The 72,089-nt window shown below is 44.2% G+C and overlaps 2 protein-coding genes, 1 non-coding gene and 1 pseudogene across 5 annotated transcripts; all 4 read right to left on the reverse strand.

Annotated features, from left to right (window-relative positions):
* Positions 1-4,069: 4,069 nt before the first annotated feature.
* On the reverse strand, positions 4,070-8,489 carry LOC123063526 (E3 ubiquitin-protein ligase RGLG3). 3 transcript variants are annotated; one of them, XM_044487338.1, is made up of 12 exons: positions 8,307-8,489; positions 7,583-7,716; positions 7,026-7,110; positions 6,786-6,926; positions 6,570-6,683; positions 5,697-5,794; positions 5,541-5,614; positions 5,365-5,470; positions 4,997-5,124; positions 4,739-4,883; positions 4,601-4,657; positions 4,070-4,450 (listed from the first exon to the last, which is right to left on the reverse strand). In XM_044487338.1, exons 2-12 carry the CDS (start codon positions 7,697-7,699, stop codon positions 4,367-4,369), a joined length of 1,149 nt encoding a protein of 382 aa, XP_044343273.1. In that variant the 5' UTR covers positions 7,700-7,716; positions 8,307-8,489; the 3' UTR covers positions 4,070-4,366. The 3 variants fall into 3 exon arrangements, with proteins under 3 accessions (XP_044343273.1, XP_044343271.1, XP_044343272.1); XM_044487336.1 differs by having other exon boundaries at positions 7,583-7,768; positions 8,307-8,468; XM_044487337.1 differs by having other exon boundaries at positions 7,583-7,755; positions 8,307-8,463.
* Positions 8,490-12,447: 3,958 nt separating this feature from the next.
* TRNAR-UCU (transfer RNA arginine (anticodon UCU)) lies at positions 12,448-12,520 on the reverse strand. The gene has a single exon. It is a non-coding gene; the product is annotated as a tRNA-Arg (tRNA).
* Positions 12,521-16,643: 4,123 nt separating this feature from the next.
* Positions 16,644-22,902, reverse strand: LOC123063527 (uncharacterized; annotated as a pseudogene).
* Positions 22,903-28,104: 5,202 nt separating this feature from the next.
* LOC123063528 (probable splicing factor 3A subunit 1) lies at positions 28,105-30,852 on the reverse strand. Its single transcript, XM_044487339.1, has 2 exons — positions 28,663-30,852; positions 28,105-28,568 (listed from the first exon to the last, which is right to left on the reverse strand). Exons 1-2 carry the CDS (start codon positions 30,766-30,768, stop codon positions 28,299-28,301), a joined length of 2,376 nt encoding a protein of 791 aa, XP_044343274.1. The 5' UTR covers positions 30,769-30,852; the 3' UTR covers positions 28,105-28,298.
* Positions 30,853-72,089: the final 41,237 nt, after the last annotated feature.

Below are 72,089 nucleotides of genomic sequence, written 5' to 3' on the forward strand. Positions count from 1 at the left end.
GTAAAACTTCTCGACATCTTCCATAGTCTCGAATGCCATACCTACAAACACCCAGTAGTCATATAAGTCAATGATTATTAGAGAGATTTGAGTGAAATTATGGTGATAATGGTACTCACATAAAATAGGCCACTTGTAGCTCTCTTTTTTCATGTACCAAAGTTTCCAAATTGATCGGAGGAGGCAGAATTTCCATATCATGGGTCCCTCCATTGTTGACATGCTCAGGTTCATGCTCCATCTATAATGCAACATCGCATGATTAGTTCTTATCAATCGAGGAACAACAACAATCGCCAAATATCCATGTTCCGTATAGTAAATATACATGCTCTGTACACTGGTTGACCTATGACTTTCTATTGTGTAGCTTGTGATCTTTTTTCTAAAAAAGAATTTCTATGCTTGACAAAAACAGTGAAAATAATGTATGTCTTTTGTAGCAGCCAAAGCTTTCTCATGATGCTGAAGATAGTGACAACCAATTTGCGTACAAAAACATTGTCTTATCAGTGTATCCTACTCGTCATTCTAGGTAAGCATCTAGTGAATTACGATGCTTGTCCATTTGATGTACTGGATTACCTGTAAATGACTATGAAGAGGCAGCGGCACGTCAGGGTTCAAAATTGTGAGGTGCAGCGGTGACAAGTACTCCTAAGGATGAGTCCCGGCTACAAGAGGGTGAGCCAAGTCCAATGGAGGGCGACACGCAGCCGACGAAGGCCCCATCACTGTCGATGGAAGGGCAGCCACGGCACGAGCGCGGTTGGCAGAGGGAGAATTGCGATGGATGAAAGGCCCATCCCGACGGTCGGAGGGCCAGCCGTGGCCGGCTGAGGGCAGTGGTTACGCGCCGGCGGCGCTCAAGACGATCGAAGAAACAGATCTCAGGATCTCACGAAGGGTCGAGCCCTGTTCACCTCAAGATTAATATAGAGGGGGGTTATCTGCTAATGTGCATTTAAGTGGATTGTTAGGACTCTCACCTGTGATCCATGACGTACGCTCCTGATCCAACAGTTCACGATAGAAATTTTCAGATTTTGACCGAATAGTCATTTTCACCTGATACTTCGCCCTCTTCATGAACATATTTGTTTCCGTTGGACCAAATCGCCCCACATGACCGAAACTGCAGTCGCTGCCTTGTTTTTGGATATAAAACTTGTACGGGAGATCCTTTGCTAGTTATACTCCACTGCGTGATTTTTAGGTGAAAGAAGTCCACATAACCCCCCGAGGTTTCATGAACCGGCCAATTTACCCCTTGAAGTCTAAAACCGGGTAACTAACCCCCTGAACTTTTCCAAACCATGTTAATCACCCCCTAACCCTGGTTAGAGTGGTTATGTAGGTGGTTTTGATGACGTGGTGAGGTGCTCCTCGTTCCCGACATGCACCTGGCCTCGACCATACTACTCCGAGCACGAACCAGTGTGGTATCACTCATGGCACAGGACATCGACATGTAGCTCGCCGAGTCTCACACTTGTAACTTTGTGATCTTCTTGGCGCGCGGTGAGCCTAAATCTGAGAACAGTTTTTGATTAACTGGGGCCAATGGTTTGGTTGTTTGCCCTGGGCTTGATTGGTTTGGGTTGTGATGGGCCCAGACTGTTATAAGTTTAGTTTGGTTTGGGTTTGCATAAAAACGAGTTGGGTATGGTTGGGTATGGGCCTAAATGGTGTGGTCGCTGATAGATGTGAATCGTGGTTCAAAACCGGTTCTCGGACTGGAGGTATGCACGTGACACGCCGCGGCTGGACACACACATACGCTACGCGACGCGACGCGGCTGGGCACACACGTATTGAGCTGCTACTGTAGAACAATTATGTTGCTAGCTAGCTTGCTTGCCGGTTAGCTTTGCATATACGTCAGATTGATTTGGTTTCAACCCAAAACAAAGAACCGGGTTAAGCCCATAGATCGAAGAGTGGTTTGGTTTGGTTGAGGTCAACAGAGCATACGGTTTGGTTTAGTTTTGGTTATGCGCGATGATTGGCGGTGTGGTTTAGCTCTGGTTCAAACTCCATATTGATTGGTTATGGTTTAGGTTTAGTTCAGTTATATGACCATTGCCAGGTTTAGGTGAGCCTTCCCAGCTCCAGGTCGTGCAGCCTGCACGAAGCCAGCAGCGTCTTGCATCGAAAGGCAACCCCTCGACCAGGCAGGCCAATGTCCTTGAACCTGCTCTCCTGCCTAGTGCATGCGCCCAAGGTTTGAGAGATCCTTATGGCTGTCTGCGCCATAGCGCTCCTGCTGCTTCCCACGTGACAGTCATACTCATGCTCTCCGAGGCGGACAGTGGAGGTCGTCTACGACAGTGACGAGCAGGACACGAGCGCCGGAAGCACGAGGAGCTGGTGAGCCGCGTGCACTTGAGGAGGTAGGCACGAGGTCCCGATGGCACGTGAACTCAAGCTCCGCCGGAGACAATACACACGTACATACATACTGCTGTTTGAATCGATTCTCTCCTGGACAAGCACACACGTACACACATCAAGTATGTGCCACCATGTACAAGCTAGACATGACTATTCTAATCGTGATTAGCTCTAAAATGGTGGACGTCACATGAGCAGAAGGGCTGCTTGTTGGTGCTACCATGAGGTCGACGAGTGGTTTGGGCGCGACGTGCAATGGCAGAAGGATCGGAGGAGGACAGGAACCGTGCCGACCTGGCACCTGCAATCTGCCCAGTCACCAAAACCGCTTGAAAAACAAGTCTAGTAGATGTGAGGGGATGATTCACCTGGTTTGGGAAAGATCAGGGGGTTATTTACCCGGTTTTAAACTTCAGGGGGTAAATTATCCGTTTCAAGAAACCTCAGAGGGTTACGTGGACTTCTTTCATTTTTTAGGTGACCGAGATTTACCAAACACCGAGGGCGCTCAACATTTCTAAAGTGCTCCTGCCTGTTTTATTTTTCCTAACGAAGGTTAAAGGTTTGCCCATCCATTAATTAAGCATACGTAAAAGAATTGTTCGGTGCGAACCAACCTATGATTGGATAGTTAGGAGGACGGTGGTATCTCCAGCCCACCAGGGTCCAAATCCAGGTGATTGTATTTATTCTGGATTTATTCCAGGATTACCGGCAATGCGCGTTCAGTGGGAAGATACATTTCCATCGACTACGAGCCGCCTATAATGACTTTGTAAAATCTAAAGATGATACGTCGGCTCAGTCTTTCGGAGGTGCTAGGGTGTCCGTGTGTGCATTCATAAAGAAGAGTGTATGCGCGTATATATGAGCGCTTGCATCTGTTCTATGTTAAAAAAAAAAGAAATTCTGCACCGTTAATTAGCGGAAAACCGAGTCCTCTAGCTTGTGGATCGGCTGAGCGTGGATTACAAACAATTTGGAAGTTTGAACTCTCCCTTTCGACTCGAGGAGGGCATGGCACATGGCTTTGTCTCTGCTCACCGTAATTCTAGCGGTGCTTCCTTCAACCCTATATTTGATCGTTGCAACTCCTTTACGCACTGCCACTCTCTCCGCATTCACGCAACGACTCTTGATGGTCTTTGCTGTAGGCTCTCACGTCCATGGTGTTAACCGTACGATCATCCTACAAGCGTTAGAGGATAAATTCGCTTTTCCTCCTCTAACCAGCACCTAACGGATCCTCAAAAGCTTTAGAGGAGGATAATTTTTACTCCAGCCCCTCTCGATCCCTAAATACACTTGCCCATGGCTAGCTGGAGTAAAAAAGAAAAAATCGCTCCAAAGACACCCCCACACCTCCAAATCCGCTCCAATCTATCAGGATGGTGATATGAAGATGCAAATTATATTGAACCACAATTATTTCTAGTACTTCCTCCGTTTTTATTTACTCCGTATATTAGAGTTGACTGAAGTCAAACTTCGTAAAGTTTGACCAAGTTTATAAAAAATAATATAAACATTTAGCATAACAAATTTATACTATGCGAAAGTACATTCAATAATAAATCTAATGATGTTGATTTGTTTTCGTATATGTTAATATTTTTGTTTATAAAATTGGTCAAAGTTTACAAAGCTTGACTTTGACTAAAGCTAATACGCGAACTAAATAAAAACGAAGGAAGTATTGATTCATTTAGGTTTTACAGGAAAACACGATTTTCAACTACGACTACTGCTGCTACTTTTTTTACAAGATGACAGGAATAAACTGCACAAGAGGTGATGGAAATTATTCATCAGACTCAGACAGCCGAAACAGTTGGCGCTGGACATGTTATACAGTAAAGCTTTATGAACATGTACATATCTCCTTGCCCGCCCAACTTCTTGCTCCTTGATTACTGCCGATAACATATTGCATGAATGGCTGATTCTTCACTTCCAGAAGTCTGCATCATCTTTATGAAAAGAGCCTTACACGGACAGTGATTGGCGCGCGGCACAAGGGGCATGTCGATAGCGTCGGCCCGCATTCCTTGCATGTCTTGCGACAGACATAAAAGGAGACAGGAGGAGGGTTAGATCAGAGTACTCATCCAACAAAGGAGCTAGTACTTCATTGCATCTCAATTTTTCCAGTGAACTGCTTCATTATATGTTCAGAGGTTGAGTTAGTTTGGTGCTAGAGACTCACCAGATGGCCGCATTGGAAAGCCATGTCCTTTGGATTCGTTAAGCAGATGGGACATACCTTTCATGTTAAAAAAAAGAGTTAAGGTCATAACTGTAAAAAGAATATGAGGCGGAGTTACTGGCCTCAAGGTGCACCAACCTTTTCATCCGAAACGGTGTAGCCAACGTCGGTTGACTGCGAGGTTGCGGCTGGAGTATGAGAAGCTGCGACAATATTGTCACGTTCAAGAACTTTGCTGGGAGGGGGAAGGATCCTCGGAGGGTTGGCGTTTTGTGCGTGCCTCCTGATAGATTAGTTAGGCTAAGGTGTTAAGTACAAGATCGGAAAATGAACGCTTTCATAAGGATGCGAAGAATAACTAATGCAGGGCCTCAAGGAATGAAGAAGAGCAAGTACTCTGGAGGTCGGAGGCCTTGAGTCGCTTTGTATTGGGTGGGTATTTCCATCAGCGCTGCAAGCGCAAATGCGGCCTCCTTCTTTGACATATCCTTGCTTGATGACATGATACCAGTGAAGTTCACGAACTGCAGTAATTTATCAACAAGGTTATAAGTACAGCAACAGACAAATAAATGCAATGCAAATCAGAAATTCTTCCAAGTCCAAGAACAAAGTAAATTAATCTCAATGCAGTATGATATTTTCTTTTTATTGGAATCATCAGCCTCCTTGCATCATTAACTCCAAGACACACAGTTAGAATCATTGTTCTTGGCACTGAAGAAATTTGGAACTGAAGCAACATAATAGTACTGTTAAAACACCTGGAAATTGTCGAAGGCTCTGTCAGGAATACAGTCATCAAAATGCTGCATTGCATCCCATGGCCCATCGCCCACCCCCACCATCACAATTGAAAGAGGATAGAAGCTAGCGAACAAAAAAGGCTTTAGTAATAATACAACACCAAGTTGAATAACGATATATGAACTGCATTTACCTAGCATCAACAATCGCTTGTATAGTTGCCTGTTCTTGTGGACTTAATCTTCCACCTGAAGTTGAAGTGGTCACCTACAACTTTTGCTAAAGTGAGGCTCACGCTGAATGGCTGCAGTTTCATAAAAAAATTGTACTACTACGATAAACACATTACCTGTCCATCAGCTATGATGACGAGGACATGGTATTGGCAGTTACTGCTTTCGACAACTGACATCGCCGCGTAGATAAGAGGTGCAAAAGAAGTTGGTCCTACAGTGAACAGTTCAACAAAATTATGAGGCAACAAACAGAAGATTTGAATATTGCTGGTGAACTATTCAGCTGCCCCCAAACAGAGACGGCATCATAGACACATTATTATTCAGTCGAAACACAATACATGAGTTATACTGCGAACACCTTTGTCTTAGTCAAATAGCTATCGCACCATGTTCACAGATTACATAATGTATGTAATCATGATGCAACAATCACAATGATGCAAATCTTATCAACAAGTGATGTAAAAAACTTACAGATGCACCGAATAGTTGAGCACCGACAGGGCTATTTGTTACTATGTGCTATCGTACAGTAATCTCAGGACATCATCAAATAAGTTGTTTTCTCGAACAAACACCAAAATTCATGTCATTTTTTACATTAGCAGGGAATGTCAAGATGACGCAAACTGTACAAGCGGCCCAGTGAAAACAAAACAAAAACTACCTAAGCTAGCCGAAAGGAACTGGTAACGAGACAGAAAACAGAACCAGAAAACAAAAAACTGTAGAGCTAGCTATCCATCACTGCAGAGAGGGGTGGGGAGGCCTGGCGTGCACGTCATCAAATAAGTAAGCAAGGAAACAAAGCATAGCACTATATGGTTACTTTAAAACATAAGTCATCCTAAAAACAGTTTGTTGATTAGAAAAAGACTGTCTCCACTGTCAAAGTTACCGAGGCAGATAAAAACTCATATTTGTTATGGTTTTACAATCCCAGAATCTCTGTTGAAGGAAAAGAGGGAATAAGCCTTATTTACCTGAAAGGTTCAAATGTGGAACAATTTGTCTGTATCTGTCAAGAACCTCCTCAAAACCACGGCAAGGACGGTTTTCTTGGTAAAAGCTGAAGACAGAATGATCATGCGTAGAAGCTACAGGTTGAATCACATTTTATCAAGTCATAAAAGAAGTACATGATTTCCCTCGAGCAAAGTTAAAATGGGAAAGTTAAAAACAGTGAAGCGAATACTTACCATCACCAAATCCAAAGCATGGTATCAAGTTATCATCATCAAAAGGTGATAGTGTTCGCCCAATTATAGAGATGGCTTGCTCATATGGATTTGGAGTGCCACTAATGGCATGCAGAGATTTTCTTCCAAAGGAATGCCTACCTACAGAAATTCAGAAGAATACTTATTCACTTAAACGACAGGGATCTTGTTGGGTAAAACAGCAGATCTGATGTGACAGTGATACAGAAGTAACATTACCTGACCATTCATTGCTTTTGGTGAAGTCGATGCCAAGAATTAGATTTGATGATTCAAGCCCAGCTTCTCTCAATGCAGCAATGACCTTCATATATATCGGAATAGTAGCAAATTACATCGTGGTAGAGAATGCAAACGATATGATTACTTATTTTTAAAAGGAATTGAGGTAGCTGAAAGCACTTCAACAATGTTTACTGTGAGCAACAATACAGAAGGGAAATCTGTGGCTCGGAGAAACAGTTTATGTTATGCAGATTTGGGCATGTGGCATATGGGGAAAACAGTTTATTCCCTGCCAGGATATGGCATTTCTCAACGTTTATCCTGCAGATTGTCTCTGTCTTATTTCTCAACGTCGGAGAAACAGTTTAAAACATTGAATAACTAAGCAAATACTAGAGTAATAAGCCAGGTGATGGCCTCTGTCTTATTTATTTTTTTCTGCAGTAAAAAATTATGCTCAACAAACAGCAGCAGGATTCAGAGCAAACAGGAGTAGCAGAGAAATCTGTCTAACACTTGATATGCATGAGAAAAGGAGAGAGGACACTCACCTCATCTACCGAGCTGTAGTTGTCTGCTATGAACTTGGGCTGCCGGTCCTTGGAACCCCCGGACGGAACGTGGTCGTGATGGTGCCCATGCCTGTGATGAGCCCTCTCGCCCCACATTGTCTGCCGGCGACGATCTGCAGAACTCGCACGGATTTCGCCTACGCGTCAGCAACCTGGATCAACGCACTATGCAAAAAATGTTACTGGGCGGCAGTGCGCTCTGGCTAGTACACGCTAGGATAGGAGCGCGCGGTGTGACAACAAGAGCAGCAACGGACTGGACTGGACTGGAATCTAGATCCATCCCAGTGAAATAACAGCAGAGCAGAGCAGACAGAGCGTTGGCTTAGGCGGTTGCAGACTTGCAGTGCGCCGACTGACTGACGGATTCGCCGGGCCGGGCAGCCAAGCAAGCAAGCATGAGCAGAAGGGCTGGCGCGAGTGATGCGTGATGTGCGGGCCATGGAACGGATCGCAGCCACAGTGGAGCGTCAGGGGCTCCGTGGGTGGTGCATCGATCGATCGGCTCTAGCTACCGCCGGGCCAAATCGGCCGGGACCCCTCCCCCGCCAGAGCAGGGGCAGGGGCCGGCGAAGGGGGCTGCTGGGGCTACTAGGCTGGAGGGGAACGAGCGGGCGAGGAATTCGGCCCGGCCTGGGCCCCTGAGGAGGAGAGGCGAGGAGGGAGGGGGCAAGTTAACGGGGAGAGAGGCGGGGGAGCGTACCAGCGCCGACCGGAGGGCTGGGCCGCGGCGACGACGACGGTGACGGACGGCGACGGGGAAGACGGCGGGGAGACCCCTCGCTGCTGCTTGCTTGCTGGATGGGATTGGGGAAGCGTGCGTGCGTGAAGGTGAAGCAGAGAGAGCACCGAAAAGGACGCGTCGGCTGGGCGGCGTTCACTCCTTTCTTTCCTTTTTTTCTTTTCTTTTCTTACTAGCAAAAATGCCCGTGCGTTGCAACGGGTAATAAAACTATCATCATAGAATTTCACCATCCCCGTTATCCTTCCACCATTTCCCTATCATCATGCAAGACGCCCTTATAATTTCACCATCATCGTTGCATGAGCCGCCCCATATCATCGATGCACTCAGGCCACATGTGCACATCCGCGACGCTCATGTTGCCTAGCTCCTTCGCCTCATTTGTGACTATCACCACTGCCTCCACATCCTCCAACTCGCCGTAGGCATCCTAAGTGGCGGCAGCAATTGGGTTGGCACAACCAGAACCATAGAAACTTAGTTTGGAAGGACAGAGAGCCAAGGGTTCGTAGGGTTAGGGGTGTCGATTGTGATCATCGTCGATTGATTGCAGCCATTGTTTCCTTTTTTGTGAAGAAAATGGTGATCGTTTGGTTTGAGATAAAAACCAGGTGGGGTCACCGAGGAAAAGGTGTAACATGCGAGATGAGGATGATGTATATGAATTTTAGGTATGAGCAATCGAGGCTTGCCCCAGAAACAATCCTACCATTTTTTGTACTCGCTTTGTTTACTTTTATAAGACGTTGTACACAATTCAGACATCACCTAAAACAGTTCAATGTCAAACTGCCTGAAACGTCTTATAAAAGTGAACGGAGGGAGTAATAAAAAAACAACTTTCTTTCTACGTAAATAGGAGAATCACGTCTGGATCCATCTAAAAACAGAATCACGTCGTTGAATCATTTTTTAGTATTTTTTAAATCATGTTTTAATTTTATAAAATGTTCGTGCTTAAAAAATATTCAAAATTCGAGTACAATACCTCCTATTTTTTAAAAAACATTGTTCATATTTTACAGAAAGTCCAAATTTAAAAACTTGTTTCTTTTTAAAAAATGATCGAGTTTAAATTTTGTGTTCACAACTTTGCAAAATATTCACGTATGTGTTTTGATCAGGTGCTGCTGCTTGTATTGTTTAATAATAAATCAAGATTTGGAAGCTGACACGCGAAGTTGTCTAGTGTATTGGATAACACGTCCCAGTTACCTCCTCTACCACCCCGGTACGATTCCTGATGTCACACTTTTCTTTCTTTTTTTATTTTTTGACAAGAGCACACTGCGCTGTGGTATAGCGTCCGCCAATGGGCCGGCCCATCTCGGCTTGCTATGGCGACGTACGAATTTTTGTATCGGACCGGCAGACTAAATTTTGTACCACCTCGAGTAGCCACAATTTAAAATATGAAACGACACCCAAGCGGGACGAAACCAAGAATATCACCTTGCTTTAATAGTAGTTATAGATATAGATTATAGATTATAGATAGATATAGATATAGATATAGATATAGATATAGATATAGATTCGTTTTGAGTTGCTGCTTTTGCTTTCGACGTGATCCATTCCACGTGCGATTCTTATTTTTTATTTTGCCTGCTAAAGTACACTTGAGTAGTTTTCCATCCTGACCTCAGCGCTAGATAGGTTCAGCGAGTTGTATCTTAGTACTCCCTCCGTTTTTTTAAGACGTTTTAGACAACTGATTTTGAACCGTTTCAAAAGCTGCCTGAACTTTCTAAAACGTCCTATAAAAATGAACGGAGAGAGCAACTTTTTATCAGGAGGTTGTCTCATCGTCAGTTGTCTGGAAATTTCTCGAGTCCTGACGTTTCGAGTCAATAGGTCAGCAACTCCGGTCATGACTTTAGGTGACCGATATTTACCAACAAAAAAAATAGCAAACATTCTGTAAAAGTGGGGACAAAATCGATGAACCCCGACTTGTTTTATTTTTCATGACGGAGGTAAAAGGTTTGCCTCATCCATCCATTAATTAAGTAGGAGATAATTTTCCTAATTAATTTGCGAAAAACCAGGTGCCCTTTTTTTAGCAAAAAAAGGGACCTTATTCCCCTCCAATTTCATACAAAGAGATTAAAGCGCCATCAACAAATATTCAAGACTAAGTCTATTACAAACTGGAGGTACGAAGACCTACCATCACATCAGGAATAGAACATGATCCAGGACCAGAGGCCAGACAAGGCTGGAAACCCGCCAACAGATAAAATTGACTCCGAGAAAACATCAAATTAACAAAACTAAAACACAGGACTAGGGGAGCAAGCAAGAGAAGCAGTAACTTCAATGGAGTGCCAAGTCAGGGACTATAGTATCTCCATCTGTCAACCACCAATCCGAAGAACTCACGACCTCTACCCTTGCGACACCCGCTAAACTTCATTTGTTACTCGCTCGACTAGCTTTGCTCCTAGCTTCAACACCCTTGTTTCTGGCTGCTTTGTCTGCAAAATTGGGCAATCGATGACCGACGAACACAATAACCTCACAAGGATTAAAGAGCCACTAATAGTTTTTCTTTCAAACATAATGTCATTTCTACATCTCCAAATAGTCCAAAACATGGTTGCAACACCAACCAAAACAAGTTTCTTATCATGTCTAGGGAATAACCAGATCCATCTACCCAAGAAATCATTGAGACAATTAGGAGTAGAGTTTAGATTAGAAGCACATTTCTTCAGGGTCCACATCAACCTAGCAGCCGAACAAGTAAAAAAACAATGGTCAATAAACTCATCCTAACCACAAAAGGCACAATTTTTATTACCTTTCCAACCCCTTTTAAGCAAATTATCTTAAAATGAGCCACAAAAGGATTTATAGTCCCTGGCCATAAAATGCTTTTTCTAGTCATGAGCCACTAAAGGGTTTTGATCTTAGCTAGGACATTGGTTTTCCACACAAAAATTATGTGGAAAGCCAATGTCAAATTTAACCAAAAACAAATACAAGGATATAACAGTAAATTTCTTATCAATTGTCAGTGACTCAGCTTCCACTTAATGTGATGTTTACCCCCATTCATTTGAATTTCATCACATATAGTTTTCAAGCTATTCCAAAGGTCAAGGGATTCACCCTACAAAGTTCTTCCAACAATAAAAGTATCCCACCCTTTCTCAATAGCAAACCGAGTGCTCTAGCCTGTGGATCAGTTGATTGTTGAATCTTTGATTGCCTTCATTTTAGTGGCACTTCTTTCACCCTATTTTGATCTTGTAACTCTCTTACGAATTGCCACTCTCTCCACCTCCACCTCCATGCACTGCATCTTTGTGGTCTTTGTTGTAGGCTCCCACGCCCATGATGTTAATCCTACCGTTGCCCTACACCATCTCTCACATATGGCGGTGTTGTGTCATGCCTCGTCACCCCCCCCCCCCCTTCATCTGCCATTGCCACATCTAGATAGCATGGTGTTTGTCTTCGAAGCGAGTGATCCACTAGCATTTCCAAGACAAGCATGACAAAGGAAGAGTGCCATGAAAAAAAAGATGGAAGATAGTTCTAAAACTATTGTTGTCGTTTCATCCTAGATTTGGTGTATTTTGTTTTGCAAATTGGAGGGCGACGGCGCCTCACCAATCGACCTCCCTCGCTTCCTCCTCCGTCATTTATCTTCCTTCTCCTCCTACATGTTGTGTCGTAATACCAAACTTTGAATGGTCGTCCTCACAGATTATTAAGCACATCTTTGTTCTTTTTCCGAGCTCGATCACTTTTCGTGTGCGTAAACATTAACGATAGGATTTTAAATCGTCGATGATGAAGCCAGCACCCAGGTAAATTTTGCATCGTGAGTGGACACGTGAAAGCAACAAGAGGGGCGATTCTCGCACAAGATTCTTGAACATGAGATAGATTTGAGCTAGACGGGCAAGTTTCTTGACTAAAAAAGATTCGAGTATATGTGCTCATGCTCACCCAACAGATGGGATAGAATTTGCAGCCCAAAGTAAGTGTCGATGATTCATAGCTAGTCAACAAATATATTTCCACAAGAAGAAGAAAAAAACGCAGGAGAAATGAAGTGTTTGCAAAACGTGAAAAACAAAAATAGAAGCACGCCCGGTGGGACTCGAACCCACAATCGCCTGATTAGAAGTCAGACGCCTTATCCATTAGGCCACGGGCGCCGTTGCGATCACAAAAATAATATCAACTTATTTATAGGTTTACAAGAAGTGGGCAGACTGAGAGCACACAAATGTCCGCGTGCATAAAATGTAAATTCTGATTTTAGATCAACGCTCTGTTCGCATCAAAGAGGCCAAGGGATGAACGAGGTGCTTCAGTTTTGGCAAAGGGCTCCTTAGGTTCATATGATTGGAAGAAATAATGAATGAATCCTATGAGATTTTTTTTCCCCGGGAGCTTCTTCCATAGGAATGATTCCAAAGGATTGCATTCCTACAAAATCACACACCTATAGAAAAAATTCCATAGGATGGCAATACTATGAAAATCCCCTCCTTCACAAAATATAAGGCGCCGGTTGGTTGACTTTTTTGGTCTTCGTTGCACAATTTTGACTATGATTTTCACATAAGTATACAGACATATGAAATAACATTATTTTGCAAGACAAACATGACAATGCCATTTATACGTGTTCAATCCATGTACTTTGATATATATTAGTGGTCAAAAAGTCATGCATCAAAGACCATGCAAAGTCAATCATGTCTTACATTTAGGAAGGAAGGGGTATCACCTATGAGTGCTTTAACGTTGAACACATATTTGATTTTTCCTACAAAAAAGAACACTTATTTGATTGATGACCAAGAAGTGGTATGTGGGAAAATTGTGCCAATCAATTATATTTAAGTGTCATTACAAAGAAGGGGTCCACTTTGGTTTATTATAGCCATTGAAAGTTCTATGCAATATAGTGATCCAAGTGTCCATGGAGAACCAAGAAGATGCCCTAAGGGTAGTACCATCACCCAAGAGAGGATCATGGATCGACAGCCTCCTCATTTGCACGGGAAGAGCTATAAAGAAGGCTAGATTGAGAGACATACTTTGGAAAATAAGTATCATTATTTTTATATAGAATTGATTTTTCTACGCTTATTGAAAGATCACCTGAGACCAAGATAAGTGCATAGAAATAATCAAGCATCAACGGCTTCTTTGGAAGATCACAACACCATTGAGCTCTCAAAACTTATTCAGCCATGAACGGGACACAACTATGATGCTAAGCAATTCACTCACAGGTGTGACCAGACTTGTCACTCCTGGGCCTGTAGACGACACTACAAAGCTGCACAATGACATGTCAAGCAATGAGATTGTTGTCCAAAATTTGTTCCATATTTTGGAGGTTGACATTGATTAACTAAAGGAACAAGCAATTGAATTTTTTTTTAGCGTTAACTACAAGCATGAAACAAAATTTCTTCGAGAGGCTGCATCACATCGTACTTAAGGATAATGATATAGAGGCAGAACGGAATGAAGAGAAAGAGAAAAGAGTGATTAGAAAAGCCGGGGAAGGACTCATCAGATTTGTTTAGGGTCTCAAGTGCAACAGTCGACATTGATCTACTTACCATGAAAGATGGAATCAAACTATTGACGAGGGTAATTCTCTGTCACTGCATCCACCTAGTTTTAATCTTATTCTCATTTTCTCTAAGGATTCTTAGCAGTTCAAACATGGATAAATGGGTCAAAATGGTTGCTTTTGGCTCCTGGGCATGAGTGATTTTAGGGCGAAATCAATTGTTAGTTTTAGCAAGGTGGTTTTCTTGGTTGCATATACATGTCATTTTAGTATTCTTCCTCCAATGTTCTTGTGAAGTTATAAAGACAAGTAATGTTAGAAGTAGATTATTCTTGTTGACAAGTAATTATACAAATATGCTATTTTTGTTGATGAGCAATTGTGGGGTACTCTGTTTTTGTTGCCTATTTGCATTGCATTGATATGTATCATTTTCATTGCATTCATTTGTATTAGTATCATATGTGATATGATTAATCCTTGCAAAAAAATATACTATGATTATAACATTTCTAATTGGCTTTTTGTGCTAAATTATTGTTCTAGGTGGTTAATTAAATACTATCTAGCGAGGAAAAAAATACTGTGAAAAATGAAGAAGAGAGCAAAATGTTGGCTGCCATGTTATTCAGGCTCTTGAGACCATGTCGGGTGTGTATGAACGCATGCTCATGAGTGGCAACCATGACGAGATGCCTGTCAAGGCTTTGACTTCCCTTGTGAAATGGAGTTCGTGGCACAAGGCTAGAGATGTGATGCACTAAGAAATGGGTGTTGCTTGTTTCTGTCCTAATTTTGTTATTTTTTGCAAATGGTGTGCTTGTACAGTTTGTTTTATTAAGTTTTGTTTTATGCTGAAAATGATAAAATATTATTCCAAATGACAAATTAAAATTATATCCTCTTTTATGGGTCCAACCAACCCTTTGACCCGGAGTTTGTACATATTTTATACTAAAATTTTATACTTATTATCCTACCGTGTTAAGGATTATAGTTTTATTACTTATTTGGCATACTTAACAACACAATAAAGTTCAATATTAATCCTATTATTTATTTATTACATATTTGTAATATATATTACTGAAAAATACTCATGCATTGCGCTAAATTCAATTGTACTATGTAAAAAAAATGTTTTTTTTAAATAGTGTTTGATACTTATGTAAATTATATACATATCTATGTTAGATATATCGCTAAAACATATGGTTTGACAAATATCGTAACAGTGGTTGTACTATATGATTAGAAAAACATATATGTAGAAAATTCTAGAGTACAAATTTAATTGTTGCTTAAGTTATATTCGTTTTTGGAGCATCCGTGTACTAATTTAATCATATATTTGCTAAACCATATGGTTTATTAGATGGACCTATATACCTTTTTTTAAATAAAAATAATGAAGGCAAGTAGTGTAGCCAGCCGCCGCCTCCCAAAAAAGCTAGGGTTCTCTGCCTTCCGCCGACGCCGGCGCCGGTCTGTCCCGTCTCCGGTGGCCTTAGGGCCATGGAGGCGAAGTGGATCTCGGCCCTTGCCGGTGGGAGGGCTCCGTTTTTAGATCTTTTCAAGCTTTTTTAAGGTTTGTGTCCTGCTCAGGAAGGTGAGACGGCAGCGGCTCCTTGAAGATGGAATAAAGGTCTTCCCACCTAGCCCCGTTCCAGTGATGCATCTAGCATCATCGGTGGGCATGTGGAGATGTGTCTCCGAAGGATCTATCTTTGGTGGATTTGCTCGAATTTGCTCGTCATTCGTCTTCGTTCGTGTGTCTTCGGGTTGGATCCTTTTGATCTACATCTTCATTTGCGGCGATTGATGTTCTGGTGCGTTGGTTCTATGGGGCCTTAGCACGCGACGACTTTCCGACTGTCTACAACAACAAGGTTTGCTTGACTCCGACAAGGGAGGGGCAATGACAGCGGCGCGCCTTCGACTCACTTCAATTCTTGTAGTCGTAGCTAGGTGGTCCATGGATTTGGATGCATTTTTTTATTATTTCTAGTGTTTGTTGTACTACTATGATTGAAGATGAATATATTGGAAGTTTTTCCCGTAAAAAATAGAAATAATGAGTGTACATCTATACACCCATGTACTGCAAGGCCCCAGATTTTAACTCAACTTGGCAGCTACCACACTAATCTAATACTACGAAATCTTGGAATATTTAGAATTTTCGGCAGGGTTTCTCTTGTTTAAATGGACACCCGTGTCATGCAAATAGACATATATATCAGAATAATCAATAGCATAACTTAAATGACAAAAGACTCGCAGAAGGTAGATAAATATTATCCAATTGTTATACTACAACTAGTACATAAACATTTGAGTGTCATCTAAGGATTGTATGAAGGTATATGTTGTACTCAAGTGATGTAATGATGCTACTCCCTTGCCCATGCATTTCACTACTTGGTGTACTTGAAATCCAAATAAAATCCAACAAAGAAACAAATACTACCTCCGTCCTGGTTTATTGACCCCCTTCACATTTTATGCTAAAATTTGACCTTAAATTTAACTAACAAAATGTTAATGCATGTAACAAAAAATAATATCCATGGATACTATGTTCAAATATGAATCTAACTATATAATTTTTGGTGACATGCATTATTATTTTCTTAGTTAAATCTATGGTCAAAATTTGGCGCAAAATACTGAGGGGATTAATGAACTAGGACGAAGGTAGTAAGAGTGAGTAATGATTACTCAGCAAGTACAATTTAGATTCATAGAAATAAAAAGTAGTCACAGAAGGTAAATCCATAACAGAAGAAGTCTGAACCAGAACTGAGTATTTCGGTATACTGAATCATCACATTTGGGGCTCTCCGGAATAGACACATCCTGTGTCACTCTCATCGTCATCGGAGACTGAAGCAGACATGACGGACTTTCCACAACGGTATTTACCGGAGAAGTCGACCAATGCCTGTACTGGACGCTGAATGACATGGCGGACACTTCAGTTACCGAAAGAGTCGACCGATGCGTGAACTGAGCTGTCAAAGCTGAACGTATGGGCTTAAAACTGAAACTTGCAACTGCAGAAAACACTGAAACCGAACAGGTATCCACAACACAGAAAGATCAAACAACATAAGAATGGTGAACCACAAAAATAACCAAAACAACTTGCAAACCACAAAAATACACCAAGGTCGTCTTGTACTTGCCTCAAATTCAATGGAGCAGAACGGCGCATTGTCGGCTTAACTCCTGACGGAGCAACACCAGAACCTGAGCAAATATTGTCTACTCCGAAAAATAGCAATGTGTACTGCTCTCTCCGTCCCATATAATATAAGAGTGTTTTTGACACTAGTGTAATGCCAAAAACGCTTTTATATCATGGGACGGAGGGAGTATGTAATAAAATATCTAAAGGTGCTGTCCATGCTTGTTAATTTCAGATTTAATTATCTTCAACTGTAACTTTACTAGAACAAACGAAAATAAGGTGTTTAATATATTGCTCCATGTGCACCGTGTGTACTACAACCACCCCTGAGCGTACACAAAAAAAAATCAGAGCTTAAATTCCAATATCTGGGTCATATATGTACTGCAACTGTAGCTTCATTGTGTCAATTAATTAAAGATAGAGCCAGATGGAATAAAGGCAGGGACTAGTACGAGTGAATCACATGATGCTGTGCCAAAATTACTAGCTAAGGCTAGCAGCTCGTGTTCCTCCTACCAAACCAAAAGTACTAGTGATGTTTCAACCAAATCAGATTCTTGATTCTTTTTACCAAGCGGTCAGCTTGGTAAGCTACCTACAAAAATTTGCAATCAAAAAAGACTCTTGATTCTTTCTTTTTTTTGAGCATTTTTTTAGCATAAAAAGACTCTTGATTCTTTGTTCGGTGCTGAAGACTCAAAAAGAAAAAAACTTGGACTTTACAACATGGATAATCGGATGTACTCCCTCTGTTCCTAAATACTTGTCTTTCTAGGCATTTCAACAAGTGACTACATACGGAGTAAAATGAGTGAATCTACACTCTAAAATATGTCTACATACATCCGTATGTAGTAGTCATTTGAAATATCTAGAAAGACAAATATTTAGGAACAGAGGGAGTATATGCTAGAGGCTCCGGCAAATCTCAACATGTACTGCTACACGTAGAGCCATGCCAGTCTCTGTTTCACAAATCGAGGAACACTGAGAAATTGAGATTGGAGATGAATCTATAATTTAAACATCCTATAATTTTAGGAGCATGTAAACATAAATTGTTAGAGATAAGAGTTGGAGAAAATTCATTAGCATGTTTTGTCTCTTTATTTGCCAAACAGTGCGTAAGACGAGAATGTCTTATCACCCGCTATATACATACGTTGAATGGATGAAGATCTAACGACCACGGCGACTGACAACCAAGGAGGAAACGAAGATCGAATGGTTGAAAGAATATGTGGTGTGGCCCACCCACATTTCCCACCCCTTCTCTCAATTATCCCCTTTTGTAATTTACTTTGGTGCCCATATCCTTGATTGATTGCACTTTGTTTGTTTGAACCCAACTGAAGCTAGCACTTGGAGCGTGTTTATTTTTCTGTGCCAAACGACCAGGCAAACCAACACAAAAACCCTATCGGTGCAGAACAAATTGTTGGCAGTTTTTTGTTAGTTCTGTAAAAATACCATCAACCATGCTAGAGCAGGTAAAACACCCAAGTTAAAGCCGCCGTTGCTAGGTGACTTGTGTCTACTACCATGTTGGTGACTGTGATGATACTTGGCTGGAGCCCTTGGTCGTTTCGTATGCCCAAGTTTTAATTTAGTTGTTGGTTCATCAGTTTGTTTGCGCAACAAATTTACAGCATGGTATGAATTAGTCTTAAATTGCTCTGCTCAACTCGGTCAGAAATTTAACACAAACTACTGTATCAGACAGAGCCTTGGGCAAGCCAAGTTGATGCGCCTTCAGCTCATAACCCTGCTAGACACAAGCAAAATGACTAGATGAGAAAGTTTATCCTCTCTTATGCCTGTAAAACCATACTTGATATGTTTACAACCTTTGCCCCTGTGTCTTCTTTTTCTCTAGCTTCAGAAAGTTAGAGCGGCCACCAATATTGATGGAGGAAAAAAGAAACTCTCTGTAGAAGAGAAGAAACCAAACTGGTCACTGATTGCCATCTGCAGTCACAAAAGCATTCGCCATAAACAACATGATGTCAGTACTGCGTATATAGCATTAATATAAGATACAAAGATATATAAGCTTGTACCTAATCGACAACTTGAGTCTTTGGTGTGCTGCTATACTTCAATATGTGGGGATTAAGACTGCGTTGATAACGGGCAAGGCACTGGAAAGGTGTTCTCTGTGTACCCAACGCAACTGCAATATTAATCTAGTTATGCATTCCTTTTTCTTGGACAGTTAGTATAAGTCTTTTCTCCTCACATGCAGTCCAGGCGTTGTGATTAATCAGTGGATTGTCATAGTTTAGCCACCTAGAGAATAAAATTACAATTTCTTGAATTAGGACTAACCAATTGAAAACACAGATGCAGACACATATTGCAGAAACGTTAAATGACAATATCAGGAGAGATGGCAAAGTAAGATCTGGTGAAACTTTTGCAAGATGAGCGAAATGAAAATTGCTCCGTGCGCTAGAAGGGAAAAGAATCTTCTAGAGGGAAAGTACCTTGATTCGCATTCAGCACCGGATCGACCAGGCAGGTACATAGCAGCGATATAGTCCCAGTTTACTAATGGCAAGACTGACCGGAGAATCTCAGGAGTCGCCTCAAAATTACCCCCAGTGTTCGTCAGTGCATAAGCCATATCTACAGCACTGAAGTCACCACTGGAACTGCAGAACGAAAAAGGAATAACAGAATAAGATTGCATGTCAAATCTTCTAGCAGAAGACCATGTAAAATTACATTAAAACTCATAAGTTTGGCATCAAACCCACATCTCAATTTGCGGAAAACAAATACCCCAGTAGCACAACTATAGAGACTATAAAGACTGTCAATTCATAATTTATAGACAGTTCAGTCAGGAACCCATTGAATTCATATTGATAGAAAACCATCAAGAAAAATGGAAAATAGCTATTAGAACCAGATACTCCCTCCGTACCAAAATAAGTGTCGTTGATTTAGTACAAAGTTAGTATAAAGTTGTGCTAAATCAACGACACTTATTTTGGGACATAGGGAGTACAAAACTTTTAACACTCTTGAAGCTTAAAAAGGGGTGCTCTTCAAGTGTTAGCAAAGAATAATTGATAAACTATGACAATGGGTTGTTCAATGTGATATTAAGTGATTAAGTCATGATTCAAGATCCATGACCGAAATAGAAGATGAAAATGCTACATTGGTGCAAAGAGTTCAATAATTCGACAAACCTTCCATTCTTCATGGAGTCCTTAATTAACATTTCCTGATACTGCTGCTTTATTCCTTTAGCAAGCCTGTCTTTCTCTGTATCTGACCATGAATGCTTCTGAAGCGACATTGGGAATTGCTTCAGAACTACTTTGTACTTTTCAATATGAGGGTTCTCAGCTGGGCCAAGAAGTAATGGAGACATCTTACATTTATTCTGCAAGAATAGAATACTCTTTTGTAAGTGCCATATTATCTGTTCCTAAAAATCAAGAAAGATAATCACTTGAGAGTCATGTTCATGCACATAACAGAGCAATATGTGACTATATTCCCATGATCCGCGAGCTACTATGTTTTTATGTACCATTCTCTCCATTATGAAATGGAAAACAATGGTTCGGGCAACAGAGGAAGAATATGTACGTGTACAATAGAAACAATATTTAGAATTGATCTGTCTAATAAATAAATTGATTTAAGTGTGATAGAATAGCAATTCAATATCCCTAAAATAAAGAACAGCAATTCAATTAAATTCTACAAAATACATACATGTTAACAAGAAAAGGATCTTAAGTAATTTAGTCAACAGACTCAACATGACTGAAAATGCTATCACAACATAGTTGCAAATCAACATCTAGCTTCTTATACAATAGAGATCTACCCTGCTAATCAACATATGCAAGTCCGATTCAATGAAAATTTGTTGTAGATGATTACCAGATCCAAATGGATGCTATTTCATATTTGAATTTCTACTAATCAAACAATCACATAATCTCAGGGAACATTGCCTGAAGAGAGCAATGAAAATAATAGCACAGGTGACACACTTAAACCACCAACATATGTCATTCCTACTTGCACTAGGATACGAAACCTATTCGCCTTTTCATCCAGGTATTTACAACTATCTTATGCAGGAAACAAGCGTGGGTGTAGAAAAATCTGTAATGAAAGTTAATAACTACGTGGCGTTTTCAGAGAACAAATAGGAACATCAACAACAGAAGGTACAAGTGCTCTATATATCATAAGGTGATTATATATGTTATCTAATATACAATACACAGCTGTAAATACTGACGTTATTACCATTGCGGATTGTGCGGTTTGTTTTTTAGAGGAAATCAATCGAACACGAGGATCCACCTTGTGGCATAAAAAATTGCTAAATGATCTTCTGCAGCTTAACTGATAGTCCATAAGGCATTTGACGCGATCCCTAAGATCCTTATTTACTTCAATCTTTGCTTCAATGTTAATCATCTTCCTTCTAATAAACTTCTGGCATGCTCTGTTCTTCTTGAGAGCATCTACTAACAACAGTGCAGCTTTGGGGAACCCAGTTTGAGTGAGAGCTTTCGTGTTTTTGTTCTGTACATCCTCTTCACCAGGTCGATGTGCAATAAATTCATCGTCCCCTTCTTTCGATGCCTCATTTTTCATGTTTTCCAATGGACCAGTGGAGGTACCTTCAGTAGGTAAATAAAGATTAAGGGACCCTTTATGTATCGACATATATGCCTTTTTACACTATTCAGGAATTATGATAACATTGTATATGTTGAGTTTTCGATTATATACTGGTACGCGTGTCTTCAAGAGAAAAGGGTTCTGCTTACATGTAATAACTCGTGAATCAGAAAATCAACCATATATTGCATCTAATTTGTCGACAGAGTTTGTAATGGGTTATTCTCATGCATTGCAATTCTAGTATCAGGATAACACTACATATTGTGTTAGCACAGCCCATAGTTTAACATTCAAAGCTAACACTGTATGGAAGTTACTACAGATGTAGCATGTTTTAGTTACTAGCCTTTATAAGACATCATTGCTACATAAAATTCAGAACAGTATAAAATCAGAAATACTCAAAAATGGCAATCAGATACTTCTTTCATACCAAACGAAATGCACTGAATATTTTATGATTAAATGTAATCAAAATTCAGCTTGGAAGTTTCTCATGGTATTTTGAGATATCTATCTAGAATAGGGATTACCAGGCTATATCGTACTATCCTTGATGTACCATCAAACAGACATGTCCATACACAAAAGAAATGCGAATGCACACAAAGTCCCGAACAAGCCGAAAACACTCACCAGGCACTTCCAAACTGGAACTGGGAAGAACCGGATCGTGAGTGGTCTCACCAGAATGGTAGTGCGAGAAGCGGCGCTGTATCGCGCGGAGCGTCTCGAGGCCATCCTCTTCATCATCCTCCGTGTCGGAAGGCGGCCAGATGCAGATCGGGCGCGGCGAGGAGGGCGAGGCCTTGTTCAGGTGAAGGTTCTCGCGGATGCTGCGAACGAGGGCGAGGTCCTCGTCCTCCTCCTCCTTGTCCGACAAGCCATCAGTTGCCGCCACCGCTGTGTCGTCGCAGGGGCGACGAGATAGGAGGAGGCCTGTGCGACGGCGGCGTCTGGGTCAGCGCCGGCAATGATGCAGGAGCGGCGGACCAGGTCAAGATCCTCCTGGAGGTCCTCGTCGAACTCGGAGTCTGAGTCATCGTCGGAGTTCAAGTCCATTGAGGCGGCAGCAGAGGCGCCGGTTGTGGCGATGGTGCGCTAGTAAAATAGAAGGTAAAATTCTGGAGGATATGTGCAGCCACCTGGATGAAAAATTAAAAGCTTAGAATGTATAAAAGGGCGTTTGCAATGCAATCTGAATAATTAGTGGACTGGACTGCATACACGTCATATCTATATGTTCTAAGGAAAACAGGAAATGGGGTGATAAGTTGGTGCTTCCTCATGTTGTGCAAGAACTGGTTCTACATGCTATTTAAATGCTTCTTGTATTTAAAACCAAACTGTTCTGGTTGTTTTGTGGAAATATAATCATCAACATGATTTCCAATTGAGTTGGAAAATAACATTCACAGAGCTCGCACCTTGGGAGCAGAAAGTAGATTACGTCGCCACCATTTATTGGAAGATCATAGCTGGGCTGAAGTGGTAAAGCACGTAGCAGGAGGTTTCCAATGTCCGGTAAGTAAATCCCTCCATCAGCATGACAGTGCTCCCGGCCCGGCTTAGTCACCTCAAACTATGGAACACTAATATGCTAGTACCAATGTCCAGGGCTCCAGGCTGATGGACACTTGAGTTCCACCAACTTATGCAGATTATGTACTACGGGCCAACCCTATCTTTCTGTCTTCTAAGTTTTAAGACTTCTCAGTATGATATGCTAGTTGCAAGTTTGTTTCGTTATGTATCTGATAAGCAAAGCTAGATTGGTGGAAGTACAGTTTGCAATTTGGGCCCGATAACAAATCTGATAAGACATCAATCACTGAGCAAGAAACGGTGAACATGGTGTGATGATCTGCAATACTAGATTGAAGCTTAAGACCAATTTAACACCCTGAAACATCAAGAATGCATTAACGAACCAGTGGCTGCTGCATAATACCGCTGGTGTCAGAGATGCAGTAGTGGCGGCATAAGAGGAGCTAAGCAGAGGGCTGGACGTGAGGGAGCGGACATGGAGGATGGCAGGGCGGGCGGGGAGGACGGCGGGGCGTGCGACGGGATTGCGGGGCACGGCGGGAGCGGCGCGCGCCGGTCCTGGGGCGCCGCTGACCTCCATGGCGGGGGGAAGGAGCTACGGCATCAGGGATGCGGGATGGGTCGGAGATGGGGAAGAGGGGAGGAAGGCACCTGCGCAGCCGCCGGTCGCCGTCGTGGTCGCCGCCGGCCTCCCTGCCTGCTCGGTCGCCGCTCTCGTCTTTTTTTTTTTTTGAGGGCTTGTCGCCGCTCTCGTCTTTTTTTTTTTGAGGGCTTGTCGCCGCTCTCGTCTGCGACCGCGCGGGTCGGAGAACACCTACCAAACGCGCACTCCCCTGCCCGATTTCGTCCAGCCCATTATTGGGCGCGGGCGCCATTTTCTTTTACGTTTATTTTTTCCCTTTTTACTACCTTTTAAATTTTAAACAAAAATCCTTTCAAAAACCTAAATATTGTAGAATATCGTAGATTCAAATAAATTCCTCAAAAACAAAATATATTTGTGAATTTAAAAATATTTCGAAATTCAAAAAATGTTCACGGATTTTAAAAATGACAATGTTTGCGCAATTTGTAAAATTTTCACAAATATTATAAATGTTCACGATTTCAATAAAAATCTAGAGAACAAAAATGTTCATGAATTCAAATAAATCGAAAATATAAAAAATGTTTTTAAAATTTCAAAAAAGTTAGTGAATTAAAAAATCATAAATTTCAAAAGTTCATGAGTTAAAAAACACAATTTTAAAAGTCTCGCATTTCAAAAAGTTTTAATGAATTTAAAACATGTTTAAAAAATCCCAAAATGCAAGAAATGTTCTCGCATTTAGGGAAAAATGTTTGCGAGATTCAAAATAAGTTCATGAAATTCAAAAATTATTCTTGAATTGTGAATGACTTAAAAGAAAGAAAGAAAAATGAAAGGAGAAACGAAAATGGAAATAAAAAAAGCAGAAAACCCCGAAAATAAAATTGCAGGAAAAAACCGCTATTAGAGGTGAAACCGGATCAGATTCAGGGTTTTGATCATAAAGATTCCACTAATCCCGTTGAAAGGGTCCCAACACCTGGGATAGGGCAATACATCTAAGAAACTATTCCATGAATCATACTCCCCCTTGATGCAGGAATAAATGGATAATGTTTACATCGTATCATATTTCATATGATTTTTTTTACTTTCATTCCTTTTCTCTTGTTTGTTTCTTAAGACGTTATATTGCCCTACTTCGGATAATGATTAACATAGACAAATGTTGTTCAAATGAGATATTGTTCTTCGTCTTTTAACCGCCATTCTTTACGTTTTTTTTAACCCGAGTGTCAGTGAAATTGGACAACAATGGTCATTGGAGTGATTGATTGTGTACGTTATTGTCCCTTTTATCCTTTACGGCCCCTTTGGATGTCGATACTGAAGGCAAAAATTGAACTTTGGCATTCGGGTGGCCCCTATATCTCTGTTTGTATGGTCACAACATTCATATGCGTAATAGCCAACACTTGGTCCACCCCATCCCGAATTTTTGTTGCCAGTTCTGTGTGGTCATATATGTATTGATTTATGCTGAAAGTATATAGGATTATATTGAGAGTTGGGACGCCCGCTCCTGCTCACCGCCGACCACCATGGCCGCCGGAGATTGGTCGGAGAGGGGCCAGCAAGGGGGTTGGAAGAGAAGATCAGAAGTTAGGGGCGGCAAAGGGGCACAGCCTCGGCACGAGGGGCAATCCAGAAGTCTGAGTTCTCGACGAGGATGCTCACATTGTTCATTCTTGCAAAGGCCTCTGCAGTTCAGGCCTTCTTATTACGTGAATTATGCTACAGACGTGGATGTGCAGAGGATTAGCACCTAACGACATGTACCTGACGACTATTCTGAGTTCTACTAAATACTCCCTCCCTCCGAAAAAGCTAGCATCAAATTAGAGCTAGATACATCCATTTGAGGGACAGCTTTTTCAGACAGGAGTATCTTCTAAGCACTTTTCACTTGCCGTAACAATGACATGCAGATTGATCACCCGGGCCAAGATGTGCCTCTCCGATATTTGCACAGAAAAGGGAAGCACAAAATTAAATTATTGAACGATCTCCTTCAATTTGACAAACCATGATCTATGCGCACAGTTTGAATCTCCAAATTTAATATTTTGGATGACGGTTGTGGACACAAAACTATATCATCACAAGGAGCATCCTTGCATCGATCTCTAGCTTATTTAGTTCTCGCTACAGATCATCGCAATTCAGGGCCAAGAGGACTTGAAACTGCGGCGCCGTTGCTAAATTTATACTTACCAATTATGAATCAGAGCTACTCTCAGTGTGCATTCTTCCAAGCTCTACTCTCAAAGCAAGCTGCACCAGACACAGCTCCTTTTGCTTACATGATCCCAAATCTAGGTGCAGAAAGAACATGTAGTCAGACTTTGGATCGACAACATTTAGAAGAGTACCGCCATCATCATGACTTCATGAGTATTTGCAAGCTCATGCAATCGGAGAAATGGTAATTTAAGCTCGTTCAGTAAAACCACTGAACTGGCTTTGTGTGGATACAACGGGCACAGCTGTGAAGTAAAGGATATTAAGTTCCTACTATAAGAAATAAAAACAGGCAGAAACAGAGAAACAGATTTAAAAAAAAAACAGAAATAAACGTCATACATAATACTGTGTTGATGTGTGAAAAAATCGAATAGTAAACAACTCTTTATAAGCATCTACATTATGAATAAAAGGGATACTCATAGCTCGCAAGGCATAAAGCCTTCTACTGGTGATTTAACTGAAAGCTCAGCAGTCATAAAGCCCACAGGGTTATTATTACTCACCAGAGCAGGGCTTAGTTAACAACAACTGGAGAATACAAAATCCAGTTTTGTCTAATCTATTTGATATGCTAAGAAAATCTTTCTCTTCAATGCATTAATTAAACTAGAAAAAAGAAGAGCAAACATGATGTGTCTAATCTTTCTCCAGTTGTGCCTAATCTAGTTGATATGCTCACACCATACACTTTGAGATATATAAGCCAACTCAGACTATAAACCTGCAAGTATCAAAGTCGCATCCTGGCAACTGAGATGATCAGAATATTTGTAGACAATAGTAAATGACCAAGTTCACAACACATTTTGTATTTGAACTAGTTAAGATGCATGTGCTACACTACCGAAGCAAAAACAAACCTACATAGAACATAGTTTACTCAAATGATATTCACTCCGGCTCGTTCATCTACCAATTATAGACTATGGACAAAGGAACTGCTATTAAATGCAGGGTAAATTGGTGCAAGGTCTATAGACTGGACGAACCCTGGTAGCTTTTGCTCTCAAGATTCGATGAGCTTTGGCATGAAAAGGTTGTTGGGTTTGAATTTTAAATGGGGATGGGTAAGGGGCAAACAGACAACCACCAACTCAGATATTTACAAGGGATGGCCGGATGGGAAAGGTTTCATGAAGTGAAAATGTTTGGTTGAGGCACAATCATAATGATACTTCTGTGACATGGCAAACAGTGTCGCACCATAACTTAATTGTGCCTACTCTTGCCCTTCATTTTATTATTGACAATGGAACAAGTCGGTTAACAACATTAAAAAAAGAACACAATCGTTATCAGAACCAAAACAACCATATATGCCTATGTTGACCAAACACATACCGCCTTCAGAATAACTAGAAAGCATCTATTGTGATTTTTTAGTCGCTTAGGATGAAAACACCACAATAAACATGAAATTAAATGCATAGCCTACAGAAATCAACTTATGACCGCCAGCAACCACAACAAAGGGCACAGCCTGCCTTTTTAGCAGCAAGAGCAACCATACTCATCACTACTCACTGCATGCATAATTAAGTTCACAATAAGCAATGTACTACTATACTTGTTACAAGATTCCAGCAGCAGTGATCTCTGATAGATGCCATGCTATTCTGTCAACAAGATTTAGAACATCAGCCATCACCCACAACTCTAATTTAATTAGAACTGCAATAATAGGCTTTCCACAGACCTTTCATAATAAGCACTTGAAGAGACAGTACCTTTACTGATGCAGTGCAGAAGCATCTACAAAACACAAAAGATACATATAAGAGGACATCCCAGAACATTCCAACATGGGGAAAAGCATTGTGCATTTTCAAGATATCAAGAACACCTTAGAAGGCAAACGGTAGAGCCAATGCAGGCACCTGAACTCTGGAGCACTATCAAATAGGCAGGCAGGCATCGTTAGCTTTCTTGAGTAACACAAAAGTAATAAAAAGGATAAACATCTCCAACAATATGTAGCCATATTAAGAAACATAGACAAGTCTGAAAACTACATAGTGCAGATCATAGTGCTGGACTTATAAAACACATGATACAAGAATCCAGAAGGCAGCAACCAACAAAAATAATCTCCATGATAGCCACTGAAGCTTGGTTGTAAGCATTGTCCTGCGAGTAAACTGAGATAAGGAAAGCTCATTTCTTTCTCCCACCACGCTCCCTGAGAGCTAGATTGATGACCACCCCAGGGCCCACATTGTAATAAGCAAGAGAAAGATTGTCCTTGAGGAAACTAGTCCTCACACTCAGCTTCTGCTTATTAGCAGGAAGCTGCAGCTCTCCAGCAATTTGCTCCTTCAGACTGCCGACTGTGTCTGAGAGTGATTGGACAGAGATTTCCAAAACTTGGCCTCGCAAGTTTCCTTCATCAAGGTTGGGCACAGAAACTGAGATGCGAGCAGGGCCCTGTAGGAGGAACAAATAAATTAGCATGACAGCGCAGAATAATAAGAAAGATAAGTACGTGATTAGAGTGGAAGTATATGAAAAGAGACATTACCGGATGCTGAGCGAGGAACTGCTCAGCTGGGATCAGAGAAGCATCATCTGTTCTCTGCCTCTTAGGTTCTGGTTCCTCAGGTAGAGGTGGCTGCTCCTCGGCAGGTGGTTGTGGAGGCAAAGGTGGTGGAGGCTGGGGGATTCCGATGGGGTTGACCATGGTTGGCATGTTCTGCATGTGCGGGGGAGGGGGCATAGCAAACCGTGGTGGACCAGGCATGAACTGAGTATTATGGCCTGGAGGCGGCGGAGGGATATTACTTGGCATATGACCCATGGGACCTGACATCCTAATCATGTGTTGTTGACCTGGTGGCAGAGGTTGGTGCATGTTGGACATCATATGTGGTGGAACTCCTTGCATATGATGAGGGGGTTGGACATGATAAGGCATTGGATTGGGTGTAAATCGGGGAACATTGACCAAGGAAAGTGGTTGGGGAGGCCGGGGCAACGGCATGCCAGGCCGGGGAAGTGGAGCTGGACCTGGAGCATTCGAGGCATCACCCTGTTCTTCTCCACCGACAGACATTGCCTGAGTGGCTGTCCAACCGATGCTCCCAGAATGACCATCCCAAATAACCTGCTTTGGCTGCTCATCCTTTTTCTTTTCAATTTCTGCCTTGACGGCATTAGAAACCTCTTCCTCGGTGGTTCCAAAAATATCTGGCCTCGTACGTGCAAGACCAATAATGTTACGGGAGATCTCATCATCAGGAGCAAGAGTGGTTTCCTTAATCTTGGCCAGCATTCTTTCTTTCTGTTCCTTGTACTTGGGGTCAATGAGCGAGATGCGCATGTGTTCCTCCATCTCGCTGATCGGAATGAGCTCCCCGGTTATTGGTGAGACAACAACCTTGGTCGGGTCCCTCTCCGCAGGGATCCTCTCCTCAGGCCTCTTGTAGTTTTTGACAATTCTCATAGGCGGCTCATCATCATTACTGGCCACCTTAACTTGTGCTCCTCCATCATTCTCATCGAGCCTTGCTGCCTTCATTCCTTCCTCGACAAGCTGCATCTCCTCCTCATCCATCTCCATCTCAACATCCTTGGCTGGTTCAGCCAATTCCATGGGCTCCTCCTCTCCCAAGGTCTCCATCCTCTTGCGGCGCTTCAGCTCTTCCAGCGTAGGCGGCACAGGGAGGCCCTCAAACTCATCATCATCAAACTCAATAGTCTCGACAACGACGAAATCATGCCAATCAATCATGGACATCTGCATCCTCTCCATCTCAACCTCATCCTCCGCCTGCTGCTTGGCCTGCTCCTGCGACCGGTCCCACTCGAGCCGGTTGAGGCAGCGCTCCAGCACCGTGGTGAGGTCCTTGGTCCCCTCCTTGAGCTCCCTCATGAGGGCGGCCACGCCCTCGTCAGGCCTCATGACCCTCGAGTAGATGTCGGCGAGCGCGGTGAAGAAGGGGAACATGCTGTGGGTGGGGCGGAGGAAGTTGAACTGCGGGTTGGTGCTCTCCCGGGACGCGAGGCTGGCCAGGAAGGTCTTGCCGTTGCGGGCGACGAACTGCGCCGTCAGCTTGACGATGTCCACCTCCTCGGTGGTGATGCCCTCGGGGAGGCGCACGGTGTAGAGCTCGGCCTTGGGCGGCACCAGCACCTTGGCGGGCGGGCCGACGCGGAAGGGCGCGGAGTGGTCGTCGGCGGGCTTGCCGTCGGCGGCGGAGTCGTCCGAGGGGAGAGCGTCGGGGTCGGTGGCGGCGGCGTCGGGGGCGGGCGGCGCGTCGGCGATCTCGGAGACGCGGTGCTGGTAGTAGGCGTGGTAGGGGTCGGAGGGCTGGAGGAAGTTGAACTTGGCGTTGCCCTGGTTGTGGGCGACGATGCGGCGCTCGAACTCGGGCCCGTTCTTGGCGACGAAGGTGGCCGTCTTCTCGATGATGACGCGGATGTCGGGCGGCGGGTGGATGATGCCGATGGTGCGCGTGTGGGTGGCCACCGTCGGCGCCGGCTCGGGCGGCTTGGAGGGGGCGGGGACGGCGGAGGAGGGGACGATCTGGAGCTGCTGCTGCCGCTCGTGGTCGCCGTTGGCGTCCGCCTCGCCGCCGTCCGGGGCGGCGGCGAGGAGGGGCGCGGGGGCCACCGTTGGGGATCCCATCGGCGGCGGCGGCGGGGTCTAGGGTTTCGGCGGCAGATCGGAAGCGATTGTGGGGGTGGGTGGGGATCCGGTTGGAGGGGTGCGGGCCGCAAATTTGGCAAGGTGAAGAGAAGAGAGGAGGTCGGTTGGACTTGGATCGGGCCGGTGCCCTACCCAAGTCCAAGTCGGTCCGTGGGCCGACTCGGCTCGAGTCAGTCAGTACCAGTCGTGTGCGAGAGGCTTTGGTAGCACATTTTCATTTTTCTTTCCCCTTGATCTACTTGATTTGGTGTATATATTGCTCAAAAAAATTGATTTGGTGTATGTATATACTGGTGTACATAGAAGACTTGACTAAGGATGTAGATGGTACAGATAATTTTCGTTTCAAATCCGCATATGTATCCGTTTTTAAGGATATGGTATGAATAAGGGTGAAAGTTGTTCGGATAATTTTCGTCTAAAATATGGTATGGAAGGGATACAAATCTGACATCGGATTCTTGGGATTTGGAATCACAATGCCTTTATCTACCATTGATCAGGTAACGGGACCTTGGCACGTCACTGGCTGCCACATCACTTTCTACATCTGTTCGTTCGTGGCGGCCGAAGCGAGTGAACGAGCTTTTTTCCGAGATATTACAACTACCGTCCTTGTGTTTTCCAGCTTGTAACACGATGGTCCTCAAACTCATGGAGTGCTCCGCTACGGTCCTCAAATATGCTCCAACACAGTCCTGGCTAAATCTCCTGCTACACCCTGCAGTCCAGCCCGGCGGCACGTCAGCATACAATACACGTGTGGGTCCTGCATGTCAGCACATCAAAGAGGGATGTCCAAAAAATATGACTAAGAATTGATTCGAACCATGGACCAAATGCATACATGACAGCCTGTTTAGCAATGATCTATAAATTCATAGAGACAAGTTCCTATTATGGCGCCTTCGGTAGCACATATAGTTTGGCCGGCCCAGTAGCGTAACGTACCTCTCTTTGTATTCCGCCAGTTTCCTATTTATTTATTTACCAATTTCGTAACCCCCCCACCCCCCCCCCCCCGGCGTAAAAATCAATTTTGTGTTTCCCTAAAAAATTCGTGTTTATTTTCCCTTTTTATTTTTATACCTTTTTAATAATATAGGTAAATTACGTATTAATAATTATTCTAGTTTTTACATACATTTATTTTTTAGAATGGGAAAAGTTCAAAAGGCGAACTTGAAAATAAAAAAAATCTGCAATTGGGCGTATAGTTGGATAAAAATATAAATATTTTCTAAAACCACGCTGAACATTATACAAAACGTTGTCAAGTTTTTAAATAGTTTTGTATTTTAAAAATACAATGAGGATACAAAATAAAAGCTCGAGCTTGTAGTCCTGAATGAAGATACATAAATTTTCCTCCTTTTTTTGTTAAATCCAAATAATTTCCCTAAGTTCATGTTTACCTCTTCAAGGCATAAACTAATGAGAACAGATTATTGATTTAAAATGCACTACAACTGGATTTGTTTATATGAGAAAAGCAAAAACAACAGTAATTTGGTAAAATAAAATGAAAATAGAATAAGCATCAGGAAAATCGCTTGAAGATATTTTTAAAATAGAATAAGCATCAGGAAAACTTAATTATATGTACTGCTAATGGCGTGATGCAAAAATGAATTTATACAAACTTTACACCAGTGTTTCACATCAGGAATTAACTGGATCAGTGGTTAGCTTGGCTGTTTTCTAACTATTAGTCTCAGGTTTGAATCTCATGCGCACAATTTTCTTCCACCCAATTCTCTCTCACATGCGGGGCCCACACTTGTATGGTATTACAGGGAGAAGCGGGAGACGTAGGCAGGACCGTATTGGAGCATATTCTCTTGTTTGGGGACTGCAGTGGAGCACTCTGTGAGTTTGAGGACCATGGTGTTACATGTCGGAGAGTACAAGGACTATAGGTGTAATTATCTCGCTCTTTTCCCTTGCCCGTTGCACTCACGGACTAAGGATGGCAATGAGTAGGGTATGGGTCGGGTAGAGCATTACCATAGTCATACCCGTGTAGTCAATGGGTACAAAATTATACCCATACCCGTACCCATGGGTATGAAACTTTACCCATACCCAAACCCGATGGGTTTCCATACCCATTGGGTAGATCAAGCAGTACACAAGTTATTCACAATTTTACATTAATCTATAGCACATTTCACAAAAAACATTGATCTCAACTCAATAACAGATAGATGAGTACCTGCTCAACTAAAATTGACAATTGGTGACAACTTTAACAAAGGTTCATAAACTCAGAAACCAAATTTAACACAGGTACTCTTGTGAATTATGGGTAAGTTTCACATGTCAGTATGCACGGGTAGGGTATGGGTATATCCATGGGTAAAAGGCTATACCCGTGCCCTACCCATGACTTGAGGGGTAGGGTATGGGTACTATCCATGGGTATAAAATTGTGCCCATACCCTGCCCATGCGGGTACGGTATCCGCGGGTACCCATACCCATGGGTAAAATTGCCATCCTTATCACGGACTCACCTCGCAGACTCTCTTATTTTTCTCCATCTCCCACCTTTTGCGCCCCACGTCCTCCATGCCTCCCTCCCTGGCGACCTTCCCTGACAATCCTCAGAAACAGTGATGCGCGCGATAAACACACATATTGGTGATTTGTTGGCACAACGGGGATTTGGTGGCACAGAGAACACACCGAGGCAGCGGAGAAGAGCAATGATGGAGGAGTGTGTGTGCTCCCTACGCGAGCGCGGCGGGGAGGAGTCGCGGCGTAGAGACCCGCTGCATAGAAGCTACACATTGAGCTCGAGCTGGAGCGTGGGGAAGGGGGATCCGGCGGGTGGCCCTGCCGCCGCTCCCTTCTACTATGTTCTAGTGCTTCCGCCTGCCAGAAGGAAGGGCGGAAGGGATAGGACCCCCGCAGGAGACCGGGGCAGTACGACATCAGCAAAGGGAGGAAGATAGGGGCAGTGGCCGCCAACATCACCATGGACCTCGACATCCTCGACTACCCCCTCTGCCTCACCCCATGCACCCTCCCATTTTCCAGGTGCCCACTGTACTACATAAACAAACAAAAATCGTACGCATGGCCAACATACGGCTCACCTCGTCCCTGCGCCTCCCACTGCGCTGGGAGAACGATGGACACCCCTGAACCCCGTGGAAAAAGACCGCGACCCAGAACAAAGGTAATTAAGCAGCCACCTCGTGGTACCAGATCCAACAACCTATTCGACCAAGAACGAAATGGAAATTCAGTCGACTATAAATTTTAGTAAAAAAATGTGTGTTTGTAAAAGTTATCTCAAAGATGCACCAAATACAAAAACCAGCTTACAAAGCACAACCATTTAGCTTATCTGAAATACTAGTACAAAGCGCAGCTAACCCGACCGATTTCCATGCATTTTAAACAAGGCAACAGTAACCATACCCTTGAAATTCAGATTAAGCATACAATATCTTCTCCTTTTGCGATAGATTAAAGATATGCAATATGTTATCGCTGGTCCCTTGGTATTCAGGAGGAAGGAGGAGGGCGGCTTGGCTGGTCGGCGATCTGGGAGACGCGGTGCTGGTAGTAGGCGCGCGTGGTAGGGGTCGGAGGGCTGGAGGAAGTTGAACTTGGCGTTGCCCTGGTTGTGGGCGGACGACGCGGCGCTCGAACTGGGCCCCTTTCTCGGCGACCAAGGTGGCCGTCTTCTCGATGATGACGCGGATGTCGGGCGGCGGGTGGATGATCCCGATGGCGCGGGCTCGGGGGCGGCGGACGAGGGGACGATCTGCGGTGGCTGCTGCTGGTGCTCGCCATCGAGAAGCGTGAGGGCTCCCATGGGCGGCCTCGGCGGCGGCGGCGGCGGCGAGCTGTAGAGTTTCGGAATCGATTGGGCGGGGGCGAGAGGAGTTTGTGGGCCGTGGCGATGGGGATCCGGTCCAAGGGGTGCGGGCCGCCAATTTAAAGGCTTCGGAGGAGTCAGTTGGATGCTAAGAAAATCCTCAGAAACAGTGATGCGCGCGATAAACACACATATTGGTGATTTGTTGGCACAACGGGGATTTGGTGGCACAGAGAACACACCGAGGCAGCGGAGAAGAGCAATGATGGAGGAGTGTGTGTGCTCCCTACGCGAGCGCGGCGGGGAGGAGTCGCGGCGTAGAGACCCGCTGCATAGAAGCTACACATTGAGCTCGAGCTGGAGCGTGGGGAAGGGGGATCCGGCGGGTGGCCTTGCCACCGCTCCCTTCTACTATGTTCTAGTGCTTCCGCCTGCCAGAAGGAAGGGCGGAAGGGATAGGACCCCCGCAGGAGACCGGGGCAGTACGACATCAGCAAAGGGAGGAAGATAGGGGCAGTGGCCGCCAACATCACCATGGACCTCGACATCCTCGACTACCCCCTCTGCCTCACCCCATGCACCCTCCCATTTTCCAGGTGCCCACTGTACTACATAAACAAACAAAAATCGTACGCGTGGCCAACATACGGCTCACCTCGTCCCTGCGCCTCCCACTGCGCTGGGAGAACGATGGACACCCCTGAACCCCGTGGAAAAAGACCGCGACCCAGAACAAAGATAATTAAGCAGCCACCTCGTGGTACCAGATCCAACAACCTATTCGACCAAGAACGAAATGGAAATTCAGTCGACTATAAATTTTAGTAAAAAAATGTGTGTTTGTAAAAGTTATCTCAAAGATGCACCAAATACAAAAACCAGCTTACAAAGCACAACCATTTAGCTTATCTGAAATACTAGTACAAAGCGCAACTAACCCGGCCGATTTCCATGCATTTTAAACAAGGCAACAGTAACCATACCCTTGAAATTCAGATTAAGCATACAATATCTTCTCCTTTTGCGATAGATTAAAGTTATGCAATATGTTATCGCTGGTCACTTGGTATTCAGGAGGAAGGAGGAGGGCGGCTTGGCTGGTCGGCGATCTGGGAGACGCGGTGCTGGTAGTAGGCGCGCGTGGTAGGGGTCGGAGGGCTGGAGGAAGTTGAACTTGGCGTTGCCCTGGTTGTGGGCGGACGACGCGGCGCTCGAACTGGGCCCCTTTCTCGGCGACCAAGGTGGCCGTCTTCTCGATGATGACGCGGATGTCGGGCGGCGGGTGGATGATCCCGATGGCGCGGGCTCGGGGGCGGCGGACGAGGGGACGATCTGCGGTGGCTGCTGCTGGTGCTCGCCGCCGAGAAGCGTGAGGGCTCCCATGGGCGGCCTCGGCGGCGGCGGCGGCGGCGAGCTGTAGAGTTTCGGAATCGATTGGGCGGGGGCGAGAGGAGTTTGTGGGCCGTGGCGATGGGGATCCGGTCCAAGGGGTGCGGGCCGCCAATTTAAAGGCTTCGGAGGAGTCGGTTGGATGCTAAGAAAATCCTCAGAAACAGTGATGCGCGCGATAAACACACATATTGGTGATTTGTTGGCACAACGGGGATTTGGTGGCACAGAGAACACACCGAGGCAGCGGAGAAGAGCAATGATGGAGGAGTGTGTGTGCTCCCTACGCGAGCGTGGCGGGGAGGAGTCGCGGCGTAGAGACCCGCTGCATAGAAGCTACACATTGAGCTCGAGCTGGAGCGTGGGGAAGGGGGATCCGGCGGGTGGCCCTGCCGCCGCTCCCTTCTACTATGTTCTAGTGCTTCCGCCTGCCAGAAGGAAGGGCGGAAGGGATAGGACCCCCGCAGGAGACCGGGGCAGTACGACATCAGCAAAGGGAGGAAGATAGGGGCAGTGGCCGCCAACATCACCATGGACCTCGACATCCTCGACTACCCCCTCTGCCTCACCCCATGCACCCTCCCATTTTCCAGGTGCCCACTGTACTACATAAACAAACAAAAATCGTACGCGTGGCCAACATACGGCTCACCTCGTCCCTGCGCCTCCCACTGCGCTGGGAGAACGATGGACACCCCTGAACCCCGTGGAAAAAGACCGCGACCCAGAACAAAGGTAATTAAGCAGCCACCTCGTGGTACCAGATCCAACAACCTATTCGACCAAGAACGAAATGGAAATTCAGTCGACTATAAATTTTAGTAAAAAAATGTGTGTTTGTAAAAGTTATCTCAAAGATGCACCAAATACAAAAACCAGCTTACAAAGCACAACCATTTAGCTTATCTGAAATACTAGTACAAAGCGCAGCTAACCCGACCGATTTCCATGCATTTTAAACAAGGCAACAGTAACCATACCCTTGAAATTCAGATTAAGCATACAATATCTTCTCCTTTTGCGATAGATTAAAGATATGCAATATGTTATCGCTGGTCACTTGGTATTCAGGAGGAAGGAGGAGGGCGGCTTGGCTGGTCGGCGATCTGGGAGACGCGGTGCTGGTAGTAGGCGCGCGTGGTAGGGGTCGGAGGGCTGGAGGAAGTTGAACTTGGCGTTGCCCTGGTTGTGGGCGGACGACGCGGCGCTCGAACTGGGCCCCTTTCTCGGCGACCAAGGTGGCCGTCTTCTCGATGATGACGCGGATGTCGGGCGGCGGGTGGATGATCCCGATGGCGCGGGCTCGGGGGCGGCGGACGAGGGGACGATCTGCGGTGGCTGCTGCTGGTGCTCGCCGCCGAGAAGCGTGAGGGCTCCCATGGGTGGCCTCGGCGGCGGCGGCGGCGGCGGCGAGCTGTAGAGTTTCGGAATCGATTGGGCGGGGGTGAGAGGAGTTTGTGGGCCGTGGCGATGGGGATCCGGTCCAAGGGGTGCGGGCCGCCAATTTAAAGGCTTTGGAGGAGTCGGTTGGATCGGGTCGGTTAGGTTAGATCGGTCGGGAGACCGACTCCATTCGAGTCAATGCAACTCGTGCGAGAGACTAAAATTTCCTTTTCTTCTGTGGTACTCGGTCGGGTGTAGCACATTTTCCCTTTTTTTTTTACAATTTATCAAGTACAAATTGAGGTATGATAATCGGTTTTTCTGCGGGTGATATATTGTATTACTCAAATCATAGTGTCTGTACCCTCAATAAAATAAAATAAATCATAGTGTCCACACAATCAGCTAGAGCTATCTCAACAGCAATGTCAGGACTAGAACCGATCCAAGTCATGGTTAGTCCCTCTAATATAACAAAACTATTTAAGGTATCGCTAACTTTATTTTAAAAGCCATTTACATGAGTAGTATAATAATCACGAATTCCCATAAGGTGATTGATCTCCTTAACTATCAAAGAATAGGCCGTCCTTATGTTTGAAATGCCTAAACTTGTTTACTTTGTTTTATCCTCTCTTGTTTACTGCACAAGCCACAAATCCAATTCCAATTATCTCTCCTTGTTAACATGAGCACTTCCATTTACAGGCAACTTGATATTCCCTGGCAAAGATACATGAGCGTACGATCGATTCACGAATCATATATGTCGGTTGTAATGTGTTTCATAGAAGGGTGGAATCAGTATTACAAACGTGCTACTAAGTGATCATACATATATGCATAGAGCAAGCATTGTAGAACATAATGGTAACAACGGGCACACGCATTGCCCGGAATTGTTGTCGATTATGACAACCTCATTTGCTTACCCACTATTTAGCATTTTGTTTATCTGTTTGTTTTGATCTAGTTTTACGTCTAAAATGCTACTGCTAATAATCACATCACAGCACACAAGTTAAGTTTAACATCCTCAAATGTTTGTTTTGATCTAGTTTTACGTCTAGAATTTTGGCTTAGCTATGTATCGTCTCTCTAGCTAAACTCATCATTCATAATTTTTTGTGGGCAACTCATCTCATATATAAGGGAATTATCATTAGACCACGTGACCAAGATCTTACTGATACGACGAAACCATGAGCTTGTATGCATGCAAATGTATGATGCCTATTCTTTGACTCATCTAAGGTCAAACCTACACGCAAAGTTCTAAAGTGTTGTACATACCAATAACTAAAACTATATATCTAAATCATTTTTATATGAAAACTGCCACAACCAATATTAGCTAGTTTGTATTTCCAATTTACTTGTAGAAAATTGTATCAACGTATATAACATCAAAATTATTTCACAAGATTCTATCAACGTGTACAACACGCAAATTGGTTTCATTCCCATATATCTTTTTAAAATTCTGCAATTTTAAGAAATGTTCAAACCTTGTAAGAAGGCATTCATGATTCTTTTAAATGTCCTCCATTATTTTTTTTATGATAGCCCATTTTGAAAAATGGTCATGAATTATAAAAGGTGTTCATGTTTAAAAAAACGACCATGTAATTTAAAATGTGTTCTATCTTTTAAAAAATGACATGTAATTTTATAAGTGTTCACACATGTACAATATGTTTCATATAATTTTAAAATAAGTGTTCAAGTACTTTTGAAAAACGTGCATGCAATTTTAAAAAGTGTTCATGCCTTTCTAAAAGTGTTCACCTATTATTTTACAAATGTCCATGTACTGTGAAAAAGTGTTACTAATGACTTTCAAAAGAAAATATTCTTGTTTTTTTAAAGGAAAATATATAAAGTATAAAATTTTGAAGTAGATTAAAGCAAGAAAATAAAACATAAAATAAAATAAAATAAATAAATAGAAACAAATAAAAACATGTAAACCAATGAATGTCCCGCTGGCGAACCGTCCAATGTGAAACCATGGGGATTGGGCCAGATCCCAAGGGTGAGGTGTTACTGGATACTATAAGGCCTCAATTGTTTCAACTTCAAGGCTCAACTTATGATGGCAAATATCATGAACTGAAAAAGAAGTCTATATCGATGCTATTTCGCCTACAAAACCAAAGCAACTCTAACCTTTTAAGTGTTATGTATGCCACAACGACCTTGAACATACTTTCGCTAGAAATTGGTTGCGCTTCGTCCGTTTACCAATGCTAACCTTGTCCGTTCAGTCAAATTAATGAGAAAATGGCACCACGTTCCTGATCCCATCCTAAGCCTAGCAACATACCCCTCTCTCTGTGTGTGTGTGTGTGTGTGTGTGTGTGTGTGTGTGTGTTCCCGCCACTGTTGTTGCTCGTGTCCCTGTAGGATCCCTGGCCATGCTCGTAAACTTCTCCACGCGCCCCGGTTGTCCCTGCATCGATCAACCGACATCGTCCCCACACCCAATAACTGAGAATTGAAATAACTTTACGGCTTATTTGTGCAATAACTTGCTTAGTAGCATGACCTTGAAGGGATAACACGTGAAAACAGGAAAATGCACAGAAGGAGCGAGAGACTGTCATGACAGTCATGAGCAACATCATCACAAAACTCCTTACAAAAATATCTTCTAGTCTATATCTACATTTATATACCAATATAAAAAGACCCACAGAGTGATGCGGAGCATCCCACGAACATCACCATGTACACCTTCATAGCACATCAAGCTCCAAGTGGTAAGTGGACCTAACGAACCTAAGGTGAACCCGCTTCTCTTCAAGATTTACATGAATATCTTTTGGACTTGGTCACTACCTCACCACGGAACATTGTGCATCATTAGGCACGAGGACGACCGCCACCCAGCAGCTACGGAGCACCCCGGAGGCCAAGGAGAAGGACCCCAAGGCCACAAGGAGGAAGAAGGAGTGCAACAAGATCAACTCTGCACCTCCCAGGCGACCCCGTGCCCACGGGCCTCTAAGACCCCATGCGCACGGACTACACACGAAGCTGGCGCTGGAGCACCCCGTGCGCACGGGCTTGTACCGTGCCCATGAGACCCCCACGCGCACGGGCCCTACAGGATGGACGGCTGTGATTGGTGTTTGGGCCTCCTCTTCATCCACCTCGCCCCTCACCTCCAGCCACCTATATATTCCGTATCTAGACCATTTGTTAGGGAGAGCAAAGTATTTTAGAACACAAAGAGGGCTTTGCTCATCTTCCTCCTTTTGGAGATCTAGACCTCCTCTTGGAGATCAAGCCCTCCTTCTTGGGGAAGATCCACTTGTGGATATCAAGTCCCCCACATGTGGAAAGGATCCCCATCATAGGATCATCAAGACATCCCTCCTCATAGGATTGGGATGAACTAGTATCTTGTATCTTTTCTTTGTTGTTCTTGAATCATTGTGACCTCTTGTATGTTCTTGGATCTAGCATATGTGTGATTGGGATGAACTAGTATCTTGTATCTTTCCTTTGTTGTTCCTGAATCATTGTGACCTCCTGTATGTTCTTGGATCTAGCATATGTGTGATTGGATCTAGTCAATTGAGTGTTTCTCTTGTTTTCTATATTGTGTTCTTCTTGTTCTTGGGGATTCCCCCTCCAATTCATGAAAAATCCCCACTTAGGGTTCCACCCTACAACATCTTGGTATCATGAGCAAGGTTGATCATGAAATTGGAGCCCCCCTCTTTGTTTTCTAGCCTAGTTTTGTTGATTTTGTCCCAATTTCGATAATTCCCCACCAAAAAATAGCCCCAATTTTTTTTGATTTGTTGGTTTGATGAGGTTTTGTTGGATTTGATCCATGGATTTGCTTGGTTTCAAGTGGATAATTCCCCTACCTTCCATCCTTCAATTTTGACCTCAGATTCGAGATTACCCACGGATCCGGAGCAGTTCGTCCGCTCGCAGAGCACCCCGTGCACACGGGCCATCGGGACCCGTGCACACGGGCTTTGCAGACCCCGTGCGCACGACCCCTCCAGTGCGCTTCCGCCGCTGCCCCTTTGTCCACCCACCCTCCCATACCACCCCATACCCCCAGCTAAACCCCAGCAACGAAATCCATCCATTTGGAGCCCAGATCGAGAAGAAATCCGCCAAACCCGTGTGTCCTAGGTGACCCCGTGCCCTCAGTGTGTGCGCACGACCCCCCTACAACAGTCGCGTGCACTTCACCGTTTCGGCCATAACTTCCACATCCGGAGTCCGATTTTCGCATTCTTTAGCTCGTTGAGTAGCTATTGGCATCCCCCATACACCTAGATAGGTTCCATCACCTTTTGACTCTATCAAAGTTTTGACATTTTGGCATCTTTGCCTATGCCCTCCACCATATCATCCGCAAAACCACCATAGCCTTCCACAACCTAACCCTTTTTGCTCCATATAGCTTTTGTGGTTGTTTGAGTGGTGACTTGAGTCTCCTAAGGTGTTTCGGCTACTTAGGGACGGTTGCTTCTTCGTCAACCACCACCACCACTTTCGCATTGCCATCTCCGCTTCCACCATTTGACATTTTCCGTATGAGATTTTGAGTTTGCGGTTTTTACTGTTTCCTAAGGTGTTTCGGCTACTTAGGGACAGGTCTACATCATCTTGGTATCTACATCAAGAGCACCGCCACTCATCATCGCCATGAGGTCGTCATCGACATCGACCACTTCACCATTTTGACAACCTAACCGTAAGCAAGAACGGTAACCTCTATATCATCTTGGTATCATGGTATCCATCATTGTACATTCTTTCCATTACATTGTTAACCCCTTAGCCCATTTTGCGTCACTTGCCTATCGAGACTAGCCATTTGAGTATTGCCGGCAATGTTACTTGTGCACATTAGTGATCCATACCTTCCATTGCATACATACCATATCATATTGGTATCATCTTGGCATCATATCATCTCTTGTGTCACAAGATTGTTCTCGCATCTACAAAATCGCTATCTTGGTTTGTGCATTTCACACAGTGGCCTTATCAAGAAAAAAGAATAAGCTTTTAAGCAAAAAGAGAGCAAAGAAGCTTGTAAGCAAGAGCCATAGCATCGCCACATTGCATACCATACTACCATATTGATCATCTTGGATCATAGTATGCAAAACACCGGAACATCATACACATAGCATACTTGGGATAGAAAGCTCATACATTTTGCTTCTTATAGGTTGTGCACAAGTGTCGTATCCGCCTATTGAGAAATCGTTCTAGCGTCTCTCTTGAGTTGTGCAACACGAGCATTTTCCGTGGATTCCACATTTTGTGCTCATTTCTTGGTTGCACGACCCCATTTATCTATCCGTGTGTGTGTTTCCGTGTGCCACATATTGCTATTGGTCTACTTGTTTCACTTGCGAATTTGTGAATCTTTTCCAACATTATTGACTAATACGTCTCCAACGTATCTACTTTTCCAAACACTTTTGCCCTTGTTTTGGACTCTAACTTGCATGATTTGAATGGAACTAACCCGGACTGACGCTGTTTTCAGCAGAACTACCATGGTGTTATTTATGTGCAGGATCAAACGTTCTTGGAATGACCTGAAACTTCACGGAGACACTTTTCAGAAAATAAGAAAAATATCTGCCAAAGATGAAGGTCAGGGGGCCCACCGTCTTGCCACGAGGGTGGGGGGCGCGCCCCCTACCTCGTGGGCCCCCTGTTGCGTCTCCGACTCCAACTCCACCTCCATATATTCAGTTTCGATGAGAAAAAAACCAGAGAGAAGAAATCATCGTGTTTTACGATACGGAGCCGCCGCCAAGCCCTAAAACCTCTCGGGAGGGCTGATCTGGAGTTTGTTCGGGGCTCCGGAGAGGGGAATCCATCGCCATCGTCATCATCAACCATCCTCCATCACCAATTTCATGATGCTCACCGCCGTGCGTGAGTAATTCCATCGTAGGCTTGCTGGACGGTGATGGGTTGGATGGGATCTATCATGTAATCGAGTTAGTTTTGTTAGGGTTTGATCCCTAGTGTCCACTATGTTCTGAGATTGATGTTGCTATGACTTTGCTATGCTTAATGCTTGTCACTAGGGCCCGAGTGCCATGATTTCAGATCTGAACCTATTATGTTTTCATCAATATATGAGTGTTCTTGACCCTATCTTGCAAGTCTATAGTCACCTATTATGTGTTATGATCCGTTAACCCCGAAGTGACAATAATCGGGATACTTACCGGTGATGACCGTAGTTTGAGGAGTTCATGTATTCACTATGTGTTAATGCTTTGTTACCGTTCTCTATTAAAAGGAGGCCTTAATATCCCTTAGTTTCCGTAAGGACCCCGCTGCCACGGGAGGGTAGGACAAAAGATGTCATGCAAGTTCTTTTCCATAAGCACGTATGACTATATTTGGAATACATGCCTACATTACATTGATGAATTGGAGCTAGTTCTATGTCACCCTAGGTTATCACTATTACATGATGAACCGCATCCGGCGTAATTCTCCATCACCGATCCATTACCTACGAGCTTTCCATATATTATTCTTCGCTTATTTACTTTTCTGTTGCTATTGCTATCATCACTACAAAACACCAAAAACACTACTTTTGCTATCGTTACCTTTTGCTACCGTTACCACTACTATCATATTACTTTGCTACTAAATACCTTGCTGCAGATATTAAGTTTCCAGGTGTGGTTGAATTGACAACTCAGCTGCTAATACTTGAGAATATTCTTTGGCTCCCCTTGTGTCGAATCAATAAATTTGGGTTGAATACTCTACCCTCGAAAACTGTTGTGATCCCCTATACTTCTGGGTTATCAAGACCATTTTCTGGCGCCGTTGTCGGGGAGCATATCTCTATTCTTTGAGTCACTTGGGATATATATCTGCTTATCATTATGAAGAACTTGAGAGATCCAAAAACCAAGATCTATCCCTCAACTACGAGGGGAGGTAAGGAACTGCCATCTAGCTCTGCACTTGATTGACCTTCTGTTTTGAGTAAGCTTGCGACTCCTACACCTACTTCTGCTATTCGTTCTGATATGTCGCATGTTATTTATGATGCCACTTCTGCTATGCATGATACTTATGATGAAACTACCTCTATGCTTGATACTACTATGTCACTTAGTGCTTTTCTTGATGAACAACTTGCTAGGGCTAGAGAAATTGAAAATATTGAATCTGATGATACTGATGAAAGTGATGATGAAGAACCACTTGCTATTACTAAGGGTTATGTATTTGATCAAGATGCTTCTTTAGCCATTTTAGCTTGCAGAAATAGAACTGAACTTAAAAAATTATTAGCTAAATGGAGTAAGCAATCCCTAAATGATAGAATGAAACCTGACCCTGCTTTGGCTACTTCACCTATCTTTGTTACTGATAACGATTATGAATTCTATGTTGATCCTGATATAATTACTTTGGTTGAATCTGATCCTTTTCATGGTTATGAATCTGAAACTGTTGTGGCACATCTTACTAAACTGAATGATATAGCTACCCTGTTCACTAAAGATGAGAGAACTCGCTACTTTTATATCCTTAAAATATTTCCGTTCTCATTAAAGGGTGATGCTAAGATATGGTTTAATTCTCTCGATCATGGTTGTGTGCGTAGTCCCCAGGATATGATTCATTACTTCTCTGCTAAATATTTCCCTGCTCATAAGAAACAAGCTGCCTTAAGGGATATATATAATTTTGTGCAAATTGAAGAAGAAAGTCTCCCATAAGCTTGGGGGAGGCTTCTCCAATTACTTAATGCTTTTCCTGATCATCCTGTTAAGAAAAATGAGATACTTGATATCTTTTATAATGGACTAACCGAAGCCTCCAGAGATTACCTGGATAGTTGTGCTGGTTCTGTTGAATAATATGTTGACAAATGAAAATAATTGGACACCTCCGGATCCAATTCCTGAGCCTATTCCTAAACCAACTCCAAAGAAGAGGGGTATTCTATTTCTTAGTCCTGAAGATATGCAAGAGGCAAAGAAATCTATGAAAGAAAAAGGTATTAAAGTTGAAGATGTTAAGAATTTACCTCCTATTGAAGAAATACACGGTCTTAATTTACCGCCTGTTGAAGAAACATATAATCTTAATCCTTTACCTATTGAAGAAACTCATGGTCTTGATAACCCGACACAGGTAGTAAAGGTAAATTCTCTCTATAGATATGATAAAGCTATAATCCCATTTACTAAATTTGCTAGCCCATGCTTAGATGAGTTTGATAAATTTATGGCTAAGCAAGAAGATTTTAATGCTTATTTTGGTAGACAATTGAAATACAATTCAAATATGCTTGGACACTTGGGTGATTATATGGCTAATGTTAAAAGTGAACTTAAACTTATTAGTAAACATGCTTCTATGGTTACCACTCAAGTAGAACAAGTACTTAAAGCTCAAAATGATTTGCTTAATGAATTGAATAATAAGAATAATGATAATGCTGTTAGAGTTATGACTAGAGGTGGTAGAATGACTCAGGAACCTTTGTATCCTGAAGGCCACCCTAAGAGAATTGAGCAAGATTCTCAGAGAAATGATATAGATGTACCTAGTTCTTCTAAAAAGAAGAAAAAGAAAAATGATGGGACTTTGCATGCTTCTAGTGATCCTATTGTTGAAACACCTGAAAATCCAAATGATATTTCTATTTCTGATGCTGAAACTCAACCTAGTAATGAACCTGAAACTAATGATAATGTTAATAATAATGTTCATGATGATGCCCAACCTAGTAATGATAATGATATAGAAATTGAACCTGTTGTTGATCTTGATAACCCACAATCAAAGAATTAACGTTATGATAAGAAAGACTTTGTTGCTAGGAAACATGGTAAAGAAAGAGAACCCTGGGTTCAGAAACCCATGCCCTTTCCTCCTAAACCATCCAAGAAAAAGGATGATGAGGATTTTGAGCGCTTTGCTGAAATGATTAGACCTATCTTTTTACGTATGTGATTAATTGATATGCTCAAAACCAATCCTTATGCTAAGTACATGAAAGATATCATTACAAATAAGAGAAAGATACCGGAAGCTGAAATTCCACCATGCTTGCTAATTATACTTTTAAGGGTGGAATACCAAAGAAACTTGGAGATCCAGGAGTACCCACTATACCATGCTCTATTAAAAGAAACTATGTTAAAACTGCTTTATGTGATCTTGGAGCCGGTGTTAGTGTTATGCCTCTCTCTTTATATCGTAGACTTGATTTGAATAAGTTGACACCTACTGAAATATCTTTGCAAATGGCTGATAAATCAACTGCTATACCTGTTGGTATTTGTGAGGATGTGCCTGTTGTAGTTGCAAACGTTACTATTTTAATGAACTTTGTTATTCTTGATATTCCCGAGGACGATAGTATGTCTATTATTCTTGGAAGACCCTTTTTGAATACTACAGGGGCTGTTATTGATTGCACTAAAGGCAATGTTACTTTTCATGTTAATGGTAATGAGCATACGGTACACTTTCCGAGGAAACAACCTCAAGTTCATAGTATCAACTCTATTGGAAAAATTCCATCGATTATATTTGGAGGTTTTAAATTTCCTCTTCCTACTGTCAAGAAGAAATACGATATTCTTATTATTGGGGAGGTGCATATCCCCGTTGAGGTAACATAGTGTTATTCGAAATTTCTCCGGTTCCATGTTATTCGGAATGAGTTCGTTAATAAGACTTGATCAACCTTGTTAGTGGATTCTTGATGATCATGAGATGGATGAAACTAGAAGGCACAACCTTCTGTACCCCACTTTTACTTTCTGTTATTTATGTTAAATAAAATAAAAATAAATATTTTTTCGTCTGTTATCTGATTATCCATGCAATATAAAAATACCTTAAAAATAAAAGTTCTTCAGATGCCCTGAAAATTAAATATGATTTTTTCTAAAATATTTGAGGATTTATGGAACAAAGAACACACCAGGGGGGCCAACCACCTTGCCACGAGGGTGGAGGGCGCGCCCCCTGCCTCGTGGGCCCACGGTGGCCCTCCTCCACTTATTCCTGCACCCAGACACTTCATCTTCCTCCCACAAACACGAATAACCAGCTCAAACCCGAGTCCAAGCTCGTTTTGCTGCCATTTTCGATCTCCTTGCTCAAAGCACCTCTCACAAAACTGTTTGGGGAGATTGTTCCTTGGTATGTGACTCCTCCATTGGTCAAATTAGTTGTTGTTCTAGTGCTTCATTTATTGTAATTTTTTGTTGCTTAGGTGACCCTGTTCTTGAGCTTGCATGTCAAATTTATATGGTCAAAAGTAGTTTTGATGCATGATATAGGCCCTAGGCACTTGTAGGAGTAGTTACTATCAATATTATTGAGTTTGGTTTACTTTTATTTTGAAGCTACTAAAAATTTCAGAATTTTTTAGAAAATGATGAGGAGACTTTTGAGGGGCTCATCGAGCCAAAGCTCGAAGGAAAAGGCACCAAAGCCTAAGTATAATCTACCTCGCACCGCGGAGGTTCGGGCGTGTGAATGGCCTTCCGAGGATTTCTTGAGAGAAGCCGGGATTTATGAAGATTTTCATGAATTGGCTCAGACTGCAGGCCTTACCGCTTTCCTCCACGACCAATGCGATCAGTATCTCTTGCTCACAAATACCTTTGTGCAAAACTTTAATTTCCATTCTAGGAACTCACCACCGACGGTGGAGTTTCATTTATATGATGAGCATAAGGAGATGTCACTTTATGATTTTTGTCGGATCTGTTTAGTCCCTTTAGGGGGCAAGACAGAAGAACCACATCGTGATGATGTGGAGGGATATATTGACACTATCACTGTAGGGGAAACAAGGAAGGTTTCCGATGCACGAATCACTAGCATACATTTTCTTGTTTTACGCTACTTTGCATTATTTGCTAGTAGTTGCTTAATTGGTCGCGGAAACTGTGGAAACCTGAGTATTCCTGATATTATTATTTTGCACCACGGTTTATACGGTGATAACTCTTTTAGTATGGGCAGCATTATAGCCAAATGGTTAAGTCTGAACCGTACCAAGGGCCCCATTTTTGGAGGCATCTATGCTACACGCCTAGCTGCACATTTTAACATACCTATTAGACATGCTGAGAAGGAAGAAAAAGTGCTGCCCCGTGTTTATCTAGATTATAAAAGCATGGTAGCACATGATTTTATTGTTAAGAATAGGGAAGGAGAGCTTACATATCAATTGTTCTTTAATAAACATCATCCTGAGACTATTACCTTGCCTGCTCCTTCTTTGTTTGATTTGACTGTAGGCACGTACCTTATTCCGTTGACGGCTATCCACGCCTACCGGAACCCTGCACCAGCTGAGGAGCCAGAGCCAGAACCACAATTTGATCCTTCACGACAGTGTAATTACCAGTGGGATCCGGAGATGATTGTCAGCTAGTGGCAATCTGAGCCTTCTTCTTCCTCATCACAGTACGACCCCAACAACTATTATTATGGATATCCGCCAGGCCAGCCGTGGCCATAGACCAACTTAGGCCAAAAGCCTAAGCTTGAGGGAGTACACATTTCTCACCGACATTATATTTATGCTCAGACACTCATTGCTAAATGTCGGTGCTCATACTTTTTCATTGTATCATCCATGCTAGTTTAATTTCCTTTTTATGCTTTCTTCTTGTGTGTTTAATAAACCTTAGAAAAAAAACCAAAAATTAGTTGTATCTTTTAATTAGTTTACTTTCCATGCTTGTAGTAGTAATTAAAAAGAAAACCCAAAAAGATTTCCTGTTCTTCTTTTGCTTGTTGGGAGCTTTCCCGTGTAAATAGTTTTATTTCTTTTCTTTTCTTTGGGGGTCGATAGGAGAAGACCATAATTAAATTGTTGAAGTGGCTCTTGTATGCATACTTGTTGATCTGACAAAAGAGCCCATATTGCCTTGTCTTCTCCTGTTTATTGAATGCCTGCAGATTCCAGCTTAGTCCAATGCACGTGCACTATTATTATTATTCACATCGTTCGGTCGTGCAAGTGAAAGGTAATTATGATGATATATGATGGACTGGCTGAGATGAGAAAAGCTGGTATGAACTTGACCTCTTTTGTTTTTGTAAATATGATTAGTTCATCGTTCCTGATTCAGCCTATTATGAATAAACATGTTTGCAATGACAACTAGAGATCATAGTTTCTTGTGCCATGCTTGATTAGCTATGAGTTATAATGGTTCACCTTGCATGCCAACATGCTATTAAAATGGTTATGATGTGGTATGATAGGGTTGTATCCTCCTCTGAATGATTTAAGTGACTTGACTTGGCGCATGTTCACGCATGTAGTTGAAACAAAACCAATATAGCTTTCACGATATTTATGTTCATGGTGGATTATATCCTACTCATGCTTGCATTGGGTGTTGATTAATTTTAATGCATGTTCATGACTGTTGTCGCTCTCTAGCTGGTCGCTTCCCAGTCTTTTGCTAGCCTTCACCTGTACTAAGCAGGAATACTGCTTGTGCATCCAATCCTTTAAACCCCAAAGTTATTCCACATGAGTCCACTATACCTACCTATATACGGTATCTACCTGCCGTTCCAAGTAAATTTGTATGTGCCAAACTCTAAACCTTCAAATAAATATCCTGTTTTGTATGCTCGAATAGCTCATGTATCAACTAGGGCTGTCTGTATCTTCCATGTTAGGCGGGTTATTCTCAAGAGGAGTGGACTCCGCTCCTCACTCACGAGATAAATGGCTGGTCACCGGGATGCCCAGTCCCATGCTTTATGCAAACTAAATCAAAATAATTGCAAACAAAACTCCCCCTGGGACTCTTGTTAGTTGGAGGCACTCGTTGTTTCGAGCAAGCCATGGATTGATGCTTGTGGTGGAAGGGGAGTATAAACTTTACCATTCTGTTTGGGAACCGCCTATAATGTGTGTAGCATGGAAGATATCACCATCTCTTGGTTGTTATGTTGAAAATGAAAGTATACCGCTCAAAATATTATTCACCTCTATTTCAAAACCGAGCTCTGGCACCTCTACAAATCCCTGCTTCCCTCTGCGAAGGGCCTGTCTATTTACTTTTATGCCGAGTCATCATCCTCTTATTAAAAAGCACCAGTTGGAGAGCACCGCTGTCATTTGCATTCATTATTGTTAGTTTACATTGAGTATGACTTGATTGGATCTCTTTTGCCATGAATTACAATGTCTAGTCAGTCCTTGGTCTTTAAAGGTGCTCTGCATTTATGTTTTGCAGTCTCGGAAAGGGCTAGTGAGATACCATCCTGTTATATCATATTGTGATTGTTTTGAGAAAGTGTTGTCATTCGAGTTTTATTATTATGGCTCGCCAGTTGATTATGCTATTGATATGAGTAAACTTGAGACCTATGCGTTATTGCGAATGTGGTTGGTTATAATCTTTGCTGAAAACTTGAATGCTGACTTTACATATTTACAACAAGAGCAAACAGAGTTTGTAAAAGTTTTTCTTTATCACTTTCAGTTTGTCAACTGAATTGCTTGAGGACAAGAAAATGTTTAAGCTTGGGGGAGTTGATACGTCTCCAACGTATCTACTTTTCCAAACACTTTTGCCCTTGTTTTGGACTCTAATTTGCATGATTTGAATGGAACTAACCCGGATTGACGCTCTTTTCAGCAGAACTACCATGGTGTTATTTATGTGCAGGATCAAACGTTCTCGGAATGACCTAAAACTTCACGGAGACACTTTTCAGAAAATAAGAAAAATACCTGCCAAAGATGAAGGCCAGGGGGCCCACCGTCTTGCCACGAGGGTGGGGGGCGCGCCTGCCCCCCTAGGGCGCGCCCCCTTGTTGGGTTTCGTAGTAATTTCAAAAAATTTCCTACGCTCACGCAAGATCATGGTGATGCATAGCAATGAGAGGGGAGAGTATGATCTACGTACCTTGTAGATCGACAACGGAAGCGTTTGGTTGATGTAGTCGTACGTCTCCACGGCCCGACCGATCAAGCACCGAAACTACGGCACCTCCGAGTTCTAGCACATGTTCAGCTCGATGACGATCCCCGGACTCCGATCCAGCAAAGTGTCGGGGAAGAGTTCCGTCAGGATGACGGCGTGGTGACGATCTTGATGCACTACCGTCGCAGGGCTTCGCCTAAGCACCGCTACAATATTATCGAGGACTATGGTGGCAGGGGGCGCCGCACACGGCTAAGAGTAAGATCACGTGGATCAACTTGTGTTCCTCTGGGGTGCCCCTGCCTCCGTATATAAAGGCTCAAGGGGGGGGGGTGCGGCCGGCCTAGGAGAGGCGCGCCAGGAGGAGTCCTACTCCCTCTGGGAGTAGGATTCCCCCCCCCCAATCCTAGTTGGAATAGGATTCGCGGAGGGGGGAAAAGAGAGAGGGGGGCCGGCCCCCTCTCCTTGTCCTATTCGGACCAAGGGAGGGGAGGGGCGCGCGACCCATGTTGGGCTGCCCCTTATCTTTTCCACTAAGGCCCACTTAGGCCCATATAGCTCCCGGGGGGTTCGGTAACCTCCCGGTACTCCGGTAAAATCCCGATTTCACTCGGAACACTTCCGATATCCAAACATAGGCTTCCAATATATCAATCTTTATGTCTCGACCATTTCGGGACTCCTCGTCATGTCCGTGATCACATCCGGGACTCCGAACAACCTTCGGTACATCAAAATGCATAAACTCATAATATAAGTGTCATCGTAACCTTAAGCGTGCGGACCCTACGGGTTCGAGAACAATGTAGACATGACCGAGACACGTCTCTGGTCAATAACCAATAGCGGAACCTGGATGCTCATATTGGCTCCTACATATTCTACGAAGATCTTTTATCGGTCAGACCGCATAACAACATACGTTGTTCCCTTTGTCATCGGTATGTTACTTGCCCGAGATTCGATCGTCGGTATCCCATACCTAGTTCAATCTCGTTACCGGCAAGTCTCTTTACTCATTCTGTAATACATCATCCCGCAACTAACTCACTAGTTGCAATGCTTGCAAGGCTGCAACTAACTCACTAGTTGCAATGCTTGCAAGGCTTAAGTGATGTGCATTACCGAGAGGGCCCAGAGATACCTCTCCGACAATCGGAGTGACAAATCCTAATCTCGAAATGCGCCAACCCAACATGTACCTTTGGAGACACCTGTAGACCTCCTTTATAATCACCCAGTTACGTTGTGACATTTGGTAGCACACAAAGTGTTCCTCTGGCAAATGGGAGTTGCATAATCTCATAGTCATAGGAACATGTATAAGTCATGAAGAAAGCAATAGCAACATACTAAACGATCGGGTGCTAAGCTAATGGAATGGGTCATGTCAATCAGATCATTCAACTAATGATGTGACCCCGTTAATCAAATAACAACTCTTTGTCCATGGTTAGGAAACATAACCATCTTTGATCAACAAGCTAGTCTAGTAGAGGCATACTAGTGACACTCTGTTCGTCTATGTATTCACACATGTATTATGTTTCCGGTTAATACAATTCTAGCATGAATAATAAACTTTTATCATGATATAAGGAAATAAATAATAACTTTATTATTGCCTCTAGGGCATATTTCCTTCAGTCTCCCACTTGCACTAGAGTCAATAATCTAGATTACACAGTAATGGTTCTAACACCCATGGAGCCTTGGTGCTGATCATGTTTTGCTCGTGGAAGAGGCTTAGTCAATGGGTCTGCAACATTCAGATCCGTATGTATCTTGCAAATCTCTATGTCTCCCACCTGGACTAGATCCCGGATGGAATTGAAGCGTCTCTTGATGTGCTTGGTTCTCTTGTGAAATCTGGATTCCTTCGCCAAGGCAATTGCACCAGTATTGTCACAAAAGATTTTCATTGGACCCGATGCACTAGGTACGACACCTAGATCGGATATGAACTCCTTCATCCAGACTCCTTCATTTGCTGCTTCCGAAGCAGCTATGTATTCCGCTTCACATGTAGATCCTGCCACGACGCTTTGTTTAGAACTGCACCAACTGACAGCTCCACCGTTTAATGTAAACACGTATCCGGTTTGCGACTTAGAATTGTCCGGATCAGTGTCAAAGCTTGCATCAACGCAACTGTTTACGATGAGCTCCTTGTCACCTCCATACACGAGAAACATATCCTTAGTCCTTTTCAGGTACTTCAGGATGTTCTTGACCGCTGTCCAGCGATCCACTCCTGGATTACTTTGGTACCTCCCTGCTAGACTTATAGCAAGGCACACATCAGGTTTGGTACACAGCATTGCATACATGATAGAGCCTATGGCTGAAGCATAGGGAACATCTTTCATCTTCTCTCTATCTTCTACAGTGGTCGGGCATTGAGTCCGACTCAATTTCACACCTTGTAACACAGGCAAGAACCCTTTCTTTGCTTGATCCATTTTGAACTTCTTCAAAATCTTGTCAAGGTATGTGCTTTGTGAAAGTCCAATTAAACGTCTTGATCTATCTCTATAGATCTTTATGCCTAATATGTAAGCAGCTTCACCGAGGTCTTTCATTGAAAAACTCTTATTCAAGTATCCCTTTATGCTATCCAGAAATTCTATATCATTTCCAATCAGTAACATGTCATCCACATATAATATCAGAAATGCTACAGAGCTCCCACTCACTTTCTTGTAAATACAGGCTTTTCCAGAAGTCTGTATAAAACCAAATGCTTTGATCACACTATCAAAGCATTTATTCCAACTTCGAGAGGCTTGCACCAGTCCATAAATGGATCGCTGGAGCTTGCACACTTTGTTAGTTCCCTTTGGATCGACAAAACCTTCCGGTTGCATCATATACAACTCTTCTTCCAGAAATCCATTCAGGAATGCAGTTTTGACATCCATCTGCCAAATTTCATAATCATAAAATACGGCAATTGCTAACATGATTCGGACAGACTTAAGCATCGCTACGGGTGAGAAGGTCTCATCGTAGTCAATCCCTTGAACTTGCCAAAACCCTTTTGCGACAAGTCGAGCTTTGTAGAAAGTAATATTACCGTCGGCGTCAATCTTCTTCTTGAAGATCCATTTATTCTCAATTGCTTGCCGATCATTGGGCAAGTCAACCAAAGTCTGTTCTCATACATGGATCCCATCTCAGATTTCATGGCTTCAAGCCATTTTGCGGAATCTGGGCTCACCATCGCTTCTTCATAGTTTGTAGGTTCATCATGATCTAGTAGCATGATTTCCAGAACAGGATTACCGTACCACTCTGGTGCGGATCTTACTCTGGTTGATCTACGAGGTTCAGTAGTATCTTGTTCTGAAGTTTCATGATCATTATCATTAGCTTCCTCACTAATTGGTGCAGGTGTCACAGAAACAGTTTTCTGTGATGCACTACTTTCCAATAAGGGAGCAGGTACAGTTACCTCATCAAGTTCTACTTTCCTCCCACTCACTTCTTTCAAGAGAAACTCCTTCTCTAGAAAGTTTCCGAACTTAGCAACAAAAGTCTTGCCTTCGGATCTGTGATAGAAGGTGTATCCAATAGTCTCCTTTGGATATCCTATGAAGACACATTTCTCCGATTTGGGTTCGAGCTTATCAGGTTGAAGCTTTTTCACATAAGCATCACAGCCCCAAACTTTCAGAAACGACAACTTTGGTTTCTTGCCAAACCATAGTTCATAAGGCGTCGTCTCAACGGATTTTGATGGTGCCCTATTTAAGGTGAATGCGGCCGTCTCCAAAGCATAACCCCAAAACGATAGCGGCAAATCAGTAAGAGACATCATAGATCGCACCATATCTAGTAAAGTACGATTACGACGTTCGGACACACCATTACGCTGTGGTGTTCCGGGTGGCGTGAGTTGCGAAACTATTCCACATTGTTTCAAATGTATACCAAACTCGTAACTCAAATATTCTTTTAACTGGAATTGGTTCTCGACCAATCCAATTGTCGTTGATTATACCCTAAGGCTATTCAACTTATCCATCCCTAATCAGAGCATTGCTTCTGATCCCTTGATTTGGAAATCATAATTCCTTTGCATTTGACAATTGAGTTAGTCAGTTGTTTCTATAATCTGATCTCCTTGCATTCTTCTCCCTCTAGTTGAGTACCGATACTCGTACCAGATCCTTTGTGGACCATCAAGTCCTTTGTTGGATTGTTATCCGACAGTGTCCTTCACATTTGATCACTTTATGAGTTCTTCCCCTGATACATAATGCCTTTGTTAAGTTGTATCCTCTGCTTGGCCAACCATGCTCTGCTTTCGGGCTTGTGTTATTTACTCTTGAAACTTGTGGTATATGTTTCTAAGAAGCCCCTATGGGTTGAACATATGCCTTCTCTAAACCGTGTGAACCCGAAAGTTTTCACGAGTCATACTCTTCTGGTGCTTCACCAGATAAAATTTCAACACTGCAACTTCATCGAACGTGAGAAGTGAATGAAAGGTTATGCATTGGAGAAGTGGGAGTCGACCTTGAACTTGTGTTCATGCCCATGGACACGATGTAGATCTTATCATTAAAGCTTCTCTTAAATGAATTATTCCTTTGGTATAAGTTCATCTTATATCTAGGATCTGGCCTTTTGCAATCGTGGTTCCGACCATGATTGTTCTTCTTTGATCTCATTTCTCGGACAAGTTAAAACAATTGTCTTCTATGGATCAATACACCCGACCAACCTTTACTTTGATCTTGTGTCGAGTATTACCCCCTGGTATCTCGAGATTATCATGGAACTGCATAACTTTTTATGAGTTCTTCATCAAGTGCTACCTTCCCACTGATTCCAATTTTTCGCGGGCTCTGAGTTATTGAACACTCAAAGACACCGATAACTGAACCGAGTCCGCTCTACGGTTCAACAACTCTTCAGTAAGCTTCTATAAGTACGAGTTTGTACCCGATCACGCCATTCCTAGCCTGTTTGGCTATATCATTGTCGTGACGATTCTAACTGTGCTACCTGGTCCTTATTCTCGGAGCACCAATTTTCGACGATGAACTAACCTTACGTCGATCCTAATCGTCATATCAATTCGCCTTGAACAACAAGCTTGGTTTCGAGTTTGTGTCGTACCTTTGGTTCCAATAACATTTCACTTCATCATTACTTGACTTGATGTCGTCACCGATCGATTACATCTTCATGAACTCTCGCGACAAAGGTGTCGTGATCATCAACATTCCGAGCTCATCCAGGATATCAATTGAATTCATGATGAGAAATACCATCCTTGCCCTCGATGAATTGTATTATCGTCGACCACTTTATTGCCCTCCCACCAACACAAGCTTGTTCATGTTTGGTGTTATACCTTGAGTTCCTTGCTGTCCAGCAATTGATCTTCCTTACCTCGGAAGTATTACCATCTCTTTTTGTCAAGAATGTGGTGAGAATTTCACCACCTCTTAATAATTCTTGATATCATAATACTTCTTGCCATCTTCGTTCATTCCTTGGTCCTCGTATTGTTTTCAACCGGAATACCGACATTGGAGCTATGACGTGTGAATTCTAAACTCCTAGCAACCCTATTGCTTTGAAGTGAATGGGCGATAGTTCATTCTAAGTCCTTCGTTAATTGAATCACCATTCTGACATTGGTCGTGCAACCCAACCCATATTTCGGGCGCACATTTCAACCAATGTTTATTTATGTATGTTTTCCTCGAGCATACCCATTATATCATTTGATCTGACAAATGTTATCTCCTTATCCACATAATTGTGGAGATCCATCTTTTGGATACCTCGATGAGTTATCGCTGAGTCCATCAGTCACCTCCTCATCCTCTCCTTGGTTTAATGATGAACTATTGTTTCAGGAACCCGCTCCCATAGTTCATTTCCCGAGAATCTTACAATGTCATTTCGTCGATATGTGCCGCAGCTTTTCTTCTCGGACATCCTGAGTCTGAGGTATCATGACACCAATCGGATCTGAATCTTGGTCGGATATGATGGTTGGGACATTTCCCAAGAGTTATGATGTTGATCCTTCGATGACCCGGTAACATGATGTCATGCCTAGCACCCCCTCGTCTGGAGGACCTATCATTATAGATTCCTTTTCAGCAAGGTTATCCATTCATCCATGAGGAAATTGTAAGATTTATTCTACAAGTTATTCTTGATGGATCCTTCGTGTTTTCAAAGTTTGATCTTCACCTGAAGACCATGTCAATGCTACCTCGAAGCATGTCAATGGTACTCCGATTTTCAACAGGAACATTTGAAGCACGATGCTAAATTTTGTTTATCATTTATCCTAACACCGTTGTATGGGTAATATCATGAGATTCCTCCCCCCTTACCTAAATGGTTGTCTACTTTATATCCTATCATGGATATCTTGCTCTGCTTGTCCTTGGGAAGGATATACCCCTGAATTATGTGTTTTAACACATTTTCCTTTCCATTGTTCTGTTTAATCTGATATTCATATTTTCCTTTCCATTGTTGTGTTTGACATTCTTGTGACCTATATAATCTAAGCAGTGATAATCCCCTGCTTAGGTAAGCACCTCGTTGTACCACTCTGTAAGTAAGACCCTATTACTATTTGTTGATGACATTCCGGTAACCACCGATGGACGAGAACCTTGCCTATTGGTCCGCCTCGTTCAACGAGCGGGAAAATGGTTCTCTTCGTCCCTCGCCCTTGTTACCGATGTTGTTGCCGACATATCTGACAGGCTACCCTTTGACACACCTTACTATCATGACCGTGCAAGATGTCGGCCCCTTCCTACTTTCAACCACATGGTGGGCCCATAACCCACAGTTCCACAGGATCGAAACCTGACTCTCCTGCACCCCTGTTACTAAAGCTAATCCTCACGCTTGGCTTCGTTTGAAAGATCACGAGCCACCTTCCTAGTGATCTATTCTGGTATCAGACGCACTGCTTATTCCCGTTGCTCTGAACCCCTTTCACGCCTTGTAACAGGCATCGAACGATTGCCTACCCGCTTGGAACTTCTCGTGGTACTTACTTACTTTGCTCTCGATAATTCGTTAAGTTTCAATTCGAGAGTTACTTTCCGCCACCTTCCCCGATCTTATCGACCAGATAGTTAACCTTGCAGAAGTTCGTTCTCCCTGTATGCCCACCCTTTATTCCTTCGTAACTACGATGGAGTTCCGGAAGAAAGGACGCCGACTTCATCTTGATGACCTAAAGCAGCAAAATGAAGACATCAATGTATTGGACCGGCCTCTTCGAGAAGAGCAAGCCAGGATGAGAAGACCCGCTAGATTCGTTACCAAACTTCCCCCCTTACACCCCTCTTAAATCTCGGGACGAGATTTCTTGTAGTGGAGGAGAATTGTGACGCCCGGGTAATTAAGCTACAGTGATCCTCTGCTAGTGATGCCACGTCACCTCGATTATAGTTGCTAATCTCGAGTTAGCTCGAAACCGATTCAAATTCAAATTCAAAATTTGGTAAATAATAAAAGTTTTCAAACCTTAAAATAAAATTGTTCGGGTTGTACTAGATATTACATAGATGATTATGGTGTAGAAGACACAGTTTTATAAAATGTATAAATATTTTAAATAAATTAAAACAGAAAAGAAAATAAATAAAAGAAAGAAAATACAAAAGAGAAACAGAAACAAAAAAAAGAAGAAAAGGGGAAGCCCCCCTGGACCAGGCGGCCCAGCTCAACCCGGCCGCAGCCCCTGCCTCCCTGGACCGCCACCGGCCTGGTCGGCCCAGCCGGCCCATCTCCCCACACCGCACCCTCTCCCTGTTCCTCGGTTCCGCGCCGCTACAGGGCACGGTCGCCACCGGACCCCCCCCTCGCCGGCGCCGCGGGGGGATAAGATCGCCAGCGCCCCCCCCCCCCCCCGCCTCCTCGATTCCGCCTCCCGCTCGCCCCCACGCTCGCTCCCGCCCCCTGCCAGATCTCCCCTCTCCTCACGCTCGATCCCGACCTCGGTCGCTCGAGCTCGTCGCTGCTGCTCGCCGTCGACGCGGCCACCGACCCTCCCTCACCTCGTCGACATGCTCAACAGCCCCGCCGTCGTCCCCTACGCCTCCTGCCACCTCGTGCTGGAACTCGAAGCCCCTGCAGCGACTGCGGCGACCTCGTCTCCCTCCTCTGCTCCGTCGTCGCCATCGTCGGAATCCGCGCCGCCCCGAGCACATCGAGCCTTCCCCGGGCCCTCTCTGCAACGGCCGTGAGCCCCCTGAACCTCCCCCTCCTCCCCTCCTAGCTCACCGCATCCCGTAGCTCGCTCCCCCATCACGCTCACTCTCCCGCCGCCGCGGTCGAGCTCTCCGCCGCGGCCACCGCAAGCGTGGCTCGCGTCCGACCGCGTCGTCGTTCTCAGCACGTCTCCAGGGCCCCAACGCACCTATCCCTGTCCCCGGCTGTGCCTCTCCTCGCCGTAGCCGCCCACGCCCGAGCTCCGGCATCCGCCTCGGTGCTCGCCGCCGTCAGCTTCGAAGGACTCCGGCGACGCCACCGGTCCTAGTAGACGCGGCATCGACTCCCCGTTCGAACGCAACCCCCCGCGTCGATTTTGGTGGCCTGTAGCCAAATCCCGCAGCCTCCCGTGCGCCGCCGCCGCGTGTTGCCTCGCCGGAGTCGCTCCGGCGCCGACGCCGACGTGGCGCAGTGGCCCCCGCCTCTGTGTCGCTGACCAGGGGGTCCCGAGGGCCCTGTTGACTGGGTTGACCCAGTCAACGTGCTGACGTGGCAGCTACTGCCACTGACATGCGGGCCCCATGCCGTAAAACAAATAAAACAAATATATAAACTGCTAATTAATTTAGTTAATTAACTAAAACTTAATTAGACACTGACAGGTGGGCCCAGTAGGTTTACTAACTAATTTTAGATTAGTTTAAACTCTGTTTAACCCACTCTCTATGACAGGTGGGTCCCCCATGTCAGTTTTGACTGGTCAACCGACCAGTTGACCTGCTGACATCACTCTGATGTCATGCCTACGTCATCACACACTGTTTTGGATAAGGTTGGAATTAAATATATAATTAAAATCAGAAAATGTTTTAAAATCTTTAGAAAATCATATCTTTTAATCCGTAAATCGGATGAAAATACTTTCTACATGAAAGTTGCTCAGAACGACGTGACGAATCCGGATACGCAGTCCGTTCGTCCGCCACACACCCCTAACCTATCGAACCTGCAAACTTTCCTCTCCGGTTCAACTGTCTGACAGACGTCCGGAACCGGGAAGACTTTCCCGGATGTTTCCCCCTTCGCCAGTATCGCCTAGCGCTGCGTTAGAACACGTCTAGCTCTGTCTGTTGTCCTGTCATGCACTTGCCTGCTATGTATTTACTGTACTTCCCCCTCTTCTCTCCGATAGACCTCGAGACCGATGCTGATGTCCCTGTGATCGACTATGTCACCGACGACCCCTCTCTCTTGCCAGAGCAACCAGGCAAGCCCCCCCCCTTGATCACCAGATATCGCCTATTCTACTCTATACTGCTTGCATTAGAGTAGTGTAGCATGTTACTGCTTTCGTTAATCCTATTCTGATGCATAGCCTGACATTGTCGCTACATCTGTTGACACCTTACCTGCAATCCTAAATGCTTAGTATAGGATGCTAGTTTATCATCATTGGCCCTACATTCTTGTCAGTCTGCCTTGCTATACTATTGGGCCGTGATCACTTGGGAGGTGATCACGGGTATATACTATACATACATACATACTATACAGATGGTGACTAAAGTCGGGTCAGCTCATTGAGTACCCGCAAGTGATTCTGACGAGGGGGCTGAAAGGACAGGTGGCTCCATCCCGGTAGAGGTGGGCCTGGGTTCCCGACGGCCCCCGACTGTTACTTTGTGGCGGAGCGACAGGGCAGGTTGAGACCACCTAGGAGAGAGGTGGGCCTGGCCCTGTTCGGCGTTCGCGGATACTTAACACGCTTAACGAGATCTTAGTATTTGATTTGAGTCTGGCTACGAGCCTATACGCACTAACCATCTACGTGGGAGTAGTTATGGGTATCCCGACGTCGTGGTATCAGCCGAAGCACTTCAGACGTCAGCGACGGAGCGGCGCGCGCCGGATTGGACTGTAAGCCTGCCTTATTAAGGGGCTAGGTCTGCTTCCGGCCGCCCTCGCAACGTGCAGGTGTGCTCATGGGCGATGGGCCCAGACCCCTGTGCGCTTAGGTTTAGACCGGCGTGCTGGCCTCTCTGTTTTGCCTAGGTGGGGCTGCGACGTGTTGATCTTCCGAGGCCGGGCATGACCCAGGAAAGTGTGTCCGGCCAAATGGGATCGAGCGTGTTGGGCTATGTGGTGCACCCCTGCAGGGAAGTTAATCTATTCGAATAGCCGTGATCTTCGGTAACAGGACGACTTGGAGTTGTACCTTGACCTTATGACAACTAGAACCGGATACTTAATAAAACACACCCTTCCAAGTTCCACAGACAACCCGGTGATCGCTTTTCCGCAGGGCGACGAGGAGAGGATCGCCGGGTAGGATTATGCTATGCGATGCTACTGGAGATGCTGCTTGGAGATGCTACTTGGAGATGCTACTTGGAGGACTACAATCTACTCTCTTCTATATGCTGCAAGACGGAGGCTACCAGAAGCGTAGTCTTCGACAGGATTAGCTATCCCCCTCTTATTCTGGCATTCTGCAGTTCAGTCCACCGATATGGCCTCCTTACACATATACCCATGCATATGTAGTGTAGTTCCTTGCTTGCGAGTACTTTGGATGAGTACTCACGGTTGCTTTCTCCCTCTTTTCCCCTTTCCCTTCTACCTGGTTGTCGCAACCAGATGCTGGAGGCCTGGAGCCAGACGCCACCGTCGACGACGACCCCTACTACACCGGAGGTGCCTACTACTACGTGCAGCCCGCTGACGACGACCAGGAGTAGTTAGGAGGATCCCAGGCAGGAGGCCTGCGCCTCTTTCGATCTGTATCCCAGTTTGTGCTAGCCTTCTTAAGGCAACTTGTTTAACTTATGTCTGTACTCAGATATTGTTGCTTCCGCTGACTCGTCTATGATCGAGCACTTGTATTCGAGCCCTCGAGGCCCCTGGCTTGTATTATGATGCTTGTATGACTTATTTTATTTGTAGAGTTGTGTTGTGATATCTTCCCGTGAGTCCCTGATCTTGATCGTACACATTTGCGTGCATGATTAGTGTACGATTGAATCGGGGGCGTCACAAGTTGGTATCAGAGCCGACTGCCTGTAGGAATCCCCCTTCCAACTCCTTGGCCGAAGTCGAGTCTAGACTTTACAAAACTTTTACTAACATGGCTGTGCGGCCCATGGGCCCACGTCGCCATTGGGTGGTATTAGGATCTTTTACTCCTCGACCTTTACTCTGGGACTCTGATCTCTCTTCTATTCGGGTTAAATGATTTTGCTAAAAAACTAACTTTAGGTTCTCGCAAGTACTTTCTCCCGGAGAGCCCACTTGTTACCGATGATCGCCTGCTGCACCAGAAGATTCCGAAGATACTCTACGATGTGCTCTCGAGGACTATGTGCCATCGCTTTTGCAATTCACTTCCATCGATAAATCCCTCTGGATAACTACTTACACCTATCGTTCATATTGTCATCCCCAGTTGCTCTTGTTATTACAAGATGTCCTGAAATACTCTTCGATATTCCGAGAATTCTTACGCTTACTGCCCTGCAGTTCCTTGCTGCATGAATACCCCTACGGATAATTACTCGTGCTTGCCGAGTATCCGCTCATCCCCAGTTGTTCTTGTGTTTCACAAAAGTCTTCAAAATAATATTCGATCTTCTGAAAATCCTCTGGAGCCTTTGGCTCTTGAAATTCTTGCTTGCTTGCATTATGGTTAATCCCATAAGTCTCGTAGTCTTAATGACATTCCTTGTCATTATCATTTTGAGTCTGTTGACTCAATATGTTTGCGAATACACGCAATCATCATTGATCCTTATAAATTACTTTTCCGGCTGAGCTTCCATTCTTTTAACTGGAATTGGTTCTCGACCAATCCAATTGTCGTTGATTATACCCTAAGGCTATTCAACTTATCCATCCCTAATCAGAGCATTGCTTCTGATCCCTTGATTTGGAAATCATAATTCCTTTGCATTTGACAATTGAGTTAGTCAGTTGTTTCTATAATCTGATCTCCTTGCATTCTTCTTCCTCTAGTTGAGTACCGATACTCGTATCAGATCCTTTGTGGACCATCAAGTCCTTTGTTGGATTGTTATCCGACAGTGTCCTTCACATTTGATCACTTTATGAGTTCTTCCCCTGATACATAATGCCTTTGTTAAGTTGTATCCTCTGCTTGGCCAACCATGCTCTGCTTTCGGGCTTGTGTTATTTACTCTTGAAACTTGTGGTATATGTTTCTAAGAAGCCCCTATGGGTTGAACATATGCCTTCTCTAAACCGTGTGAACCCGAAAGTTTTCACGAGTCATACTCTTCTGGTGCTTCACCAGATAAAATTTCAACACTGCAACTTCATCGAACGTGAGAAGTGAATGAAAGGTTATGCATTGGAGAAGTGGGAGTCGACCTTGAACTTGTGTTCATGCCCATGGACACGATGTAGATCTTATCATTAAAGCTTCTCTTAAATGAATTATTCCTTTGGTATAAGTTCATCTTATATCTAGGATCTGGCCTTTTGCAATCGTGGTTCCGACCATGATTGTTCTTCTTTGATCTCATTTCTCGGACAAGTTAAAACAATTGTCTTCTATGGATCAATACACCAGTCCAACCTTTACTTTGATCTTGTGTCGAGTATTACCCCCTGGTATCTCGAGATTATCATGGAACTGCATAACTTTTTATGAGTTCTTCATCAAGTGCTACCTTCCCACTGATTCCAATTTTTCGCGGGCTCTGAGTTATTGAACACTCAAAGACACCGATAACTGAACCGAGTCCGCTCTACGGTTCAACAACTCTTCAGTAAGCTTCTATAAGTACGAGTTTGTTACCCGATCACGCCATTCCTAGCCTGTTTGGCTATATCGATTGTCGTGACGATTCTAACTGTGCTACCTGATCCTTATTCTCGGAGCACCAATTTTCGACGATGAACTAACCTTACGTCGATCCTCATCGTCATATCATTTCGCCTTGAACAACAAGCTTGGTTTCGAGTTTGTGTCGTACCCTTGGTTCCAATAACCTTTCACTTCATCATTACTTGACTTGATGTCGTTACCGATCGATTACATCTTCATGAACTCTCGCGACAAAGGTGTCGTGATCATCAACATTCTGAGCTCATCCAGGATATCAATTGAATTCATGATGAGAAATACCATCCTTGCCCTCGATGAATTGTATTATCGTCGACCACTTTATTGCCCTCCCACCAACACAAGCTTGTTCATGTTTGGTGTTATACCTTGAGTTCCTTGTTATCCAGCAATTGTTCTTCCTTACCTTGGAAGTATTACCATCTCTTTTTGTCAAGAATGTGGTGAGAATTTCACCACCTCTTAATAATTCTTGATATCATAATACTTCTTGCCATCTTCGTTCATTCCTTGGTCCCCGTATTGTTTTCAACCGGAATACCGACAATGGAGCTATGACGTGTGAATTCAAAACTTCTAGCAACCCTATTGCTTTGAAGTGAATGGGCGATAGTTCATTCTAAGTCCTTCGCTAATTGAATCACCATTCTGACATTGGTCGTGCAACCCAACCCATATTTCGGGCGCACCTTTCAACCAATGTTTAATTGTGTATGTTTTCCTCGAGCATACTCCTTATATCATTTGATCTGACAAATGTTATCTCCTTGTTCACATAATTGTGGAAATCCATCTTTTGGAATCTCGGTGAATTGCCGTTGAGTTCACCAGACAGCCTCCTTGTCCTCTCCTTGGTTTAATGATGAACTATTGTTCAGGAACCCGCTCCCATAGTTCATTTCCCGAGAATCTTGCAATGTCATTTCGTCGATATGTGTCGCACCTTTTCTTCTCGGACATCCTGAGTCTGAGGTATCATGACACCAATCGGATCTGAATCTCGGTCAGATATGATGGTTGGGACAACTTTCCAAGAGTTATGATGTTGATCCTTTGATGACCCGGTAACATGATGTCATGCCTAGCACCCCCCCCGGCTGGAGGACCTATCATTATAGATTCCTTTTCAGCAAGGTTATCCATTCATCCATGAGGAAATTGTAAGACTTATTCTACAAGTTATTCCTGATGGATCCTTCGTGTTTCCAAAGTCTGATCTTCACCTGAAGACCATGTCAATGCTATCTCGAAGCATGTCAATGGTACTCCGATTTTCAACAGGAACATTTGAAGCACGATGCTAAATTTTTTTATCATTATCCTAACACCGTTGTATGGGTAATATCATGAAATTCCTCTCCCCCTTACCTAAATGGTTTTCTACTTTATATCCTGTCATGGATATCATGCTCTGCTTGTCCTTGGGAAGGATATACCCCTGAATTATGTGTTTTAACACATTTTCCTTTCCATTGTTCTGTTTAATCTGATATTCATATTTTCCTTTCCATTGTTGTGTTTGACATTCTTGTGACCTATATAATCTAAGCAGTGATAATCCCCTGCTTAGGTAAGCACCTCGTTGTACCACTCTGTAAGTAAGACCCTATTACTATTTGTTGATGACATTCCGGTAACCACCGATGGACGAGAACCTTGCCTATTGGTCCGCCTCGTTCAACGAGCGGGAAAATGGTTCTCTTCGTCCCTCGCCCTTGTTACCGATGTTGTTGCCGACATATCTGACAGGCTACCCTTTGACACACCTTACTATCATGACCGTGCAAGATGTCGGCCCCTTCCTACTTTCAACCACATGGTGGGCCCATAACCCACAGTTCCACAGGATCGAAACCTGACTCTCCTGCACCCCTGTTACTAAAGCTAATCCTCACGCTTGGCTTCGTTTGAAAGATCACGAGCCACCTTCCTAGTGATCTATTCTGGTATCAGACGCACTGCTTATTCCCGTTGCTCTGAACCCCTTTCACGCCTTGTAACAGGCATCGAACGATTGCCTACCCGCTTGGAACTTCTCGTGGTACTTACTTACTTTGCTCTCGATAATTCGTTAAGTTTCAATTCGAGAGTTACTTTCCGCCACCTTCCCCGATCTTATCGACCAGATAGTTAACCTTGCAGAAGTTCGTTCTCCCTGTATGCCCACCCTTTATTCCTTCGTAAGTACGATGGAGTTCTGGAAGAAAGGACGCCGACTTCATCTTGATGACCTAAAGCAGCGAAATGAAGACATCAATGTATTGGACCGGCCTCTTCGAGAAGAGCAAGCCAGGATGAGAAGACCCGCTAGATTCGTTACCAAACTTCCCCCCTTACACCCCTCTTAAATCTCGGGACGAGATTTCTTGTAGTGGAGGAGAATTGTGACGCCCGGGTAATTAAGCTACAGTGATCCTCTGCTAGTGATGCCACGTCACCTCGATTATAGTTGCTAATCTCGAGTTAGCTCGAAACCGATTCAAATTCAAATTCAAAATTTGGTAAATAATAAAAGTTTTCAAACCTTAAAATAAAATTGTTCGGGTTGTACTAGATATTACATAGATGATTATGGTGTAGAAGACACAGTTTTATAAAATGTATAAATATTTTAAATAAATTAAAACAGAAAAGAAAAATAAATAAAAGAAAGAAAATACAAAAGAGAAACAGAAACAAAAAAAAGAAGAAAAGGGGAAGCCCCCCCGGACCAGGCGGCCCAGCTCAACCCGGCCGCAGCCCCTGCCTCCCTGGACCGCCACCGGCCTGGTCGGCCCAGCCGGCCCATCTCCCCACACCGCACCCTCTCCCTGTTCCTCGGTTCCGCGCCGCTACAGGGCACGGTCGCCACCGGACCCCCCCCCTCGCCGGCGCCGCGGGGGGATAAGATCGCCAGCGCCCCCCCGCCTCCTCGATTCCGCCTCCCGCTCGCCCCCACGCTCGCTCCCGCCCCCTGCCAGATCTCCCCTCTCCTCACGCTCGATCCTGACCTCGGTCGCTCGAGCTCGTCGCTGCTGCTCGCCGTCGACGCGGCCACCGACCCTCCCTCACCTCGTCGACATGCTCAACAGCCCCGCCGTCGTCCCCTACGCCTCCTGCCACCTCGTGCTGGAACTCGAAGCCCCTGCAGCGACTGCGGCGACCTCGTCTCCCTCCTCTGCTCCGTCGTCGCCATCGTCGGAATCCGCGCCGCCCCGAGCACATCGAGCCTTCCCCGGGCCCTCTCTGCAACGGCCGTGAGCCCCCTGAACCTCCCCCTCCTCCCCTCCTAGCTCACCGCATCCCGTAGCTCGCTCCCCCATCACGCTCACTCTCCCGCCGCCGCGGTCGAGCTCTCCGCCGCGGCCACCGCAAGCGTGGCTCGCGTCCGACCGCGTCGTCGTTCTCAGCACGTCTCCAGGGCCCCAACGCACCTATCCCTGTCCCCGGCTGTGCCTCTCCTCGCCGTAGCCGCCCACGCCCGAGCTCCGGCATCCGCCTCGGTGCTCGCCGCCGTCAGCTTCGAAGGACTCCGGCGACGCCACCGGTCCTAGTAGACGCGGCATCGACTCCCCGTTCGAACGCAACCCCCCGCGTCGATTTTGGTGGCCTGTAGCCAAATCCCGCAGCCTCCCGTGCGCCGCCGCCGCGTGTTGCCTCGCCGGAGTCGCTCCGGCGCCGACGCCGACGTGGCGCAGTGGCCCCCGCCTCTGTGTCGCTGACCAGGGGGTCCCGAGGGCCCTGTTGACTGGGTTGACCCAGTCAACGTGCTGACGTGGCAGCTACTGCCACTGACATGCGGGCCCCATGCCGTAAAACAAATAAAACAAATATATAAACTGCTAATTAATTTAGTTAATTAACTAAAACTTAATTAGACACTGACAGGTGGGCCCAGTAGGTTTACTAACTAATTTTAGATTAGTTTAAACTCTGTTTAACCCACTCTCTATGACAGGTGGGTCCCCCATGTCAGTTTTGACTGGTCAACCGACCAGTTGACCTGCTGACATCACTCTGATGTCATGCCTACGTCATCACACACTGTTTTGGATAAGGTTGGAATTAAATATATAATTAAAATCAGAAAATGTTTTAAAATCTTTAGAAAATCATATCTTTTAATCCGTAAATCGGATGAAAATACTTTCTACATGAAAGTTGCTCAGAACGACGTGACGAATCCGGATACGCAGTCCGTTCATCCGCCACACACCCCTAACCTATCGAACCTGCAAACTTTCCTCTCCGGTTCAACTGTCTGACAGACGTCCGGAACCGGGAAGACTTTCCCGGATGTTTCCCCCTTCGCCAGTATCGCCTAGCGCTGCGTTAGAACACGTCTAGCTCTGTCTGTTGTCCTGTCATGCACTTGCCTGCTATGTATTTACTGTACTTCCCCCTCTTCTCTCCGATAGACCTCGAGACCGATGCTGATGTCCCTGTGATCGACTACGTCACCGACGACCCCTCTCTCTTGCCAGAGAAACCAGGCAAGCCCCCCCTTTGATCACCAGATATCGCCTATTCTACTTTATACTGCTTGCATTAGAGTAGTGTAGCATGTTACTGCTTTCGTTAATCCTATTCTGATGCATAGCCTGACATTGTCGCTACATCTGTTGATACCTTACCTGCAATCCTAAATGCTTAGTATAGGATGCTAGTTTATCATCATTGGCCCTACATTCTTGTCAGTCTGCCTTGCTATACTATTGGGCCGTGATCACTCGGGAGGTGATCACGGGTATATACTATACATACATACATACTATACAGATGGTGACTAAAGTCGGGTCAGCTCATTGAGTACCCGCAAGTGATTCTGACGAGGGGGCTGAAAGGACAGGTGGCTCCATCCCGGTAGAGGTGGGCCTGAGTTCCCGACGGCCCCCGACTGTTACTTTGTGGCGGAGCGACAGGGCAGGTTGAGACCACCTAGGAGACAGGTGGGCCTGGCCCTGTTCGGCGTTCGCGGATACTTAACACGCTTAACGAGATCTTGGTATTTGATCTGAGTCTGGCTACGAGCCTATACGCACTAACCATCTACGTGGGAGTAGTTATGGGTATCCCGACGTCGTGGTATCAGCCGAAGCACTTCAGACGTCAGCGACGGAGCGGCGCGCGCCGGATTGGAACGTAAGCCTGCTCTTGTATTAAGGGGGCTAGTTCTGCTTCCGGCCGCCCTCGCAACGTGCAGGTGTGCTATGGGCGATGGGCCCAGACCCCTGTGCGCTTAGGTTTAGACCGGCGTGCTGGCCTCTCTGTTTTGCCTAGGTGGGGCTGCGACGTGTTGATCTTCCGAGGCCGGGCATGACCCAGGAAAGTGTGTCCGGCCAAATGGGATCAAGCGTGTTGGGCTATGTGGTGCACCCCTGCAGGGAAGTTAATCTATTCGAATAGCCGTGATCTTCGGTAACAGGACGACTTGGAGTTGTACCTTGACCTTATGACAACTAGAACCGGATACTTAATAAAACACACCCTTCCAAGTTCCACAGACAACCCGGTGATCGCTTTTCCGCAGGGCGACGAGGAGAGGATCGCCGGGTAGGATTATGCTATGCGATGCTACTGGAGATGCTGCTTGGAGATGCTACTTGGAGATGCTACTTGGAGGACTACAATCTACTCTCTTCTATATGCTGCAAGACGGAGGCTACCAGAAGCGTAGTCTTCGACATGATTAGCTATCCCCCTCTTATTCTGGCATTCTGCAGTTCAGTCCACCGATATGGCCTCCCTACACATATACCCATGCATATGTAGTGTAGTTCCTTGCTTGCGAGTACTTTGGATGAGTACTCACGGTTGCTTTCCTCCCTCTTTTCCCCTTTCCCTTCTACCTGGTTGTCGCAACCAGATGCTGGAGGCCTGGAGCCAGACGCCACCGTCGACGACGTCTACTACCCCGGAGGTGCCTACTACTACGTGCAGCCCGCTGACGACGACCAAGAGTAGTTAGGAGGATCCCAGGCAGGAGGCCTGCGCCTCTTTCGATCTGTATCCCAGTTTGTGCTAGCCTTCTTAAGGCAAACTTGTTTAACTTATGTCTGTACTCAGATATTGTTGCTTCCGCTGACTCGTCAATGATCGAGCACTTGTATTCGAGCCCTCGAGGCCCCTGGCTTGTATTATGATGCTTGTATGACTTATTTTATTTGTAGAGTTGTGTTGTGATATCTTCCCGTGAGTCCCTGATCTTGATCGTACACATTTGCGTGCATGATTAGTGTACGATTGAATCGGGGGCGTCACGGTCTCATCGTAGTCAATCCCTTGAACTTGCCAAAACCCTTTTGCGACAAGTCGAGCTTTGTAGATAGTAATATTACCGTCGGCGTCAGTCTTCTTCTTGAAGATCCATTTATTCTCAATTGCTTGCCGATCATTGGGCAAGTCAACCAAAGTCTGTTCTCATACATGGATCCCATCTCAGATTTCATGGCTTCAAGCCATTTTGCGGAATCTGGGCTCACCATCGCTTCTTCATAGTTTGTAGGTTCATCATGATCTAGTAGCATGATTTCCAGAACAGGATTACCGTACCACTCTGGTGCGGATCTTACTCTGGTTGATCTACGAGGTTCAGTAGTATCTTGTTCTGAAGTTTCATGATCATTATCATTAGCTTCCTCACTAATTGGTGCAGGTGTCACAGAAACAGTTTTCTGTGATGCACTACTTTCCAATAAGGGAGCAGGTACAGTTACCTCATCAAGTTCTACTTTCCTCCCACTCACTTCTTTCGAGAGAAACTCCTTCTCTAGAAAGTTTCCGAACTTAGCAACAAAAGTCTTGCCTTCGGATCTGTGATAGAAGGTGTATCCAATAGTCTCCTTTGGATATCCTATGAAGACACATTTCTCCGATTTGGGTTCGAGCTTATCAGGTTGAAGCTTTTTCACATAAGCATCACAGCCCCAAACTTTCAGAAACGACAACTTTGGTTTCTTGCCAAACCATAGTTCATAAGGCGTCGTCTCAACGGATTTTGATGGTGCCCTATTTAAGGTGAATGCGGCCGTCTCCAAAGCATAACCCCAAAACGATAGCAGCAAATCAGTAAGAGACATCATAGATCGCACCATATCTAGTAAAGTACGATTACGACGTTCGGACACACCATTACGCTGTGGTGTTCCGGGTGGCGTGAGTTGTGAAACTATTCCACATTGTTTCAAATGTATACCAAACTCGTAACTCAAATATTCTCCTCCACGATCAGATCGTAGAAACTTTATTTTCTTGTTACGATGATTTTCAACTTCACTCTGAAATTCTTTGAACTTTTCAAACGTTTCAGACTTATGTTTCATTAAGTAGATATACCCATATCTGCTTAAGTCATCTGTGAAGGTGAGAAAATAACGATATCCGCCACGAGCCTCAATATTCATCGGACCACATACATCTGTATGTATGATTTCCAACAAATCTGTTGCTCTCTCCATAGTACCGGAGAACGGCGTTTTAGTCATCTTGCCCATGAGGCACGGTTCGCAAGTACCAATTGATTCATAATCAAGTGGTTCCAAAAGTCCATCAGTATGGAGTTTCTTCATGCGCTTTACACCGATATGACCTAAACGGCAGTGCCACAAATAAGTTGCACTATCATTATCAACTCTGCATCTTTTGGCTTCAACATTATGAATATGTGTGTTACTACTATCGAGATT

Source organism: Triticum aestivum, chromosome 3A, assembly GCF_018294505.1.
Source record: "Triticum aestivum cultivar Chinese Spring chromosome 3A, IWGSC CS RefSeq v2.1, whole genome shotgun sequence".
NCBI lineage: Eukaryota > Viridiplantae > Streptophyta > Magnoliopsida > Poales > Poaceae > Triticum > Triticum aestivum.

Coding starts and splice junctions, on each gene's coding strand:
- LOC123063526 (XM_044487338.1), bottom strand. CDS start 7,699: ATGTGGGGCGAGAGGGCTCATCACAGGCATGGGCACCATCACGACCAC. Junction 5,125..5,364: donor GAGCCTTCGACAATTTCCAG/GTGTTTTAACAG, acceptor AAATTACTGCAG/TTCGTGAACTTCACTGGTAT. Junction 4,884..4,996: donor CAAGGCCTCCGACCTCCAGA/GTACTTGCTCTT, acceptor CTAATCTATCAG/GAGGCACGCACAAAACGCCA.
- LOC123063528 (XM_044487339.1), bottom strand. CDS start 30,768: ATGGGATCCCCAACGGTGGCCCCCGCGCCCCTCCTCGCCGCCGCCCCG. Junction 28,569..28,662: donor AGTTCCTCGCTCAGCATCCG/GTAATGTCTCTT, acceptor TTCCTCCTACAG/GGCCCTGCTCGCATCTCAGT.